This window comes from Dreissena polymorpha, chromosome 11, assembly GCF_020536995.1.
Source record: "Dreissena polymorpha isolate Duluth1 chromosome 11, UMN_Dpol_1.0, whole genome shotgun sequence".
In the NCBI taxonomy this organism is placed as follows: Eukaryota; Metazoa; Mollusca; class Bivalvia; order Myida; family Dreissenidae; genus Dreissena; species Dreissena polymorpha.
The window spans coordinates 17458812-17530900 of record NC_068365.1 but is presented as its reverse complement, the minus strand read 5'-3'; the positions used below and the strand labels follow the sequence as shown (position 1 = coordinate 17530900).

The 72089-nt window shown below is 36.9% G+C and overlaps 1 protein-coding gene across 1 annotated transcript; it reads left to right on the top strand.

Annotated features, from left to right (window-relative positions):
- The first annotated feature begins 14373 nt into the window (after positions 1–14373).
- On the top strand, positions 14374–54583 carry LOC127851028 (eukaryotic translation initiation factor 3 subunit D-like). Its single transcript, XM_052384477.1, has 14 exons — positions 14374–14578; positions 25573–25618; positions 26042–26181; positions 26741–26832; positions 29728–29797; positions 30008–30129; positions 30654–30786; positions 33271–33549; positions 35817–35899; positions 39311–39440; positions 49713–49855; positions 52489–52681; positions 53037–53133; positions 54383–54583. Exons 1-14 carry the CDS (start codon positions 14456–14458, stop codon positions 54394–54396), a joined length of 1665 nt encoding a protein of 554 aa, XP_052240437.1. The 5' UTR covers positions 14374–14455; the 3' UTR covers positions 54397–54583.
- The last annotated feature ends 17506 nt before the right edge of the window (positions 54584–72089 follow it).

Sequence of the window (72089 nt, the reverse complement as noted above, 5' to 3'; positions counted from 1 at the left end):
AAGTTATCCAGTCCCAGGACTCAGATGAGAAAATTGGTAAAAATATCACTGAGTATCCCTGTGTTTTTTCACCATTTTTTGAATTTGGACCGGGCCATAAAAGAGATATTGCTGGCAGACTTGAGTTCTGGACTTTGTTCAATAACCTTTAACATGATGACCCAGAAAACATAAGTGTAGTTTAAATAAAATACCTGCATGGAAATCTTACTATAAACAGAATTACAATACACTAAAATTGAAGCTGACACAAATCCGACATACTGATAGGTAGTATAGCTTTGACTGCTTTATACAGTCAATGTTCATAACTTTTTTCATAATTTTGTTTTATGGAATTCACAAACATGTGTTGATTTTTCCAATATCACTAATATTGTAACTTTTTATGCCATTTTACAAAGAATAGGACTGTGTTTGTATTTATTGTAAATTATAGAAAACATTAATAAAATCACAATATCAGTCTCCCTTTTTAGTGGTCATAGACAAGTTAACATAACAGAAACCAGATTTCTTTCCATTAAATGCTATAAAAAAAAAAATTATTAGAAAAATATTTGTGCAGGGTCTTTGATAAAAGGAATTTATAACAGAAAGAACTTCAACATTTCATTTCTTAACATAAAAGAAATATTGTCATTTACTACCTGATATCAATGTGTTAACATAGCAGTAAGTAAATCTTCGTGCACAGTACATGTATGACCACTTTACATAAAGAGGAGCTTTCTGTTAAACATTAATTTTATAAATCTTTGTGAAGATACTGGAAGAAAACTGTTCATAATTTTTGACAAGAGATGTGTTTGTGAAACACAATGCCCCCTACTGCGCCGCTTTAAAGCCATATATTTGACCTTTGACCTTGACGGATGACCTTGACCTTTCACCACTCAAAATGTGCAGCTCCATGAGAGACACATGCATGCCAAATATCAAGTTGCTACACGTATCTTCAATATTCAAAAAGTTATGACCAAACTTTAACCAACTTTTGGGACACACACAACGAATGAATGACAGACAGGCAAAAAACAATATGCCCCCGATCTTTCGATCAGGGGGCAAAAAAAGAATGTTTCAGATTCGCAAATTTACATTGTAAATATCTTATTTATGAGAAAACAGTAATACTTAACATTAACCCTGCCCTTAATTAAAATATCCATAATAATTAATATGCATCTTTTGATGATTTAAAACCCTGAAAATTATAAAGCTTTGCAACGCGAAACGATTTAATAGCTTGGAGAGTTCTGATGTTGTCGTTATATTTTTTGACACAACGAGGATTGCTTATATAAAGTGTAAAGTACATCATTCATTGTATGAGTACGGATGGCTAAGTGGTCTAAGCGTTAGACTTTTACTCCAAATGTCAGCGTTTTGCCCAGTTGAAGGTTACTTTTTTTCTTTAATTTTATTTCTGTTTTTTACTGCAGCCTTTTAGATCCAATGATAACATTTATCGATATAAAGCATTTAATAATAAACTTCAAAACAATGCCAAAATCTGTGAAAAAATCCCTTTAAATTATCAGGCTTATGACAATATTTTTCTGAAACTGAGAAATATATATTGTAGTGTTTTTGTATAATATTTGTATCTTAAATATAATAACAATGCATGTTCCAATGTAAATAGCAGTTCACATAATTGGTTATGACATGAGGTCATGATGAGAGTCAACAATAGATTATTAACCTTTGTGCAATAATTAACAAGCAAATTCATTTAATTGATATCCCCCGCAAATATGCTTCTGGACACAAAAGTGTTATTTTGACACTCGAAAAAGCATTTTTCAAGATACAAAGGGCTATAACTCCGTTATTAACAATGTACAATGCCATTTCGTATCCAAATATATACTCATACAAAGTTTCAATGAAATCCGTTAAAGCATTTCCAAGATATGGCCCTATTCTCAATTGAATAAACATATATATATTTCCCAAATGGTACCTTAAAATTCCCAATTAAAGGTTTCCAAAATGTTCATCTCCCATCCACCTCCATAAGTTGAACATTAGTAAATATAATATTAAAAAGCCTTATTCTCATTTCTGAAGCATCTGTTAGCAAAGCAACAAACACTAATTTCCAATTTAGGTCAAACCGCCATGATTCTAGCTGCTACCAAATCCAAAGGGACCCGGCCTCATTCTCAAAATGGTAAATAAAAACACTGCACACTCTGCACTCCTCCTTAACATCCCGTATTTATATTTGTGATTTTATTTTACATCATTTCATTATAAATGCACCATGTAATTATGATCCACATTGAAATAACAATAATTCTACAAATATTGAAGAATTAATTATATTTATTTTATTACACACTACCTCTCCAGTGATTAATCTACGTGCGCGTCATGCGTCTCTGACGCATGAAAATTGGAAAAAAACATATCGGTCAGAAGTACAAGCGTCCTAGAGGACGCATTCAAGTTGTATTTGTCCAAAAAAGTTATTCTCAAAAAACATTATTTTTACAACGCTGTTTTACAACACTGTATCTGTCACGTGGTCATTCTACAAACAATTTTTCCATTGGCTATTAACCCCAAGGGGTTTGTCCTATAGGTGTATTTGCTTTACAACAGCTTCGTCTAGATTTAAAGAGCCCGGATGATCATTTGTATCTGTTAGGTTTAATAAAATATGCCACCAAAGAAAGTCATCAAATAAGATAATAAACAACAGACACTTGGTCAGCTTAGGCATAGTGATTCTGGCGAACATGAGGTCCAGGGCCCTCACACTACTTTGGGGGAAGGGGTCCGCAGCCCTTAGGAGGGGGAATTTTCGCGGCGTTACCCTTTTTGGGGGAATTTTTTACTTACTCACTCATTATTTCATTTGTACATGTTTGCACTATATTCATTGCATTTTTCATAATTTAGTTTGTTTGAAAAGATTAAATTGAAATAGAATTGAGATATAATAATCACGAGACACATCTTTCTACTAAAAAAAAAAAAAAAAAAAATTTTTTTTTTGTAGGGGGAATTTTTTCCCCCAAAAGGGGAAAAAAGTATACTTTTCAGGTGGGGGACTGCCGCCGAAATTCGGCGGCAGATTTGATAGATTGAGGGCCCTGAGGTCTCAGAATCAATCGTGGACAAGGAAGCCTCTGATGATAATAGCCCTTAACCGAGCGGGAGTTAGGCCGATTCAAGTCAGCAAAAAACACTAGTTTTTGCCTAAATGGCTCACCATGTACTCCTGGCTAAGGTTTTTCCACAAAATGAATGAACAAGACAATTTTATATACTGTTCTATTTGTGAAGAGAACAGTTGTAAAAACAGTATGGTTAAAACCATGCATAGTATGGTTTAAACCATGCGAAATAGAAACTACCAATACACAACTTTGTTGCGGCATGCTAGTCACCCATATCATGTAAATGCTCAATGTACAAGACAAGATCACAGTATTTTTTTGGATGAAATATTCGGCGTTATTTGGCCCCATTCTCTAGAGTATATATATTTTTCCCCAAAATATTTTAAACAAGGGACAAAATTGTCACAAAACCAGGTTTTCATTGTGAAAAAAAAATCTGATAAAGGGAGAAAACTCAAACTGAACTTTTGAAATGAACAAACAAAATTAACCCCCTTTGTAAGTTTGTTTTTAAAAAAAATCTATTTTTAGTCGTGGCGACCTTGACATTGGAGATATTGACGTGATTATTTCGTGCAACACACCGTCCCATGATGGTGAACAAATGTGCCAAATGATTTTAAAATCTCACAATGAATGACATAGTTATGGCCAGGACAAGCTCATTTATGGCCATTTTTGACCTTTGAACTCAAAGTGTGACCTTGACCTTGGAGATATCGACGTAATTATTTCGCGCGACACACCCTCCAATGATGGTGAACAAATGTGCCAAATGATTTTAAAATCTGACAATGAACGACATAGTTATGGCCCGGACAAGCTTGTTCCGCCCGCCCGCCAGCCCGCCCGCATTCGCCAATCTAATAACCAGTTTTTTCCTTCGGAAAACCTGGTTAAAAATCCCCTCTATGAAGTGTAATTCAATTTTAATCAATACTTCATTTAAATACATCTTTCATTACGAATTTATTTACGATCATTTTCCTGAACTGCTGCATCCACGTGTATACTTTCTTTTAGCCTTTTCTCCTTTACCACAAACCGTTCATAGTTCACTATCACGACGTTCGCTATACGACATCTATGATCTACTGCAAACAGTACGTATTCCACCATATCGCACAACACCAAAAGCTATCGGAATAAAATTGACAAAATATCCGTTTTAACTTTAAACAAGAGTTCCGCGGTCGGAGATGACCGCATTGAAGCCGGATTTTTTATTTAAATGACAGGAAAGTACCTTTCGTGTTTTTGTCAATGCAATACTTAAATTACTGAAATATTGTTCAAAGGTCAAAATGAAATGTAAGTACTTTTCAAGGCATGAGCAAACCTTGTGTTATGTTTTGAATGCATGCATATACATGAACAACAATAACATTTAAGGTCACAAATATGAACTTGAATTGAAGACTCTATGTCCAAGCATACCAAAGTTATAACAATTTTAACATTTTAACATTTAAGGTCACAGTGACCTTGACCTTCAAATGAATGACATTGAAATGACCAGTGGTCATCTTCTAGTACTGGCCAATCTTTATTTCAAGTTTGAAGACTCTAGGTACAAGCATACCAAAGTTATAACATGAAATAAGAACTTTAACATTTTTACATTCAAGGTCACAGTGACCTTGACCTTCAAATGAATGACCTTGAAATGTCCAGTGGTTACTTACTAGTTCTGGCCAACCTTCATGTCAAGTTTCAAGACTCTAACTCTAGGTCCAAGCATACCAAAGTTATAACAACTTTAACATTTTTACATTCAAGGTCACAGTGACCTTGACCTTCAAATGAATGACCTTGAAATGTCCAGTGGTTACTTACTAGTTCTGGCCAACCTTCATGTCAAGTTTCAAGACTCTAGGTCCAAGCATACCAAAGTTATAACAACTTTAACATTTTTATATTGAAGGTCACAGTGACCTTCACCTTCAAATGAATGACCTTGAAATGACCAGTGGTCATCTGTTAATCCTGGCCAACCTTCATGTCAAGTTTGAAGACTCTAGGTCCAAGCATACCAAAGTTATACCATGAAATAAGAACTTTAACATTTTTACATTCAAGGTCACAGTGACCTTGACCTTCAAATGAATGACCTTGAAATGACCAGTGGTTACTAACTAGTTATGGCCAACCTTCATGTCAAGTTTCAAGACTCTAGGTCCAAGCATACCAAAGTTATAACAACTTTAACATTTTTTATATTGAAGGTCACAGTGACCTTGACCTTCAAATGAATGACCTTGAAATGACCAGTGGTCATCTGTTAATCCTGGCCAACCTTCATGTCAAGTTTGAAGACTCTAGGTCCAAGCATACCAAAGTTATACCATGAAATAAGAACTTTAACATTTTCGAGCACGCCGCCCGCCCGCCCGCCCGCCCGCCCGCCCGCCCCCCCCGCCCCGCCCGCCCGACAACATCAATCTATAAGCCGAGATTTTTTCGAAAAAAATCCGGCTAAAAATTGATATTCTGTTTAAACAAGCACAACTTAGTCAGTCTTCTTTAAATGCCGGCAGTGAAATGCCAGAAACTTCGAAGTCAGGTCAAGAGAGCGAGTCAAAACAGGTCACCAGAATCATTAACAAATTCGCAGAAAAGCCAACAAATGTTGAACTTTGAACATGAACACAACATGTTTATGACAACAAGAGGGCCATCAGGCCCTAAGGCGCTCACCTGAAAGCCAAAGGAACTAGACTATTCTGAAAAAAATGCAAGCTGATTCATGAAGATTATTTTCACTAAAGCCATATAAGGACAACTGCCCCCCCCCCCCCCCCCCCTGGCGGCCATGTTTTTCAACAAACCATAACCATTTTCAAACTCACTCAAGCTATTGTTACAACAAATGTTCAGATCAAGTTTCATAAAGATTGGATAATAAATGTGACTTCTAGAGTGTTAACAAGGTTTTGTAGTGAATAGCCATTTAAGGAAAATGCCACGCCCCCTTGCGGCCATGTTTTTTTTACTGATCTCAACCATTTTTGAACTTAGCCCAGATATTATTAGATCAAATATTCTGACCAAGTTTCATGAGCATTGTACCACAAATGTGACTTCTAGAGTGTTAACAAGGTTTTACCATACACTAAAGCCATGTAAGGAAAACTGCCCCGCCCCATGGCGGCCATGTTTTTCATTCAACTGGAACCATTTTCGAACTCGTCCAAGATATTATGGGACACATGTTTTGACCAAGTTTCATGAAGATTGGACTAAAAATGTGACTTCTAGAGTGTTAACAAGGTTTTACTATAGCCATATAAGGAAAACTGCCACGCCCCCTGCCGGCCATGTTTTTCAATCAACCGGAACCATTTTCTAACTCGTCCAAGATATTATTGGCACACATGTTCTGACAAAGTTTCATGAAGATTGGACTAAAAATGTGACTTCTAGAGTGTTAACAAGGTTTTACTATAGCCATATAAGGAAAACTGCCACGCCCCCTGGTGGCCATGTTTTTCAACCAACCAGAACCATTTTCGAACTCGTCCAAGATATTATTGGGACACATGTTCTGACAAAGTTTCATGAAGATCGGACAATAAATGTGACTTCTAGAGTGTTAAAAAGGTTTGCTATATATAAAACTGCCTCGACCCCTGGCGGCCATGTTTTTCAATCAACTGGAACCATTTTTGAACTCGTCCAAGATATTATTGGGACACATGTTCTGAGTAAGTTTCATGAAGATTGGACAATAAATGTGGCCTCTAGAGTGTTAACAAGGTAAATGTTGACGACGCACGACACACAACGCACGACGGACAAAAGGCGATCACAATAGCTCACCATAAGCACGTTGTGCTCAGGTGAGCTAAAAAGAGTTGGAATAATGTTTTTCTCTCTATGTATGGTGAATTATAGTGTAAAAACTTGATTTTGCACTGTTACTTGCTTAGCATTGAAATTTCCCCTTTTACGCGAGAATTTCCCCCCCCCCCCCATCAAAGGGACCCGACCCCTTTACCCCAAAACTGAAAAAAAAACACTGGATCATGGCTGTGAAGTCGATATCTGGAACAGTTAACTACAATGTACCAGTCAGTCATCAGGTATGTGTACATGTATAAGATGTATCCGAAACTCGATTTTAAGCCAAACATGCTGTTGCGCAATGCTCGCGCATGCGCACTCGTCTGTAGCCGAAAACAAAAATAGTGCATCAGACGTCTTTCGTTATGTAAAAAAATATTTAAATCACCGTTATTAAACGGGCATCGAGACCAAATAGACAAAGTATAATCACAGGTATGTTTTCAAAATCAGTTACACATGTTTATTTATGTTAGATTATGCTGATTAAGTCATTAATTCGGGTTGGACATATTTGCCTTCGGTAGAGGATAGATTTTAAAATGGCGGAAATGTATGTTAAACAAGCCGACATGTACCAATTTATAAGACTCATCACGTTTATATTAGATTATACCGATTGTTAAAATTTATATAAACCAATGGATAATGTATCGTATGTTGTCTTGGTAATATTTGAAAGGCAGATACGATATTAATTATGTTGGTTTTCTTGATTGGAAATGGAGGGAAAATGGCGGAATTGTAGGTGTAACAATAAGTTTATGGTATATTTTGGACGAAGCATCAAATGTATTTAAACATCTTTAAAATATAAATGGAAGCTGCAAATTTACTTAACTGATGTTACTGAATGGTTTGCAAAAAAAAAGTGAGATGTGTACATGTGTAGATGAAACACCGAGTGACATATAGCGAGAAAGTCGAATTTAATTGAATATTAAAGTTATTAGCCAAGCAGGAGATGGGTTAGTAGTGTAATCTCGTTGCTTTTACTGTCTTTTAACGAATCCAGTTGCATTTTGTCAGCAACTGCATGGGAACATGTGTGTTTTCGATGAAAAAGGTCACGTCCAGTGTTCCACAATCTTTCAGCAATAGGCATATAGTGCGTTTCATACCTTGTGTATATATAATACCTATACGAGGGTTATTTTTTTAAACTATGTATTTTTGTCAATATTCGTTGTTGACAAGTCAAACCATACACAATAGGTGTACATTTAACAATGTAAGGGGGGGGGTGGATATGGTCGGGGGGGGGGGCATTTTTTTGAACTTTTTTATGCTACTGCTGCCTGTGGTTTAAATAAGTTAAATACTTGCGAATACTTGCGAAGTTGTGACTGGTGTAACCTTTCATTTGTATTGGCGTCCGAAATTAAAATATCCGGTATTATGCCAATAATGAAATTTTAGTTTTACAATAGTACATGACTGCCAAAAAAAAGCTAACATAAAATTGACTATATTTCTTGCTAAAATTGTCAAGAAAAGCCGTTTTTATTTATATCATCATCTTATACCTGAAATAATTTCCAAATTCTGAAGCACGTTTTGCAGTTAATCGATTAGTCACGAAAGAACTACAAATCACAAAAAGAACTCAATTCGACTAGTTCCACAAACCTGGAAAAGAATTTAGACTTGTAAGGAGCACAGCTCTGATCCCACGTGATGACTAAAGTTGTATTTGTTATTAAAAAAAAAAAATTATTTTTGAGGTATTATCATACGCCATATGTCCATATATATGAAATGAACACATGTAAACGCATAAATCTTAAATCTCAACAACAAAACCGTTAAAGAACTCACCTAAAGAAACTAAAAAGCTAAACACAAAAATTAAGAGCAGCGCAGTTGGTAAAACATTGAAAACCTCATCTTTGACATCCCAATTTAAAAACTAGATAACCCAGCACAATCTACAGCAAGGACGCTTCCCAGCTGAATGGAAGTCGGCACAAGTAACTCCAGTTAAGTATCGCCCAATCTCTCTGACATCCGTATGCTGCAAACTCATGGAACACATCATCCACAGCCAAGTCATGTGTCACCTAGACAAAAACAACGTCCTGGCCGACGAATAACACGGCTTTCTGCGAAGACGCAGTTGCGGATCGCAACTTATCCTCAGCCTACAGGACCTTAATTGCTGCATCTTTTGACACTGACGAACAGATCGATGCGATTCTACTCGACTTCTCGAAAGCCTTCGATGTTGTTCCGCAACAACGACTCCTCATGAAACTAAGTCACTACGTACGGAATCAGAGGCTCAGTCCTAACCTGGATAGAAAGCTTTCTACATACATCAATGGTCGGTGCCAGTGGGTTTTAGTTGAAGAACAGTACTCCAACTCAGACGACGTCACATCAGGCATCCCCCAGAGCTCAGTCCTTGGACCTCTGCTAATTCTGGTCTACATCAATGACCTTCCAGGCAATGTTACCTCAAAAACAGGGCTCTTTGCTGATGACAATTCCCCATACAGAGGGATCAAGACAACACAACATATGCAGTAATACCCCATGATCTGGATTCCCTACAGAGATGGGACAAGGACTGGAAGGTGTCCTTCAATCCTTCAAAGTGTGAAGTTATACACATCTCCAAAAAGCGGCACCCCATAAAGTTAGAGTATCATTTTCATGGACAAAAGCTTGTGCATGTAAAGGAAGGCAAATACCTTGGTGTGACTATCTCGGATAACGTGTCATGGAAACCACATGTAGCTGCAGTCTTTCGGAAGGCAAGCAGTATTCTAGGCTTCCTGGGGTGCAGCCTGTCTAGCTGCCCACCTAGCGTCAAAGCACGTACATACCCCACCTAAGTGCGTCCAGCATTGGAGTACGCTGCTACTGAATGGGATCCTCACACTCAAACATGTGTTGACCAACTTGAAGCATTCCAGAGACGCGCTGCTCGCTTTGTGAAAGGGGATTACCGAACCACAAGCAGCAGTTTACAGATGATAGCAGACATCGGGCGAGACGCCAAACATCTAAGGCTACCTTGATGTAACGTATAATTAATAATCTTATTGATATTCCGTCTGACCCCTACCTCCGCCCTGCTATTTCATCCACAAGAGGCAGAAGCATTAGATACATCGTACTATTCTGCAGAACTGAATACCTCCGACACTCCTTCTTCCCGTCAGCAACAAGACTGTGGAACCAACTGCCTAACCACCTTGTAAGGGCTCCCAGTCTTGAAGCGTTCAAGGTAGGGGTGGCAACGAAATAAGCCACAATGAAATGTGTAAATAGTTTTAAAACATTATTTAAACTGCGCCACACCGCAATTTTTAAACCATCCGACAATGGTCCAGAGAGGGATATAGTACAATCAACTAAGAAGAAGAATCTTAAATTCCATAAAATCTATTCTCATGCATATAGACTAAAAACTAAAAGCCAGACTGTATCTACTCTCAGAGAAAATGCTCTCCTTATATTGGAACCACAAAACAAAGCTAATATTCTCAACAGACAATTCCAAGATGCCTTCACACCAATCACATCTGAGGCTGTTCCTGACAAAGGCCCCAGCCCTCGTCGATCCATGCCAGACAACAACATCACATAAACAGAAATAACTAAATAATCATAAAAGCTTAAAATCCATAAAGCCTCAGGTCCCGATAAAATACCCTGCACAGTATTAAAGGAATGCAATACAAAAATATTCCGAAACCTGACTTTAAAAGGCCCCTGTCTCTTAGAAAAATCCCAAATGATTGGAAACATGCAAATGTATGCCCAGTCTTTAAAGATGGGGAGAAACATAATAAAATTACAGGCCAATATCACCCACATGCGTTTGCATCTGACCAACATACATGACTTTGCTGAATATATCAAACATAGCACTCTTAAACATTTTGCGAATGATAGCATTAACATTAACACATATAATAGACACCCTAAATAAGCCCGCACTTTAAACACGCAGAAAAGAATTCTGTGACATCATGCTTGATACAAATTATCCTCAATGAAGTTGTCATCACCCCTCCTGACAGTGTTCTTGTTCCTGTCGACCGCCGATCCAGACTCCTCAAAAACCATTGCTTTAGACACATAAAAACCTCAAAAGACTCGTCTCACGCTACTCAAGAACAGCTATCCAATATAATTCAATACCTATACAAGAGGCAGCTACAGTAGAAGTTTTCAATACCCTTATTCCTGTGACGGCCATTGTCCCCCATATCCACCTGTAGACACAAACAGAGATGCGACTGAATCCAGCATAGCTGGGTCAAATCTCTACCGTTATAACCAACCACGTGATGATAGCCGAATCACGTGGTAAAATAATTTTCCCCGTTGTTATTTTAACTTTTTTTATTTTAGTAAAAAATATGTATTATGAAACTAAACTTCGTGACTATACACTATTTTCAAAATACATAATAACAGCATACTTCTTTTCATAATATAATACTTAAACAAAAAATAAAATCCTTCCAAATCTGGAAGGATTTTCTTGTAATGGCAGGGAGTATGTGACAGCATGGAATGACAACTCTGCGTGAAAATTGCTGTAGACAATTAAAATGTAAATTATTTTAAATAAACGCCTAACTGAGCAACTTTGTACAGTTTTCACCCCTTAACCAATAGGCGCAGACACAAACTCTTCTATTTAGACGGAGTGCTGTATCGGTAGGAAAAGAAGAAGATTGACGCCTACCGATGTCCTTAAGAAGTCTCCCTTCTGTCCATTGAGAACCACTGCGTCTCTGGTGTTTCCGCGTGGTTTTTGGATGATATTCAAAAAGCCACCAGTCGTCAGTGTTGTATGTTCTCATTACATACCATAGGTCGTCCCGCAAGCTTTCTTAAAGTCGATGAAGTTGTGAAAGAGGCCACGCTGATGTTTCAAATGTTTCTTGATGATGACTCTCCAGTTGAAAATCTGTTTCACTATGCTCCGCGCCTGAACAACGGAAATTAATTGACACACGTTGACTGTAATGTTGTCAATATATTTGGAAGCTGTATACAAAACAATGCCTCTGGCAAATAACTTTAGAAATAGAATCGCACAGTATTCTTACGCCTTATGCTTAACGTGATGCAAATGCTCGCATGAAGGTCTGATTCTCATATTATTAAAAACATAACAAGATGACGGTCTGAAAAAAATTGAGTCCTTTGCAAAAAATATTGTTAGTCTATGTTTTAAAAAAAATCGCATGTATACCAGGCCTTTGTTGCAAGACTCTACAACTTTTGTATGCCCATACATTATGTAAGTGTGACCCTTACGTTTGAGCTAGAGACAGAACATGCTATTGCGCATGTCACATCGTCTCTTAAGTCGGTGATTTGTTGAGGAGACGGACCGGCAAAAGTCCATTGAAAACCATAAAACATATGAATAAGAAAGATTAAAACATTTTAAATGATAACTGAAAGTTATTATAATGCAGGCATATTCTGCCAATAGCGTATAGTAAACCCCTGCCTGAATAGGGTTCAACAAAAGCATTAATGGCATGCATCGATGGATTGAATTTAAAAAAAAATAGATAAAATATATAATGTCGAGTCTGCGATTTGGCAACTTAAATATATAGTTGAAGTGCATACACTGGATTAAAAAAAACTCAAACGTTGTTACTTTTTCTGTTTAAAAAAACAACAAAGAAAAGACCGTTTTTATAGTTTTAAGTAAAGATCTACGTAAGATTATAGGAGAATGTTGGGTTGTCTATCTATTATTAAGATCCTAATTAATATGTTGCTTTTTCCGAATTTATCAAGGAAAAAACACAGGTGGGTAGCGTGTGGCTATGCTATTAATTAGTGAAAACATCATTTTGAATGATAAATAATCATATTATAACGAAAAATTAACTTTTCTGAAAAAAAATATTTCACTATCAAATATATATATAACAAGGTATGCAACTCAAAATCAGCCCAAAACGGGGTGCATCGCTTTGAACAGCCATATCTTCATCAATTTTGCAGCGATTTTCACGATTTTGGTCTTATTCAACGCAGAAATGAATTTCCTTTCTGGAAATGTATATGTCTTGCAATATTTTTACAAATGCTGGGTCAACTTTTAAGAAATAACACGATACACAACACGCATGACCCAGTTGACAGTGATCATGTATTCTTTATGAATGAAATCTCCAGTTGTAAAGACACACCTCCGCATTGGACCAATGAAATCACTCGTATGTTTAAAATGTCAGTTAGTTGAAATGTATGTAAACAAAGGTTTCAAACGGCGCTGGACAGTTAGTCTTGATGCAGAATGTAACGACAAGAACGGTAATAATGTTTTTTCATACGTTTTATTGAATTATGGTATCGAACTACATGAACTTTATAGGGAAGTTGCCCTTTACTCCGTGAAGATTTCAGTCTTAAAGACAGCATGATCACTGTCAACTGGGTCATGCGTGTTGTGTATCGTGTTATTTCTTAAAAGTTGACCCAGCATTTGTAAAAATATTGCAAGACATATACATTTCCAGAAAGGAAATTCATTTCTGCGTTGAATAAGACCAAGATCGTGAAAATCGCTGCAAAATTGATGAAGATATGGCTGTTCAAAGCGATGCACCCCGTTTTGGGCTGATTTTGAGTTGCATACCTTGTTATATATATATTTGATAGTGAAATATTTTTTTTCAGAAAAGTTTAATTTTTCGTTATAATATGATTATTTATCATTCAAAATGATGTTTTCACTAATTAATAGCATAGCCACACGCTACCCACCTGTGGGAAAAAAGCAACCTTTGACTGTTAAGCCCAATTACATTTTTAGTGCAATGTAAATATAAAAAAGTGAAACTCCAGCTGCTGGAGCAGTATTGAATTCTTATTATAAACAATTAGTTGGTCCTTTATTTAAGGCAAGTGACCGATTGCCCAAACAGTACAAAACAACACAATACAAAACAACATAAACACATATAAGAATAAAGCTGGGGTCACCGCCTTGGAACGGTGAATGCAAAGCATTGGGGGTTTAAACCAGTTTTAGAGCGCTCAACCTCACACTTGGCCCAGCAATATTCATAATACATTTAAGTGTAATTAAAATTTAAACTCATAGCATTGTAACTTAAATTAAACAATAATAAAAGGGATTTAAAACACATTCAATTTAAATACCATTTAATACTCAATGGTAGGAAAGATACCAGAGGTATCAAGTAATTTAAATGTTTTTGCTATAAGATAATATGCATATATATATTACAAGACATTTCATTAAGCTTGAGTCCGCTTAGTATGTAGCACCTATACTCATTAATTCAATGTATTTTACGGACACGGATAAAGCGCTTATGAAGCGCTGACGAATTTTCAACGTATAAGTGGATTCTAACCATCGTACAGGTTTACCAGTACTTTTAATCGAACAAACAAATAAGCCATTACCGGCTACGCCATTTTGTTTCTGGTCACGTTGTTCAAATTTCTGTAGCAATATGGCCCATTTTGAACCTCCTGTTATACAAGAAAATGAAGATGGCTGGGGTCCATGTGCGGTTCCAATTAAATTCAAGGATATGCCTTATCAGCCATTCGCTAAAGGAGATCGACTTGGAAAGGTGACGAACATTTGTTAATATATTTTCCCTGCGTCGGTCATAGCTAAAGAAACTTCATCGTACAGATTATATAGTATTGACATACCTATAAAGTCGCGCCAGTCAAAAATCATAAAAAGCGACATTTAAAGTTATGGTAGCCAGAACGACGTCGGTCATTGCCTAGGCTAGCCATATGTCAACAAATTTGGGCTTGTGGTTGTGTGACAGATTTCTGAGACTATAGCTAGACTGAAATGGCATTAAAGTAGTACCTCAGCCGACAATAAAGCAAGACTAATATGATTATAGGTGCTACCTAATTTACGGGTAAAAGCTTTTTAAGTTTTTTTGATAACCATGTATTTTTAATAAATATATGGACATGATTGTGTTCAAAATATTATAATTGTTGCAATAATAAAGTAATGCATACAAAAAAATCATTCTTAAAACGAGTTACATGTTCCAAGCTGAAAGATCTAGCATCTTATTTTTATTTATTTTTCTAGCCACAGGAATTTATAGCTGGTTCGGTGTCTGTGGTATAGTGGATGGGGTGTCTGCTAACTGGCTTAGTCACTGGGAGGTCTCTGTATTGATCCCTTAAGTGGGAGCATTCTTTAGATAACCCTAAAGACATACTATGGCGTACCATTTGGGTTGAAAGTCAAGAAGACCTACAAGTTAAAAAGAGAAATGTACGTCGAAGTACAATAATAGTAGGAATTGTGTAGGAAATTTCCAACGGTAACCAAATAGTTACCAAGCATTAACAGGATAAATAATGTATTATAACCTCCCCGTTGGTCGTATTTTGTGATAACCATAACTTGCATAAGTCAGAGGTTAATTCCGCTAGGCCAGGTCAATAAATACGCACAATATCTATGAGTTAGTGGTCGATAGTCGCATAATTTGGTATAAATTATAATAATAATAATGTTTAATAAATACGCACAATATCTATAAGTTAGCGGTCGATAGTCGCATAATTCCTTATAAATAATAATAATAATAATGTTCAATGTCAAATATCTCTAAAAGCAACAGACGTAAGGTGTCTTCTGATTGACTAACGCTCAAGGGTCGGTGAAAATTGTACATCGAATTACATTTCTCGTTCTATCTAGTAGGTCTTGTAGACTTTCGATGTCATGGTACGTCATATAGACACTAAGTACTGGTCCTACCAAGGAAACAGTTTGTGTCATCAAATGTCTCAATTCAACTTGACAGCTTGCTAAAGCAGTTGCATTTAGCGTACAGTGCACTGATTTAACATAATCAAAATCATGTGATATGTCAAATCAATTTTGATTGACAAATTTGACAGGATTTTTTTTAATCCAATAAGTTTTAGACTGTCAAATAACACACACTACGTATTGAAAGCCATACCTGGAGCTTTCGTCTGTATATCACTGACTTCATCAGAAGAATGATTTCTACTGTTGGGAAACGTTAACACCACTAATTGTCTTCTTATTTATTATCAATGTATAATTATGTGTAACAACATACTTGTTTCGCAATTAAAATATTTAATGAATACAGGTATCTTACAGGTTTCTAATTTTCTTTCGCAAACTATTGTTGAATAGTTAAAATTTTGTCGCCACTAAAAAACTATATCCATTTTGTAGCAATTCTAAAATCACAGTCCAGGGCCCTCAATCAATCAAATCTGCCGCCGAATTTTGGCGGCAGTCCCCCACCTGGAAAGTATACTTTTTTCCCCTTTTGAGGTAAAAATTCACCATAAAAAAAATATTTATTTTTTTTTTTAATAGAAAGAGGTGTCTCATGATTAGTAGGGCTGCAACGGGTTCCCGAAATATCCGATGATATCGGATCCTACTTCAGATTCGCGGGTACGGATCCACCCCTGGAAATTTCGGTTCCAAATATTTATTTTTATAGTTGTATGTAACCTAGCGCTGTTTTCACGAGTATTGTTTTTTTATACAGACTGGTTCCATTTAATAGATAAAAGAAACGTATAATAGTCGATATTTATTGACGTATGACAGTCAAAAAGCAGATCATTCGAGATCCTTCGGCTTTTATTGTATAAGCGGTCATTTGCGACAAAGAAAAACTAATTCGAAATCATGGAGGATTTGCACATTACAAATGCAATTCATCATGGCAATAAGTAAGTTTTCAATCCTTATTGTCTTTCTGAGTTGCATTAAAAACAACGGTAGTGGATCCAGTGTGTCTGGAATGATATTCAGGTAAATTTTGCATAATTTCGCGACCTGTCCAATTGAGTTCCTGCATCATGTAAATTGTAATGTCTTGAAAGCATCATCTACTTAGTTTAAATGCTATCTTGTGATGCAAGGGATCTCACTGCCCAGTGAGAGAGTCTTCTGCACAGCAGGAGATCTCGTCAGTATCATACGGCTTGCCTGGATCTGGACAATGTTGAAATGCTTATTTTTGTGAAAACAAACATCAAACCACAGGTACTTGAAAAAAAATTTGGTCCTTATATATATATAATAAGAGTAAAGGTACCCAATGATGATTTTACAGGTGTATTGAATAACACAATGCAACAGCATAAAAGATCAAACAATGCACACATATGTCGTGGTTGCCAGCAGGAAGCGTCCATCTATGATAAAACACCTTTTATGTGATGAAAATCTTCCAAGTATGTCCAAAACAGCCAAAGTTTCACAAATAGCACCCCAAAATCAAAGTGTGTAATTCCTGACGTCCAGCTGTCAGTAATGAATGAACAACCACAACGACATATGTGTGCATTGTTTGATCTTTTATGCTGTTGCATTGTGTTATTCAATACACCTGTTAAATTATCGTTGGGTACCTTTACTCTTATTATATATATAAGGACCAACAATTTTTTTCAAGTTCCTGTGCATCAAACTGTATGAACAGTGAAAAGCATATGTTAACAAACAAACTGTTAAGTGAATAATTGTAAAGGTTTTGTTTTATTTTGACATTGATACAATGTAAAACAAGAACTTTGTTGTTGTTTTTTTAAATAAATGTTTAATGTTTTTTAGTCAAATTATACTTCTAAAACCATTGATTTCTTTAATTTAGACAGAAACTTCTAATTTTCTCTTATATGAGGGATCCAGATCCGAAAAACTGTAAGAAACCATATTTGGATTCGGATTCGAATCCGAACAATTTTTTTGGATTCGTTGCAGCCCTAATGATTAGTATATCTCAATTCTATTTCAATTTAATCTTTTCAAACATACTAAATTATGAAACATGCAATGAATATAGTGCAAACATGTACACATGTAATAATAAGAGTTAGTAAAAAAATCCCCCAAACAGGGAAACGCACAACAAATTTTCCCTACTAAAGGCTGCGGACCCCTTCCGCAAAGTAGTGTGAGGGCGCTGCAGTCTAAACTGCATACACTTAGCTCTTTAGTTACAATTTGAATGCAAATATTAGAATGCATCATGTTATATCATCCATATTTTTTTATTTAAACATTCAAATAACACATAACACAGTACACATATAAAAAGGTATGTGGTATTCTGTGGAGATACAAACCAATTCACATCATTTATTTGCACATAAAATAATAGTTACAAAATAAGAAAAACTAAAACACTGTCATCAACCTACATTTCAAGAATATTTACGTATATGAAATTACAAAGTGGTGTTATTGTATTACCTTTTACAAAATTAACATTGCTGGTTTTGTACTAGCCATAAAACATTTATCATGGATTAACAAGTAACAACCAATTAATTAATTACACAATAGAACGGAAATCATATTAATTGCATTATGCATTTACTAAACAAGCTATTTGCTACTGTTTAGAATTACACTATCTTACTAAAAATGATCACAGGTACTTAGTGCTTTTACATACTTGTGGTAAGTTTTGTATTACTAGTTTGACAATTATCGGCAGACACTTGTCGATATACAGACAAAATTTGCATGGGAACTTTCATATTTTTGTCAGCATATTTGCCTTCAAATTGTTTATTTAACAACCCTTTGACATTGTTTGCACATCTGATCTTATTATACCATAGCAGTGCTTTCCACAGGATTTTTGTCAGGCGCCCCGGGGCTGATAGGGGTGGTTCCGGAGGGGTGTCCCCTCCCGATTGTTGATTTTTTTAATTTAACGTGTCAATTAACGCTCTGTGGTGCGTTTTAACTCAAAGAAAAACAGCGTCGAAAGACGTCATTTGGTGCGCTATGACTCTTCAAAAAATCCCCCTGTCATTTAAAAATATATATACTTTTTTATATTGTTTAATTGTTTTAAAACTTTCCCGTACTGACAGTAAAATCCTGACTCTAACGATTCTCCAATACATCCGTTTCAACCCGACAATTATTGCATACTTACTACTATTTAAGTTTCTATTTATATCCGATAATCCCGTTTATTCCGTTTTTATAAATCACTTTCTGCTAAATGTTTACGATAAAAGCTCTCAATTATTTCTTTTTGAACAAACCTTGCCATTTTTCAAAAGTATCAAATAAATTTTATGTGACTATGTATAGATTTGATGAAATATTGCCTCTGAAAATTTACATGCGTCAATCCTCTGACGTGTTGTGTGCTTGTTAAAACAATACACGCTATGTTGTACATGCTGCATAATTTTTGTGCTCTTATTAATTGAGAAAAAGATTCGACCCAAAATAAATTTGCACTACTAATTTGAAGCAAGAATATTTTAACGTTGCGGTAACATTTACATTCGGAAGTGTGTTTCGGATTAAAACCGCGTTAATGTCGACATACGGGAAAGGGTTTCGGATGAAAAATTTAATTATTCCCATTTGAGATTTTAATAAATATTAACAGTTGCGTTATGAATTAAACGATAATTTGTTTAAACACTTAAGTCGAATAAATGTTTTGACGGAATTATGCATGAAATTCACGAGGATTACGGCCGGTTGCCATCATCAGTCTTCTAAGTATCGATTATCGGACGAAAAATTTACTAGTGTGCGTAATTAATTAAACGAAAATTTGTTAACGCATTACGTGTCTAATAAATGCCAGAAAAACGTTATAAATGGACATGATGAAATATACATGTACTGGAATTAAATTGTTATCGCATAATTGTAACCGGGAGTTATTTGCACAACTTACTCGCTATAAGTAATTATTTCTTTACCTCTTTCAGTTAATTTCTTGTATTAATTACAAGAGTCATAGGTAACACTTGTTTACAGTATAAAGGTGTGATGATGATGCCCCAAACCGTCTTTAATGTACTTTTTTATTACGTAAATGGTACAAATTCCTGCTTATCAAGCTGCGATAAACTTTAACATCGTGCCCGACCTCAATAAAAAATAATGGTCGATAGTTAACCCCGCCCTCATAAGCATTCGCGTAACCAATTGGACGATGAACATCACAGTTTGACGACTGGAAAGTTACCTGATACATCCTTGTCAGAATTTAAATGACTGTGTAATGTGGCTAGAATAATCTATACGCGCGCCATGCTATTCTCTTATCAGTGGATTATCCATTACCCCATGTGGTGTCCATGGCGATTACTTGTGTAAGTAGGTACCGTGTGCTGTTTTAAAACAGGGAATATTGATACACTGATAGAGAAACCTTTGTTGTTTTTTTTACAATCTCCACTTTTTTCACTGAAAAGCACACAGGTCGGAAAATTTCAAGCGCCCCGGGGACTCTGATTTCGAAATTCAAGCGCCCCGGCAAGGGGCGCTTAAATGGCCTGGGGAAAACCCTGCATAGCTGATTTTTGTTTATAGATAGACATATATAGACTTTTCAAAGTTCTATATAAGTTCGCACATGTTCCATCCAAGTAAACAAACAGAACCAATAAAGATCGCCACAGATAGTAACTGTGGGTATAGCTTGGAAATTTTGATAGTTCAGGAATCCCTCCTTTGTGGATTTTTGTAAACCAGAACTGTCAGTTTTGCTGGATAAAATGGCTTGTATGATGACCAGCTCTTGCCTTGGCAGAACAGCTTCTAAAAACGGAAAACCAAAAAATATCTTAAAATTTGATCAATAATGCAGACAATTTATAAATGTCTTGTTTTTTGTTGATTTCGAATTTGGAAGATTTTTCACGTAAGATTGTGGTACGAAAATTCAACGGTATCGGATTTTGTGGTTTTAGGCCTAAACTAGTTATAGTGATATGTAACCTTTCGGGATATCGGTAAAGTGCGAGCAGACCAGGTGCAAATACGTTAAAAATTAAAGCTTAACGACTAAAAAGTTAGATTGGAATATCTTTAAATTTTGTGAATAAATGTGTTTCTGGTGGATAACAACGACAACTTACCAGAATATTGCTCATGATCACACGTAAAACTTCTTTCTGAGAGCGAATGAAAAATGCGTCACAAATTCTGACAAATAAACAGTAGGATGTCGTTATTGAAATACCGCGAGAATTCTGGAAGAATAGAGATGCCAACTATAATGTTCAAAACAAATAATTTTTTAACGAGCGCTTGTTATTTGTCAGGATAATAATAACAATAAGATATCGAAAAGATCAAAGCAAATAAATTCGACAGAAATCTGAGATTCGGCAATATATTAAAGACGGGTTATGTTCACCTAAATTGTGTTTGGTAAAGACTGTCACTATATGTAGTGAACCAGTCTTCGGCTTATACCCACTGAAGAAGAGCATTCAGGGAAAATAATTGAGTAATGACTTAATTCTGGAACGGTTGCGAAGAAAAACAAATAATGCGAGAATATTTAGTGCAATTCGCTACACAATTATGTTGTCATTGATATAATTTTTCCCGAGGTATGTATTTACATGTGATTTAGCATATGTCAAAGTGTTTTTGATTTGTTCAAGGTCATAACTAGCATTGCTTAAATATATGTCGCGTGGCAAATTTTTTTGAGACGCATCCCTATATGGTATTCTTATGTAATTTTATGATCTAAATTTCCATATGTATGAACGGTCAACGCCCGCTTCGAGGGCTTGTGACCGTATAAATAAAAAATGCAGGCTTTTGTGACTTGTCTCACAGTGTCAACCCGTTGCAACCCCAGTTCTCAGCACATTTGAGCTTGGTAACCCCCCGTTCACACATAACTGCCGTTTCTACTACGATTAAAGCTTGGCCGAAAACGTGGCCTATGGTGACAAATCACTGGAGAAACGTAGTCCTCATAAGCACAGTATATATATATATATATATATATATATATATATATATATATATATATATATATATATATATATATATATATATATATATATGAGGCATCAAAGAACGTTCAAAATGAAGACCATAATTTGCCAAATTGATCGATTTTGACTTGAATCGGACTTATCTACCACGATCCAAATCTTTTTATGTCCCCCACTATAGTAGTGGGGGACATATTGTTTTTGCCCTGTCTGTTGGTCTGTTTGCGCCAACTTTAACATTTTGCAATAACTTTTGCAATATTGAAGATAGCAACTTCATATTTGGCATGCATGTGTATCTTATGAAGCTGCACATTTTGAGTGGTGAAAGGTCAAGGTCAAGGTCATCCTTCAAGGTCAGAGGTCAAATATATGTAGCCAAAATCGCTCATTTTATGAATACTTATGCAATATTGAAGATAGCAACTTGATATTTGGCATGCATGTGTATCTTATGGAGCTGCACATTTTGAGTGTTGAAAGGTCAAAGTCAAGGTTATCCTTCAAGGTCAGAGGTCAAATATATGTGGCCCAAATCGCTTATTTTATGAATACTTTTGCAATATTGAAGATAGCAACTTGATATTTGGCATGCATGTGTATCTCATGGAGCTGCACATTTTGAGTGGTGAAAGGTCAAGGTCATCCTTCACAAGGTCAAGGTCATCCTTCACAAGGTCAAGGTCATATATAGGGGGACATTGTGTTTCACAAACACATCTTGTTCATATCATGGCTTGATAGGGATTATCGTCGTAAAGTCGCAGCTCTGTGAGAACTCGGGGTTAGTCTTCACTATACAAACTTTCCCCACCAAACTACTTGACCACGTCAAAATAAGCGTGTTTTTTTTGCCCAATTGGGAATAGTACCGGTACCAGCCCAATTGAGCAAAATGAGCACAAAAAACCCTGACAATGAGAAAATTTGCTTTTTTTATTTTTGTTTTTTGGGGGATGGCCTCAATTTGGAATTTTTTGGACAGCAATCAGGAAAAAATAGCTGAAAATGGAGAATGTTTAAGAATAAACTACCGTTTAATCTCAGTTATATGTCAACCAGTGCATTTGTCTGCATGATGAAAATTTGTCATTTGTATATGTGCACTTGGTAAGTCAGGTTATAAAAACAAGTGGAAAATTAGCGTCTGTAAATTTGTGACCCCCCTTAAAATTCATTTTCAGATGTTACAACACAACTATCTTGTTAAGCATTTTAATTATATTTAATAATCCATATATTAAAGAAGTGATAACATTACATTGCAAGTAGCTAACTAGTTATAATCCAACAAAACACTGAAGCCATTATTGACAATAAATGAGTGCAGAAATGTCATAAATACGCACGTACATTCCTAATTAATTGAAACTGTACAGAAAGTTGGTAAATCAGAACTACTTGGGCTGTTTCGAGAAAACCGACGAGAATTATTCATTGTTTCCAAGCTAAGGCCCATTGGGACTAACAAATGTAAATTATGTGTTCAATAAACTCCACCTTCGTTCTTGGAAAAAGATTCAAAAGGTGTATCTATGCAGGTGCTGTTTCATAATTAGACAATTGCCATACTATAACAAACAAACTTTAAAAAATGACATTGAAAATTCCATTCATATAGGCGAATTGTATTAAGACCTATGCAGGGCTAAACATTAACTTTTGAAGCCACTTGTCCGGTAGACCAAAATTTCACTTGTCCTGACCAAAAAGCAACTTGTCCTGACCATTATATCTTATTCTGCTCAGTACTTTGCAAAATAATGAAATAATACAAAATGCTCAAATCATAAAGACTTTAAGCGTTCAAAATACATGTTAACATAATTTTAGACAGGGCCAAAGAAAAAAATATGTCTAGAGCCGTTGACCCGACCGACACTATTTTTTACGGCCGACCCTAAACTTTTTTCTCGCTCCCAATACGAAAAAATTTCTTCTGCCATTTTGTATTGAAACTGGAATTCAGCTTAGCGGAAAAAATCCAATAACAAGGCAAAGACATATTTATATCGAATAAAACCCGACTGATTTTAAAAGGTTAATACATTTTAAACATTTATTCAAATTATTGTACATGTAATTTAAATTTCGATGTTTTGTAATATAATTTAATTATACAAACCGATCGTACCCTCGATTCAAAGTTTGACAGCTTTGTGTTTGTTTTTTTGTGAACATTTCCGTGTTTTAGTAAATGAAAACATAACCTCAAGTGTGCAACAGTACTTGATTATCTCAATACGGTCAATATCTGTAATATCTTTCATAGTTTTTGTGCACAAATTTCCTTTAAATTATTTAAAACATGTTGATACGAAATGGTTATCTATAGTCCTGAGTACGGTGTTGTATCAATTGAAAATATCGGAATATCTCGCGCTTTGTTGTATAAACGTAAACAAAATATAATCGACACAGTTTTGTGGTAACTCCCCATGATTATTAATGGATTTAAAATTTTAAAGGCATTTTGTCTCAGTAATTAAATTATAAAGACCACTTGTCCCCTCGGACTAGCAAATTCTTTATTTACTTGTCGGGACTAACAATTTAGTTGTCCCTGGCGTCGGATTACTGTTTATGTCTAGTCCTGCTATGCATTTCAATTTGTTATTTGAAGTTGTTAATTATTAACATTCATATAGAATATTATTTGATAAAGTTGAAATACGCTCACGAGGGTTTTACAGTGTGAACTGCTTTAAAACTACATAAAAATGTCAACAAGTTAAAAATGCTGTCTTCGTTTACACGTTTTCAACTCTTTTCAACCTGTCATACATGTAAATCTGTCACAAGTTGGTTTCATATTGCAACAATCTATTTGTGTTCATACAACATGCAGGGAATAATCTACATGTGCGTTCCGCTTCTATGACGCACTAATATCGAAATGGACGCATAGTTTTGAAATACGTGCTTCCACTCAGACGCATTGCTGAAACGAATCCGTTAACCCATACGGGGATCAAGATAAGTACGAACCATCTTGGTATGAGTCAAAAGTGTAGCGATGAAAGCTGAGTTTAACCGAATGAGGCTTGAAGACTGCAATAGTTCTTTTGATTGGCTCTAGTCGAGCCGCTGCTGTATAATACGAACCAATAAGAATTGACCTTTTAAATAGAGAGTGTTATGATATTTTCTAGAGTCCCCGGATGAAAACCTGCTTTAACTTTTTGTTAATTAGTCAGAAAAAATGCCTCCGAAATAAGGTGTTGAAGCTAAATCCAAAACAAACAACTCTTAACTTTAATAAGGGTAGGATAATTGCTCGCAGTTCGGACGTAAACAATAATATTATCAAGCTCGCAATTCGGATGTTAACAATAATATTATCATCGATTTGAATCAAGTTGAAATGTTATAACAGGTTACATTAATGTAACAGATAATGTTATAGCCTATGTGAAGGCAAGCAAGATAGTGATAACCCTGAATTTGTTTTTTTGGTTTCAACATGTTTTTGAGATTATTAAAAGTTTAATGCAAAATATAGTTATTGAGCTAGTGTGATTTAGACTCATTTTCTTCACTACTTGGTATCTTTCAAAATTTGGGACCCATTCTCTTTCAAGGTGAACTCATTAATTTTGGCCTGGGACTCATTGGTCTAAAATCTTTGAGTTCAGGAACCCATATATAGTAAATTCTAGATTATTCCCTGTTAGTGTTTCCGATAGCACAACATTATACTTAACATTTATATTATATATAAGTGTATTTTTGACAAGTCACCATTTATTACTTATTTGTGACTTTTGAGACTCAGTTCCATATGATACACGTGTTTCAGGTGTCTGACTGGACTGGTGCTACATACCAAGATAAGAGACACTTAGGTAAGTCTTTTGTCACTCAACAAATTAAACATGAAAACTTTACTATGCATTTTTTTTTTTATTATTTCATGTTTAGCCAAAAAATGTTTGTGTAAACCAGTTTCTGTTTATAAGCTACCAGTAGCCCATCAGCCAAGTATTAGTGAAATGTAATGAAGTCTTTACTCTAATAAAAAGACTATTGGAATTGGAGCTGCACATTTTGAGTGGTGAAAGGTCTAGGTCATTCTTCAAGGTCAAAGGTCAAATATATGGGGGGAGACATAGTGTTTCACATACACATCTTGTTTAATATTTATTAAACAAATTGTGTGTCAGTGAGTAGGGCTGAATTTAAAATACTCATAATGTGAGTTAGTAGCTATCTCGCATTACACAATGGAAGCTCTGAGAACTAACTGTAAACTTGATTGTTTGTTACAGGAAAATACCAGTCCGCGTTTGGTGGTGGAGCCAGTCAGTATGCATACTACCACGAGGAAGACGAGAGTTCTTTCCAGCTGGTTGATACACAAAAGATACAGAAACCAGCCTACACACGTGGGCGCAGAATGTTCCAACAGGTACCTAGCTGATGCTTGCATGTTTATCCTGATATGGGGTTTCAGACACTGGCGAGGCTTTTTTCCACTATTTTGGAAATGTGACCTGTGCCCCTAGGATTGGGGGGTCTTTCAGGGTAAATTTACTTTAGATTGGGAAAATGCTTGTTTTACTTAGAACATTGGAATAATTGTTGATAAAACTTGAAGAGCTGGAAGAGGGATTTAAAATAAAAATATGGCTATAAAATCTTACCAAAATAAGCTGCGACCAAGAAACCTCAGACAGATTAGTCTTTGAATTATTTAAGAACTCATCAGACATAGTAAACCTGTCAGACACTTTACATGGGAACTTTTAGTCTTTAAAGTTCAAAAAGATCTATGTCTGCACTGGTTTATTGTAAACCAAACTTGCTAAGATCTTTAGTTTGATATAGTTTTTCTATGTCTAATAAAGAATATTAAGAAGTCTGATTGTTTCATGATACTGCTAATATGAATGACTGATATTGCCGTCTATTCTACGTTTGGCAAGGTTACCAAGACCTCAGCTCACCCATGTCTTGTTTTTTCTCAGAACAAGCAGCGTCGTGAGCGTGAACGTAAACAACAGCTTGCGCAGGCCAACAACATGCAGGTGCTGTCAAAGACACAGAAGAGCAGAGAACGGTATGCACTGCTTGTGCCTTCGGCTGTCCGCATATCTACATGTAGTATGATATCTAGAGTTCTCAGCCAGCTCAATTAATTTTTTTAAGTAGATACTTTTTTAATCATTTAATAAATATTAATAAATATCAGACATAATTTAAAGTGTATTAAAATGGAACTGTAACTATTAAATATCATAATTTTCATAACATAATAAAAACTTGGCATTTCAAAAATTATTTGTAAGAATATAACCTTCTATAACACTTAAATTAAGCATATGGAATAATTAAAAAAAATTGTATTGTTCATTTTTGTGTGGGGTAACAAAAGGGTAGCAAAAATGTATGACGTTATAAAAATAACAGTTTACATGCAGATTGCCAAACCTTTTGTGCAATTAAGATCTGTATTTGCTAATATTACAACTATCTGTCTATTATTGTCCCCTACCGGTTTCACCGGAGGGGACCTATGGTTTGCGCTCTGTTAGTCTGTCTTTCTGTCACAATTTTCTGGATCCTGCGATAACTTTATAAGTTCTTCATATTTTTTCATGAAACTTGAAACATGGATAGATGGCAATATGGACATTATGCACATCATTTCATTTTGTTCCTACATCAAAAATTATGGTTGCTATGGCAACAAATAGACTAGAACTACTGCTGAAAATGGTGGTTTTTTGGATCCTGCGATTACTTTAAAAGTTCTTCATATTTTTTCATGAAACTTGAAACATGGATAGATGGCAATATGGACATTATGCACATCATTTCATTTTGTTCCTACATCAAAAATTATGGTTGCTATGGCAACAAATAGACTAGAACTACTGCTGAAAATGGTGGTTTTTTGGATCCTGCAATAACTTTAAAAGTTCTTAATATTTTTTCATGAAACTTGCAACATGGATAGATAGCAATATGGATATTATGCACGTCATTTCATTTTGTTCCTATGTCAAAAATTGTGGTTGCTTTGACAACCAAAAAAAAAAAAAATTCTGAAAATGGTGGAATTTCTGACAATAGTGGAGCCGATAGGGAACCATATTGCTTGACAATAGCCTTGTTCATTATAAAATGCATCATGACTCCAGACATACTCTGAAATTCAATCATTTTGTGTTTACCATTTAGTCAATTTAGTTTCTTTCACAGGCAATAAATATCTAAGATTATTGTGGATCATAAATATTAAGTTATTCAAAGTAAAGTAATTTCTTTAAATTGAAAAGTGCAGAAATGATGAATACAAGATCTGGATGTTGATGAAGATGGTTGTAACCCTCTAAGAAGTACTGATCTGCAAACAATATACTCATGCTTTGCCATCAACACAAAAAAATTCCCCATCAAAAGGGGCATGTCATCCGGCAAAGGTGCTTAAATATTTTGATCACCACTTTGATAAAACTTAAGTATTTGGCTACAATTACGATAGGCAGTGGGGGCCCTGATTATCAATTATAATCTCAAGTTTTTATCACCATAATGCTGTTAATGGTATGCAATTGTAACAAAAAGTAATATTTATGCTTATTTAGGTTGTGAAACATCAATATATGTCAAGTTTAAAGTTACAATATTTAATTGGGACAACTGATTTTAGCATGCAAAATCCCTGACTATGTTGTTTAACAACTAATTGTATTGGTCTGAATGAGGAATACATGTATTTGGGTCATTCAAAAACATTTTAGCATCACTGTTGCAAAAATTGGCACAGATGTAACTAGAAATGGCGCTGCAGAGGCCGACGCGTATCCCCACGCCGCATGTTTGACCCAGGGGGCACCCCAGGGTTGGTAATGGGGCCATGCATAGTTGAGATTGTCCGCATTGTCATAAGAGATGTTCAGTATCAATTTGAAGTAAATCGGTGTAGAAATGAAGAAGTTATAGTAAAAGGCAATTTTGGGGGGGGCGGGGGCGCCCCAGGGTTGGTAATGGGGCCATGCATAGTTGAGATTGACCGTATTGTCATTAGAGATGTTCAGTGTCAATTTGAAGTAAATCAGTGAAGAAATGAAGAAGTTATAGTAAAAGGCAATTTTGGGTGGGCGTGGTCTATGTGGGGGGGGGGGCGCCCCAGGGTTGGTAATGGGGCCATGCATAGTTGAGATTGACCGTATTGTCATTAGAGATGTTCAGTATCAATTTGAAGTAAATCAGTTAAGAAATGAAGAAGTTAATGTAAAATAACATAAAAAATGAGTGAAAATCTCCGACCCGGGCCCACCCCAACCCCCATAACTTTTAACCCAGGGGTCAGATCAAAATTCCAAACAGTGCAAGGTTGTGCATATGCTCATAGCTACAATGTGTGTAAGTTTCAAGGTTCTAGTGCTTATAGTGTAGGAGGAGATAGTGGCCAGGACGGACAGACAGCAGAGATAACCACAATATCCCCACGCTTTTCAAAAAGCCTGGGGATAAAAACATGGTAGAATATTGTTGTCATAAAGAGGATATTTAGGGTTCTGTCCTCCTTGATTTTAACTCTTTCAGTGCTGGAACCGAATTTTAAAGGCCTTTGCAAACAGTTTGGATCCAGATGAGACACCACAGAACGTGGTGTCTCATCACGATCCAAACTGTTTGCTATTCTGATAGTATTCTTAGAAAAAAATGGAAGAAAATGCTAATTTTAGAAATTCAGCAGACGACATTTTAGCAGACTTCAAATTTCCCAGCATGCAAAGGGTTAATGCTTTGCCCTGCAACAGCATCTAATGATGAAAGGGTGACATACCCTATTAACTGGTTTCCATGAAGCTCTGAAAACTATCAATTGAGTTTCATGAAGAAAAATAAGTCTGTGTTTCAGAGATTTTCACCGCCATTTATTAATAACCCCCTACAATTGTGTGGGTATGTTACAGAAATTGTTTGCACTCATATATTACAGGGATCGTCAGCGGCTGTACAAGAAATGGCAGAAACAGTTTGGGCGCTCCATGCAGGAGAACAGACAGAAGGTAAGAGGGTGGGATGGCAGGAAACTGTGCTTTTGAAGTAAAGCTGGGTGTTATTGGTGTTAGCTAACAAATACTTTAATACAATTGATTTTATTATTAAATTTACTAAGTTTTTTTTTAAGAGAGCTTTTATTGAAGCGAGTTTAATGTTAAAACTTTTACCTAAAAATGTGTTGTAGTGTCATTGTTGGTGTTTGTTTTCCCGTACAGAACCCATTAAAGCACCGGGAAGCCTCAGTGACGGTGCGCCCTAACTGGGAGGTTGTGGAGGAGCTGGACTTCCCGCGTATGTCCAAACTCACCCTGCCGGACATTGCAGAGGGCGAGGACCTGTGAGTGAACCATATGTTGTGAAGTGTTAACCCATTTATGCCTAGCGTCTAGAAAAAAGGCCTTGGCAAACAGCGTAGACCCAGATGAGACGCCGCATGATGTGGCGTCTCATCAGGGTCTGTGCTGTTTGTTTAATGGAATTTCTGTAAGAAATACTCTAAATATAGAAATAACTATACTAGACATCCCTAATTTTGGAAAATAAATTGATCCAATTTTGAAGGATGGGAGAGTCCACTAGGCATAAATGGGTTAATATGAGACTTGCCTTAGGGAAAGGGAGTTTAATGCATGTGCATACAGTGTTGTTCCAGATAAGCCCGTGCACTTGCAGGCTGTTCTGGTTTAGTGCTGTTTGCTGCTCAGCAACATCTCAGGATTGCAAATCAAGCAATTAATTTTTCTAAGCAGCTACAAACAAGTCAAAGTGTGTATCTGAGTGGTACAAGGTTAATTTGTTCTAATACAGTTTCATGGGGTTCTATAAATGCTTTATGGTTATGTTTAACTTGTTTTTTTCAAGGCTGAAATGTGGCAGCATGGAGTATTATGATAAGACGTACGACCGAGTGACAACGAAGAATGAGAAACCCTTAAAGAGGATCAACCGAATCTTCCACAAAGTCACCACAACAGACGATCCCATGATCAGACAGGTATTGTATGCATTGAGGAATACACCATGTGTTGTGTTCTGAGAAAACTGTGCTTAATGCATGTGCCTAAAGTGTCGTCCCAGAATAGCCTGTGCAGTCCGCACAGGCTAATCAGGGACAACACTTTCCACTTTTATGGTATTTTTAGTTTCAATTAAGTCTCTCTTTACCAAAAATCAAGTTTAGGCAGAAAGTGTTGTCCCTGATTAGCCTGCGCGGACTGCACAGGCTAATCTGGGATGACACTTTATGCACATGCATTAAGCCCAGTTTTCTTAGAACAAGGATCAGCATTGTTATTGGGGAATACAACAATCTTAGTTGGGCATGCACCAGTTTATTGTGGAATATGTATATTGATATTTGGGAATAAATACACTCTTATTGAGGAGTACAACATTATTGTCTGGAAATGTATACCTTATTACTTGAGAATACAACACTTTTACCACTGTAATGATTGCGTTATTGTTTTTTTACGATGATCTGTTTGTGCTTTTTTTGCAAATAAATTGTTCTAATCTGTTCTGGTATTTGGGCATATGTACATTGCAGGGGACATAAATTTCACTCGTCTGGTCGAATTGACGATTGAAATCTTGAAAGGACGAGTGAATTTACCTAAAGCTCTCGTCCTACAGGATGAGTGAAAAAAAGCTGATGCTAAAATATGTATTTTCTGACCAGTAAGACTCTTTTTCATTAAATAAAATCATTTTCTTAAAGCATACCTATTCTGCAAATTGAATGCGAATGCATGCAAATTATAATTGTAAGTTTTATACGGCAGGTGCGCGTTGTTGTGCGAGACTTTGTCCCGAGTAAATATTATTTAACCGCGAATAACTGAGAAAGCAGCATTTTAGCAGTGATATACGAAACTTAATTAGTCTTATCAGCCCTTTGCAATCTTTTATTTCACACATATTTGAAGAAAAAGTGCATGTGTTTGCAGGACGAGTGAAAATTTTAATGCACTCGTCCTGCAGGATGAGTTCAGTTTAGAAATCTTTTTGTCCCCTGCATTGATATTTCATAATATATACTTTATTTTAGGGGAATACAAGATTATTATTTGGAAATACGAAATTGATTTTTAAATTGCAATCCCATTCTGTTATTCAGGAAAAAAGCTGCATTTGGACCCTTTTTGAATATCTTTTAAAGCAAGCCAATGACTGTACCAACACCATGGGTTCTTAATTTGGAAAATAAAAAGTAAAATTGTGCATTTCATGCATGATACAGTCAGTAAACTTTCATATAAACAAAGAAGAAAATCGGATATTCTGAATAATTGTGGGCGGACCTTATACACTGAAAGCACGCGCTGTAACTTAACAAAACATGCCGATACATTTTCCACCAGCGTAATAATCCGGCAATAAATGAATGAAAGTTGCGGTTTTGATTGACAGAACAGCCGAAAGTTATTTTTATGGGTGGAACTTCACATAAAATAGTACACAAGAAAAATAGTAAACATTGTATAAATCTTTAGTAAAAATCGTGTTAGAATCGAAATAATTCGTGTACTTTATTGTTTGTTGTTGAATAACCAACGACCGGAAGTTAAGATGCGTGGTTTTTAATCACTCGTGCTTCGCACTCGTGATTTAATCCCTACGCTTCTTAACTATCGGCCGTGGTTTTTTCGACAACAAACTATAACGTACACGAATTGTTTTTCAACTATTTGGTTTTATTATTGCCAGTAGCCAACCTACGCACAGACATTTGTTAGATTCAATGCATGTGTGTAAGCTATTATCGAGTCAACAATGATTTAAAACATCGGTATAGACTTACACAGATTAATAATATTGACAACGATGAAAAGTCAGATAAAACAGTTACCGAAACAACAATGAAATAGCTAATGATAAAACCACTTGAGAAAACTCGTATGTTCCATTTAAAAAAATGCTTAAGGCAATTTTACTTGTACATTATTATACCCTCTTCATGAATGGCAAAATCAATGGTATATATTTTAACGTAATTTGACATAATTTCGGATAAAAATTTTCGGACACTTTTTCCCCATTTAAATCCAGACCGATTGATGTTGCTGGAAAATATGATCCCTGCTTGTACATATTAGCCTCTTTCTGTGAAAACTGGGCTTAATTCATTTGCGTACGTAAAGTGTCGTCCCAGATAATTCTGTGCAGTCCACAAAACGAAAAATACCATAAATGCTGAAAGTATCGTCCCTGATAAGCTTTTTGTGGACTGCACAGGCTAATATGGGAAGACGCTTTCCGCCTAAACAGGATTTTTATTTAGTAAAGACTTCCTTTAAACAAGCAATACCATAAAAGCCGAAAATGTGGTCCCTGATTAATCTGTGTGAACTGCTCAGGCTAATCTGGTATGACACTTTATGCACATGCATTAAGCCCAGTTTTCTTAGACCCAGACTCATATCATTAAACTTCAGGGATTTCATACCCCTATTATGATCTTGTACACACCATTCAGCTGGCCAAGTCTACGGGCAACGTGTTTGCCACAGATGCCATCCTGGCCACTCTGATGTGCTGTACACGCTCAGTATACTCCTGGGACATCATCGTGCAACGGGTCGGCAAAAAGCTTTTCTTTGACAAACGAGACGACTCAGAGTTTGACCTCCTTACAGTCAGCGAGACAGCCGTCGAGCCTCCCCAGGACGATACGGGCAGCATCAACTCACCACGGAATCTTGCCCTGGAGGCCACCTTTATCAACCATAATTTCTCTCAACAAGTCTTGAAAATGGTACGTGTTATGATTTTATGTGTGTTGGGTTGTGTGTTTGTTGCAAAATCTTTGCTGTTAAATCTCTGTTCCTTCTGTATGGATTTATCCTCATCTTCACTATTTTGAAAAACAAATATAATCACTGGGTACAAACAGTACTGGTCTATGTCAAAAGCCCATCTTTAATTGCATAAACATAATAACAGTTGATAAGGTATTTTATTGGAAAGAATTTTAAATGTTGAGGCTTTGTTTGTGCCCCTAGATAAGAAGTTTTTTCCCCCAATCAAGTCCATTCACGGTTAACTCTGTAAACCCCTGAAGTGTTACAAGTGTGTCCAATGTATCATTAAGTCAGCTGTCATTGCTGTTAAACTATAATTACAGACCTGTTTACTTCTACGGATTCGCCGTAGTTACTACGGATTATTTGGATAAACTACGCACTACGGATTTGTACTGAAAAACTACGGATCCATCGATCAAAATGGTCAAATTTTCAGTTTTTAATCGTACTTTTGCTTATTTTCGGTCTTTGGGGGTAATTTATCAATCATAATCATTTTGGCGCTTGCGTAGTAAGAAACGTTTAAATTCAAGCCTCCTGGGGAACGAGTGCTGATCGAGCTTGTCGAGTCGTCACCGAACGACAACTGACTTACGTATTGGTTTGCAAATTTAGCCGAATATATACATGTATGATTTTATGTTGCTATCCATTATAAAGAGTATACACATCTCTCTCTCTCTATTGCGGAGAATACCGACGATAGTTGATGTATCGGGATTGAGCACGCCTGTTTTTGCACACGTTCAAGATGGCGGCAAGCAGACGAGAAAATTGCGATCAACGGCGAAATAATAAATACCATTCAAATTAACAACGGATACATATGGTCATAAGGGAATAATGTAATGCGTGTGTTAATTAACGCAAAATACTATGTGAGATAAAAACAACAATAAATATTTATCAGAAATCTGCACAGTGAATGTGCGTCACGGAAACGAGCATTGGAAAATTGGAGTTCAGTCATTCACAAAGTTAAAGCATTTATTTTAATAAGATGAGTATCGTTCGAAAATGGAAAGAGACAATATAAAGAAGTGAAACTCCAGCTGCTGGAGTAGTATCCAATTATTATTTTAAACAATTAGCAGGTCCTTTATTTAAGGCAAGTGACCAATTGCCCAAACAGTACAAAACAGCACAATACAGCACAATACAAAACAACATAAATACAAATAAGAATAAAGCTGGGGTCACCGCCTTGGTTACGCTGTACAGTTTAATGAAATAGCATTGAACTGAGGTTGTCAAGTGCAAGATATTGAAAGGTAAACAAATAACATATATTATTTTAACTCCATTTAATACATCATTAACTCAACAAGAACACTAAAGGGTGTTTGTCAATATTCGTTTATGTTTTCCCTTTATGATATTTAATTAAAACAAATACTGAATTAAATTAATAGCTACTCTTAAAGAGCTTATGATCAAATGGTGTATTTAAGAATCTATAGATTATTGCAAGTTTAATATGCATGTGGATGAATATTAACTAAATATTGTATTCATAGTAAAAAGACGTTAATGCAGCACTTTATAAGATAAAAATGCTGTCAAACATGCACTTAAAAACAATTTTAATTCTGTTACTTATAATCATATTTATAATGTTTAATGCTTCCCAATTTCATTGTTTATCGCGCTATTTTATCCTATGTCATGGTTTATCACGCTAATTTTCCCAATCCAAATGGCACAGGCTGTAACAAATAAAAGCAAAAAAAAAATCACTTAACAGATTAAATTATTAGCAAGTAAATTCATCTAATGCTTTATGTACCGTTAAACTGATATGTGACCCAGTCATGGTGTTTTAATGCTCGAAATGATTGAAGAGTTTAAAACTACTGACAACAGCCCAAAACTACTGAGAGATGCTCTCCCTACTACTGAGAAGCAATCGGTAGGGTAAACAGGTCTGTAATTATTATAGAGCTTAAGGTGCTCACAAATTTATGATTCCACTTCAAATAATTTAGTATTAAGGTCCCAAGTGAAGTATTGTCAAACGCGGGTAAAGTGTTGTCAAACATTAGCCTGTGCAGTCCGCACAGGCTAATCACAGATATCCTTTCAGCCTAAACTGGAATTTTGCTTATAAGATACTTTTTATAAACGAATAATTCCATAAAAGCAGCATAAAGTATCGTTCCTGATTAGCCTGCGCAGACTCTACAGGGCTTAATGTTTTCCACTCTCCTTATGTTCTCAGGGGGAGGAGAAGTACGCGTTTGACAAGCCAAACCCTTTCATCCAAGAAGACGAACAGAGTCAAGTGGCTTCTGTAGGTTACAGGTACGTGTTAATTGTATTTAGAAAACTGCTTATATGCACTGAACTAATTTGTTTACATGCAAGTACGTATAAGCAGGATTTTTTTCCTTGATTTTGGGAAAGGGGGAGGCCTTCCATTTTGGGAACAAATTATTGACAAACAAGACATTTCCCAAAGAAACTTGATGTTTGGGGAAAATTGCATCATTTTTAAGAAATTCTCTAAGGGGGAGGGACATTTTTCTTTGAGAAAAAAAAATATAAGGCCCTAAATTACTAAAGAAGAAAAACAAGCCCTTTCATAAATGTCAATTTTGATGAATGAATTGTTTTAACCGAATCTGTCTTCAATTCTGTTCTTTAAGTTTTTTAAGCACTCTCCTTGACAATTTCACAAGCAATTTAACTTGAACTTATTTAATGTCATTGGAATATTTTACTTTGACAGAAAAGATGACATATTTCCACTGAGTGACAATGCTGAATATTGTGTTTACCTCTAAGAAGCACTGATCTGTCATTGAATTAAATGTCATTGGAATATTTTACTTTGACAGAAAAAATAATATATTTCTACTAAGTGACAATGCTGAATATTGTGATTACCTCTAAAAAGCACTGATCTGTCATTGAATTTAATGTAGTTGGAATATTTTATACTTTGACAGAAAAGATGACATATTTCTACTGAGTGACAATGCTGAATATTATGATTACCTCTAAGAAGCACTGATCTGTCATTGAATTTAATGTCATTGGAATATTTTACTTTGACAGAAAAGATGATATATTTCTACTGAGTGACAATGCTAAATATTGTAATTACCACTAAGAAGCACTGATCTGTCATTGAATTAAATGTCATTAGAATATTTTACTTTAACCGAAAAGATGATATATTTCTACTGAGTGACAATGCTGAATATTTTGATAACCTCTAAGAAGCACTGATCTGTCATTGAATTAAATGTCATTGGCATATTTTACTTTGGCAGAAAAGATGATATATTTCTACTGAGTTACAATGCTGAATATTGTAATTACCTCTAAGAAGCACTGATCTGTCATTGCATTTAATGTCATTGGCATATTTTACTTTGGCAGAAAAGATGACATATTTCCACTGAGTTACAATGCTGAATATTGTGATTACCTCTAAGAAGCACTGATCTGTCATTGAATTTAATGTCATTGGAATATTTTACTTTGACAGAAAAGATGATATATTTCTACTGAGTGACAATGCTGAATATTTTGATAACCTCTAAGAAGCACTGATCTGTCATTGAATTAAATGTCATTAGAATATTTTACTTTAACCGAAAAGATGATATATTTCTACTGAGTGACAATGCTGAATATTTTGATAACCTCTAAGAAGCACTGATCTGTCATTGAATTAAATGTCATTGGCATATTTTACTTTGGCAGAAAAGATGATATATTTCTACTGAGTTACAATGCTGAATATTGTAATTACCTCTAAGAAGCACTGATCTGTCATTGCATTTAATGTCATTGGCATATTTTACTTTGGCAGAAAAGATGACATATTTCCACTGAATGACAATGCTGAATTTTGTGTTTACCTCTAAGAAGCACTGATCTGTCATTGAATTTAATGTCATTGGAATATTTTACTTTGACAGAAAAGATGATATATTTCTACTGAGTGACAATGCTGAATATTGTAATTACCTCTAAGAAGCACTGATCTGTCATTGAATTTAATGTCATTGGAATATTTTACTTTGACAGATAAGATGATATATTTCTACTAAGTGACAATGCCGAACATTGTGATTACCTCTAAGAAGCACTGATCTGTCATTGAATTTAATGTCATTGGAATATTTTACTTTGACAGAAAAGATGATTTATTTCTACTGAGTGACAATGCTGAATATTGTAATTACCTCTAAAAAGCACCGATCTGTCATTGAATTTAATGTCATTGGCATATTTTACTTTGGCAGAAAAGATGACATATTTCTACTGAGTGACAATTCTGAATATTGTGATTACCTCTAAGAAGCACTGATCTGTCATTGAATTAATGTCATTGGAATATTTTACTTTGACAGAAAAGATGATATATTTCTACTGAGTGACAATGCTGAATATTGTAATTACCTCTAAGAAGCACTGATCTGTCATTGAATTTAATGTCATTGGAATTTTTTACTTTGACCTAAAAGATGACATATTTCTACTGAGTGACAATGCTGAATATTGTAATTACCTCTTAGAAGCACTGATCTGTCATTGAATTTAATGTCATTGGAATTTTTTACTTTGACAGAAAAGATGACATATTTCTACTGAGTGACAATGCTGAATATTGTAATTACCTGTAAGAAGCACTTATCTGTCATTGAATTTAATGTCATTGGAATATTTTACTTTGATAGAAAAGATGACATAATTCTACTGAGTGACAATGCTGAATATTGTGATTACCTCTAAGAAGCACTGATCTGTCATTGAATTTAATGTAATGGGATTTTTTTTTCATTTTGACAGACAAGATAACACATTTCTTCTGAGTGACAATGTGACTGTGTTTTTTGTCACCTTTTTCGGAAATGGGGCGGAATATCTTTGGCTTGGGAAAAATAGGGTCGTTTTGACTAAAATTTAAAACAAGTGTTGTTTTTTGGCTTACGATTACTTAAATGGAGGATAAAAGTGATTTTAAAATATGCTTACATATTTTCAACGTATAAAGATATATGGGAGATGAACTTTAAATTGAAACTTATTATTTTTTTTTAAACATTAAATGTGGAATTTTGAGGTCCCATTTTGCAAAAATATATATTATTTTACATTGAGAATGGATCCCTTTACAAGAAACGAATTGAATGAAAATAATACTGAAGCTAAATAGTATTATTTCCTCTAACAGGCACTGAGCTGTCATTTAATTCAATATTAAATATTCATCACACAGAAAACAGCCCATGTTGAGTCCAGTATTAACCCATTTATGCCTACAGTAGCGTCTAGAAAAAAGGTCTTGGCAAACAGCGTAGACCCAGATCAGACGCCGCATGATGCGACATCTCATCTGGGTCTGCGCTGTTTGCTTAAAAGAATATGTTAGAAATATTCTAAATATAGAAATAAATATACTAGACATCCCTAATTTTGGAAATAAATTGATGCAATTTAGAAGGATGGGAGAGTCCACTAGGCATAAATGGGTTAATCCTTCTCCCATCTACTTTGTTTTGGAGTAGTGGGGGTGGAGGGAGCTGTATAAGATGGTTTTCTAGTAGTCTTTATTGCCCCTATGTATTGTGACTAAGTGTAGAACTTAAAACAGAGAAGCTGATAAATTTACCAAGCCAAAGTTAAAGAATTAAAAAGAACTGATCTCTGATCTCTTATTTTGTACATTTGAAATGTTCTTTGTATGGTGTTTTGCAGATACAAAAAGTTTAACCTTGGCAATGATATAGAGTTGATAGTACGTAGTGAGCACGATGCAGTGATGGCGGGCGTGAGTGGAGAACTGCAGTATATCAACATAAAAACACTCAACGAGTGGGACCCTCGGGTAAGTTGTTGTCTTTGTCTAAAATAGTGTGCTTTGAAAGATGAAGACCCAATTTTTTGTGTAAAGTAAGCTTAATATTTACTCCACCTGTCTTGATCATAAATGTACTCAAGCTGATATCATTGTCGTTATCTGAAATGTTGTCTTGATCTTATATATATATGCTGACTAATCTAGAAACTGACCTGGTCTTGATGTTAAATATGCTCTTTTAATGTAGAAACCCACCAATGCATAGCTGTGTTTACGATGCATAGCTGTGTTTAGGAGTTGATTCTCTACAGCAGTTTTGAATGGATTAAGTCTTCTTTTTTTGTGATCGCTTTTGTCCATCGTCTGTTGTGTGTCGTCAACATTTGCCTTGTTAACACTTTAGAGGCCAAATGTATGGTCCGATCTTCATGAATCTTGGTCTGAAGATTTGTCTAAATGATATCTTAAATGAGTTCGAAAATGGTCCCGGTCTGTTGAAAAACAAGGCTGCTAGGGGGCTGGGCATTTTTCTTTATATGGCTATAGTAAAACCTTGTTAGCACTCTAAAAGTCACATTTTAAGTTCAATCTTCATGAAACTTGGGCAGAAGATTTGTTCTAATGAAATCTTAGATGAGTTTTAAAAAAGGTATTTGTCCTTTGAAAAACATGGCCCCAGGAGGGAGGGGCATTTTTTTCAGAAATGGATCAAGCATCTCAACAATTGTTGAGAGCAGTTCAGTTCCCTAAAGTCTCAGGTGAGCGACCTTGGGCCTCTGGCCATCTTGTTAATAAATCCAGCAATCTATGGGATTCAACACCTTATTATTGTGAAATGGCCATTTTTGATTATGAACTCCAATGTTTCTGATGATGTGCAGGCAGCAATGACAGAGATAATAAGAGACTGCTCTGTGTTGTGCTGATGTCTCGTCAATTTCCTCCAAGAAGATCTCTGATCTGTCACTGCTTCCTGGCTTTATTTTGGGAATCTGATCTTTATCCATTTGATTGAAAATTGTAGAGTAAATTATATTGAAACTGGGCAAAAAATATTTGCATTTTTAACCAGGTTTTCCAAAGGAAATAACAGGTTATTAGATTGGCGAATGTCGGCGAACGGGGGGGGTGGGTGGCCGAGCGAAACAAGCTTGTCCGGGCCATAACTATGTCGTTCATTGTGACATTTTAAAATCAATTGGCACATTTGTTCACCATCATTGGACGGTGTGTCACGCGAAAGAATTATGTCGATATCTGCAAGGTCAAGGTCACACTTTGAGTTCAAAGGTCAAAAATGGCCATAAATGAGCTTGTCCGGGCCATAACTATGTTGTTCATTGCGAGATTTTAAAATCAATTGGCACATTTGTTCACCATCATTGGACGGTGTGTTACGAGAAAAAAATACATCTATATCTCCAAGGTCAAGGTCACACTTCGAGTTCAAAGGTCAAAAATGGCCATAAATGAGCTTGTCCGGGCCATAACTATGTCGTTCATGGTGAGATTATTAAATTAATTGGCACATTCGTTCACCATTATTGGACGGTGTGTCACGCCAAAGAATGACATTGATATCTCCAAGGTCAAGGTCACACTTTGAGTTCAAAACCTGGTTTTGTGACAATTTTGTCCCTTGTTTTATTAATGAAATTTGAAGAATAAAAAAGTTAAACTTTTCTTGATCCTTAACATACACTCGTAGGTGACACAATCTTGATTTTATATATGGGTTGTGCTCTGTGAAAAAGGAGTTTAATACATGTGCGTAAAGTGTCATCCCAGATTAGCCTATGCAGCCTGGACAGGCTAATCAGGGACAACACTTTCAGCTGTTATGCTATTTTTCGTTTCAACAAGGTCTTTTCTTAGCAAAAATCAAGATTAGGTGGAAAGTGTTGACCCTGATTTGACTATGTGGACTGAACAAGCTAATCTGAGACGACACTTTATGCACATGCATTAAACCCCCCTTTCACAGAGCAAGGACCATATATTATTGTAGGTGACAAAGTCTTGCGCTTAAATATGCTCCAGTTGGTGACATTGTCATAATCTTAAAGATATATTCTAGTAGGTTACATAGTCTATATCTTAAATGTATTCTAGTACATAAATGGGTCTTGATCTTAAATATGCTCTTGAAGTGGAGAAGCCAACCAGTGCGTTGCTAGGTTTATAAGATAATTCTGTATTAGAGGTTTCAAATGGATCAAGTCTATTGTTTTAAATATATCCAGTGATGTAATGGACCCAAAAGCTTATCACTGTAAAATGGCCATTTTCAATGGTCAATATTAATAAACCCTTGCATCTAGCATAAAACCAGAACAGCCTGCGAGTAACTTGAAGTCTGTTTAGGTTTTGTGCTGTTTGCTGCTCATCAGTAACTAAGGGTTGGAAACGAAGCCTGTAAAACTTGAATTTAGTAAGAAAGGTATTGAATTAAATGTAACTTTCCAAGAGACTGCAGGCTAGATTGAACTTTACCAGTACGCAGTTGTTTACCACTATCGACAAAGCGGGGGTTTGGGGGCGGTAGCCCCTGATACTAAGGAAATATATAGGATAAAAAGGATTATAAGGTGTTGCATTAGTTGTTATGTGTTAGGTGTTAAGGGTTAGGGTAAGGGTACGCTGTTTGATGTTAAGTGTTGCGTACCGGTAAAGTTCAATCGTCCCGGACTGTAAATGCGTCAAAATACATATCTAAGTGGTAAAGGGTTTAAGTAAGTATGAGCCGGCAAACTGCAGTTACTGATTATGTCAGCTCAGCATGGACAGAGATGATGAGAGCCTGTTCTGAGATGTGCTGATGTTTTGTCAATTTCCTCTAAGAAGATCTCTGATCTGTCACTGCTTCCTGGCTTTATTTTGGGAATCTGATCTTTATCCATTTGATTGAAAATTGTAGAGTAAATTATATTGAAACTGGGCAAAAAATATTGCATTTTTACCTAGGTTTTCCGAAAAACAGGTTATTATATTGGCGAATGTCAGCCAACAGGCGGGTGGGTGGTGGGGCTGGCGGGTGGGCAAAACAAGCTTGTCCGGTCCATAACTATGTTGTTCATTGTGACATTTTAAAATCAATTGGCACATTTGTTTACCATCATTGGACGGTGTGTCGTGCGAAAGAATTACGTCGATATCTGCAAGGTCAAGGTCACACTTTGAGTTCAAAGGTCAAAAATGGCCATAAATGAGCTTGTCCGGGCCATAACTATGTCGTTCATTGTGAGATTTTAAAATCAATTGGCACATTTGTTCACCATCATTGGACGGTGTGTCGCGGGAAAAAAATACGTCAATATCTCCAAGGTCAAGGTCACACTTTGAGTTCAAAACCTAGTTTTGTGACAATTTTGTCCCTTGTTTTATTAATGAAATTTGAAGAATAATAAAGTAAAACTTTTCTTGATCCTTAACATACACCAGTAGGTGACACAATCTTGATTTTATATATGGGTCGTGCTCTGTGAAAAAGGAGTTTAATAGATGTGCGTAAAGTGTCATCCCAGATTAGCCTATGCAGCCTGGACAGGCTAATCAGGGACAACACTTTCAGCTGTTATGATATTTTTTGTTTCAACAAGGTCTTTTCTTAGCAAAAATCAAGATTAGGTGGAAAGTGTTGACCCTGATTTGACTATGTGGACTAAACAAGCTAATCTGAGACGACACTTTATGCACATGCATTAAACCCCCCTTTCACAGAGTAAGGACCATATATTATTGTAGGTGACAAAGTCTTGCGCTTAAATATGCTCCAGTTGGTGACATTGTCATGATCTTAAAGATATATTCTAGTAGGTTACATAGTCTATATCTTAAATGTATTCTAGTACATAAATGGGTCTTGATCTTAAATATGCTCTTGAAGTGGAGAAGCCTACTAGTGCGTTGCTAGGTTTATAACAGTCTGCAAAATTAACCCATCGCCTGATCGCCAATGCGATGAAATCTCAGCTCTGGCGATGTAAAAAATGAATATAGATCGCCTGAATTGCGATGAAAAAAAAATCAGAGAAAATAAACCAATAAATAATCAATTTACGCATTTCAGGTGTAAATTCTTACAGTGACACCGCTTTGGTTACTTCCCTTAGTTTTCTATCGTTAGTGATCTCCCTTAGATGTTATAGAGAGTGTAAAGTCCGGCTCGCATATTTAAAATGTCGTAATACTTTTGGTAAACTGAAATTCCATTCTACGCCGATAAATGAAATAATAGTGCGTTTTTTTTTTATAAATTAAGTAAAACGGTTGAATGTATGTTATTAATAGCCTTGAAATTACGAAATAACCGTAACAGTGTTTATTATTCATATGATTAAGATCGATACCCGTGAGCACCGGCTTTGAATTTGTACTGGTAAATACTTGCTGCCGAGAATTACACTTTTTTCGTCTGCTAAGGTCAAAAATGTTTAAGCTTAAAGCGCCGACATCTAGTTCTGTCCCTGGAAAAAAGAAGTTGCCACCACCAACGGATGAGACTGTAGCGAAACGCAGGAAATATGAGCAGCAAGTATGTTGCACTTTTAGTCCTATTCGTAGGCGGCTAAGGATAAAGACGCGCTTGTACTTTTTTCATTTTCTCGAATATGCCATGTGGGCGGGGTAGTTTAAAATGAAGGACTGATCATTCATATCACAATACAAGTTGACTACGAGATCAGGGTTTTAATTAATAGTTATTGCAAAGCCATTAGAGTGTAAAAACAGTTTACTATACTATTATTTATTTAATTATTGTCTGTTTCGCGTGATCTACTGCCGGAGATTAACTAGTTTATTCGGTCACTGCTTTATATAATAAGCCTTTAATCTTAACCCCCCAATTGCAATCTATATGGAACTTTAAATAACGATTGTTGTTGAATCGTCCTTTCATGATAATGTCACTGTAATGAATTCATTTTTGTCTGGCTATGAAAAATTCCCTCTGGCTATGACATTTTCAAAGTTTCATAGCCACATTGGCTATGAAGACAAAAAAGTTAGTTTTGCAGACTGGTTTATAAGATAATTCTGTATTAGAGGTTTCGAATGGATCAAGTCTATTGTTTTAAATATATCCAGTGATGTAATCAACCCAAAAGCTTCTCATTGTAAAATGGCCATTTTCAATGGTCAATATTAATAAACCCTTGCATCTAGCATAAAACCAGAACAGCCTGCGAGTAACTTGCAGTCTGTTTAGGTTTTGTGCTGTTTGCTGCTCATCAGTAACTAAGGGTTGGAAACGAAGCCTGTAAAACTTGAATTTAGTAAGAAAGGTATTGAATTAAATGTAACTTTCCAAGAGACTACAGGCTAGATTGAACTTTACCGGTACGCAGTTGTTTACCACTAACGACAAAGCGGGGGTTTGGGGGCGGTAGCCCCTGATACTAAGGAAATATATAGGATAAAAAGGATTATAATGTGTTGCATTAGTTGTTATGTGTTAGGTGTTAAGGGTTAGGGTTAGGGTACGCTGTTTGATGTTAAGTGTTGCGTACCGGTAAAGTTCAATCGTCCCGGACTGTAAATGCATCAAAATACATATCTAAGTGGTAAAGGGTTTAAGTAAGTATGAGCCGGCATACTGCAGTTACTGATTATGTCAGCTCAGCATGGACAGAGATGATGAGAGACTGTTCTGAGATGTGCTGATGTTTTGTCAATTTCCTCTAAGAAGATCTCTGATCTGTCACTGCTTCCTGGCTTTATTTTGGGAATCTGATCTTTATCCATTTGATTGAAAATTGTAGAGTAAATTATATTGAAACTGGGCAAAAAATATTGCATTTTTACCCAGGTTTTCCGAACAACAGGTTATTATATTGGCGAATGTAGGCCAACATGCGGGTGGGTGGGGGGGCTGGCGGGCGGGCGAAACAAGCTTGTCCGGGCCATAACTATGTTGTTCATTGTGACATTTTAAAATCAATTGGTACATTTGTTTACCATCATTGGACGGTGTGTCGTGCGAAAGAATTACGTCGATATCTGCAAGGTCAAGGTCACACTTTGAGTTCAAAGGTCAAAAATGGCCATAAATGAGCTTGTCCGGGCCATAACTATGTCGTTCATTGTGAGATTTTAAAATCAATTGGCACATTTGTTCACCATCATTGGACGGTGTGTCGCGGGAAAAAAATATGTCGATATGGTCAAGGTCACACTTTGAGTTCAAAACCTAGTTTTGTGACAATTTTGTCCCTTGTTTTATTAATGAAATTTGAAGAATAATAAAGTTAAACTTTTCTTGATCCTTAACATACACTCGTAGGTGACACAATCTTGATTTTATATATGGGTCGTGCTCTGTGAAAAAGGAGTTTAATACATGTGCGTAAAGTGTCATCCCAGATTAGCCTATGCAGCCTGGACAGGCTAATCAGGGACAACACTTTCAGCTGTTATGCTATTTTTCGTTTCAACAAGGTCTTTTCCTAGCAAAAATCAAGATTAGGTGGAAAGTGTTGACCCTGATTTGACTATGTGGACTAAACAAGCTAATCTGAGACGACACTTTATGCACATGCATTAAACCCCCCTTTCACAGAGCAAGGACCATATATTATTGTAGGTGACAAAGTCTTGCGCTTAAATATGCTCCAGTTGGTGACATTGTCATGATCTTAAAGATATATTCTAGTAGGTTACATAGTCTATATCTTAAATGTATTCTAGTACATAAATGGGTCTTGATCTTATATATGCTCTTGAAGTGGAGAAGCCAACCAGTGCGTTGCTAGGTTTATAAGATAATTCTGTATTAGAGGTTTCGAATGGATCAAGTCTATTGTTTTAAATATATCCAGTGATGTAATCAACCCAAAAGCTTCTCATTGTAAAATGGCCATTTTCAATGGTCAATATTAATAAACCCTTGCATCTAGCATAAAACCAGAACAGCCTGCGAGTAACTTGAAGTCTGTTCAGGTTTTGTGCTGTTTGCTGCTCATCAGTAACTAAGGGTTGGAAACGAAGCCTGTAAAACTTGAATTTAGTAATTAAGGTATTGAATTAAATGTAACTTTCTAAGGGACTGCAAATGCGTCAAAATACATATCTAAGTGGTAAAGGGTTTAAGTAAGTATGAGCCAGCAAACTGCAGTTACTGATTATGTCAGCTCAGCATGGACAGAGATGATGAGAGACTGTTCTGAGATATGCTGATGTTTTGTCAATTTCCTCTAAGAAGATCTCTGATCTGTCACTGCTTCCTGGCTTTATTTTGTGAATCTGATCACTATCCATGTGATTGGAAATTTAAGAGCAAATTCTCTTAAGGCTAGGGGAAAAAATGATTATTTTTTTATAACAATTAAAAGTATTTAGATAAACAATATTTAGCCGGATTTTTTTCGAAAAAATCTCGGCTTATAGATTGATGTTGTCGGGCGGGCGGGCGGGCGGGGTGGCGGCGTGCTCGAAAATGTTAAAGTTCTTATTTCATGGTATAACTTTGGTATGCTTGGACCTAGAGTCTTCAAACTTGACATGAAGGTTGGCCAGGATTAACAGATGACCACTGGTCATTTCAAGGTCATTCATTTGAAGGTCAAGGTCACTGTGACCTTCAATATAAAAAATGTTAAAGTTGTTATAACTTTGGTATGCTTGGACCTAGAGTCTTGAAACTTGACATGAAGGTTGGCCATAACTAGTTAGTAACCACTGGTCATTTCAAGGTCATTCATTTGAAGGTCAAGGTCACTGTGACCTTGAATGTAAAAATGTTAAAGTTCTTATTTCATGGTATAACTTTGGTATGCTTGGACCTAGAGTCTTCAAACTTGACATGAAGGTTGGCCAGGATTAACAGATGACCACTGGTCATTTCAAGGTCATTCATTTGAAGGTGAAGGTCACTGTGACCTTCAATATAAAAATGTTAAAGTTGTTATAACTTTGGTATGCTTGGACCTAGAGTCTTGAAACTTGACATGAAGGTTGGCCAGAACTAGTAAGTAACCACTGGACATTTCAAGGTCATTCATTTGAAGGTCAAGGTCACTGTGACCTTGAATGTAAAAATGTTAAAGTTGTTATAACTTTGGTATGCTTGGACCTAGAGTCTTGAAACTTGACATGAAGGTTGGCCAGAACTAGTAAGTAACCACTGGACATTTCAAGGTCATTCATTTGAAGGTCAAGGTCACTGTGACCTTGAATGTAAAAATGTTAAAGTTCTTATTTCATGTTATAACTTTGGTATGCTTGTACCTAGAGTCTTCAAACTTGAAATAAAGATTGGCCAGTACTAGAAGATGACCACTGGTCATTTCAATGTCATTCATTTGAAGGTCAAGGTCACTGTGACCTTAAATGTTAAAATGTTAAAATTGTTATAACTTTGGTATGCTTGGACATAGAGTCTTCAAACTTGACATGAAGGTTTGCAAGCACACTTAGATGACCACTGGTCATTTCAAGGTCATTCATTCTAAGGTCAAGGTCACTGTGACCTTGAATGTAAAAATGTTAAAGTTCTTATAACTTTGGTAGGTAAAAATGTTAAAGTTCTTATTCCATGTTATAACTTTGGTATGCTTGTACCTAGAGTCTTCAAACTTGACATAAAGGTTGGCCAGTACTAGAAGATCACCACTGCTCATTTCAATGTCATTCATTTGAAGGTCAAGGTCACTGTGACCTTCAATGTTAAAATGTTAAAATTGTTATAACTTTGGTATGCTTGGACCTAGAATCTCAAACTTGACGTAAAGGTTTGCAAGCACACTTAGATGACCACTGGTCATTTCAAGGTCATTCATTTCAATGTCATTCATTTGAAGGTCAAGGTCACTGTGAACTTAAATGTTAAAATGTTAAAATTGTTGTAACTTTGGTATGCTTGGACCTAGAATCTCAAACTTGACGTAAAGGTTTGCATAAAAGTTCATATTTGTGACCTTAAATGTTATTGTTGTTCATGTATATGCATGCATTCAAAACATAACACAAGGTTTGCTCATGCCTTGAAAAGTACTTACATTTCATTTTGACCTTTGAACAATATTTCAGTAATTTAAGTATTGCATTGACAAAAACACGAAAGGTACTTTCCTGTCATTTAAATCAAAAATCCGGCTTCAATGCGGTCATCTCCGACCGCGGAACTCTTGTTAATGCATGTTATGAATAAACACAGTAAAACAGTTAATAAAAATTCTAAAAAGTATCTTGATGAAGGGGGCATAAACTGATTTGTCTGTTGGCCGTCTGTGATTCTCTCTGACAGTGATTTTATTTTATGTTTTGTCTAGCACTAAAAAGCCCTGTTGTTTTGTCTAGCGCTAAAACTGCCCTGTGAGAAAAAAATATTAATACCCCCCCAAAAATTTTTTTAGATGAGTGGCTCAGTCAGTCTGTCAGTTGGGACAGAATTTTTCCACATTTTTGTTGGAATTAATATAAAACGTCTATGATGTCATCACTATAAAGAATAGATTGGTTAAACATGTTTTTCGAGCCCAGTGACCTAGTCCTTCCTGAATTGTAAACGTCTATGATGTCATCACTATAAAGAATAAATTGGCTAAACATGTTTTTCGAGCCCAGTGACCGAGTCATTCCTGAATTGAAAACGTCTATGATGTCATCACTATAAAGAATAAATGTGATAAACATGTTTTTCGAGCCCAGTGACCTAGTCATTCCTGAATTGGAAACGTCTATGATGTCATCACTATAAAGAATAGATTGGTTAAACATGTTTTTCGAGCCCAGTGACCTAGTCATTCCTGAATTGGAAACGTCTATGATGTCATCACTATAAAGAATAGATTGGTTAAATATGTTTTTCGAGCCCAGTGACCTAGTCATTCCTGAATTGGAAACGTCTATGATGTCATCACTATAAAGAACAGATTGGTTAAACCTTTTTTTCGTGCCCAGTGACCTAGTCATTGTTGAGTTATTTGCCTTGAAAACATTTGAGAAAGCGGTGTGGGAATTTAAGTCGCATTTGTGGCAAAGCTGTAGAACATTGCCTAATCTCTAGCAACAACACTGAGTTGAGTCCTGTTTTGGAAAATGGACCTTAATGCATGTGTGTAAAGTGTCATCCAGATAAGCCTATCCGGTTTGCACAATTTAATCAGGGACAACACTTTCCGCCTAAACCTGATTTTATGAAAAGGCTTTCTTTTAAACGAAAGATTCAATAAAAGTGGCAGTGTTGTCTCTGATTAGCCTGCACAAGATAATGTGTTACAACACTTAACGAAAATCCCTTAAGCCCTGTTTTTCCACAGCATGTGAAACTTTTGTTAACTGTATGATTTGCGTTTTCAGTTCAGTGGAGGTGTGGACTGGCGTAGTCGTCTGGACAACCAGCGCGGTGCTGTCTTAGCCACAGAACTGAAAAACAACAGCTGTAAGCTGGCCAAGTGGACCGTGTGTTCCCTGCTAGCTGGATCAGACCAGATGAAGTTTGGGTAGGAGGATAACTTATAGCCTGCAAGATTTAGAAACTCCACAGGCCTATCAGTGACTATACTTTCTGCTTAGACTGAATTTTGTTTTAAAGAGACTTAATTTGAATGAAAAATTACATACTATAAGAAAGTGATGTCCATGATTAGCCTCTGTAGATTGCACAGGATTATCTTGGATGACAATGTACGAACATGCATTAAGCCCCCTGTTCCCAGAGCGTGGCCACTGCACAGGATAATCTTGGATGACAATGTACGAACATGCTTTAAGCCCCCTGTTCCCAGAGCGTGGCCACTGCACAGGATAATCTTGGATGACAATGTACGAACATGCTTTAAGCCCCCTGTTCCCAGAGCGTGGCCACTGCACAGGATAATCTTGGATGACAATGTACGAACATGCTTTAAGCCCCCTTTTCCCAGAGCGTGGCCACTGCACAGGATTATCTTGGATGACAATGTACGAACATGCTTTAAGCCCCCTGTTCCCAGAGCGTGGCCACTGCACAGGATAATCTTGGATGACAATGTACGAACATGCTTTAAGCCCCCTGTTCCCAGAGCGTGGCCACTGCACAGGATTATCTTGGATGACAATGTACGAACATGCTTTAAGCCCCCTTTTCCCAGAGCGTGGCCACTGCACAGGATAATCTTGGATGACAATGTACGAACATGCTTTAAGCCCCCTGTTCCCAGAGCGTGGCCTAATATGTAATTCTGATCTTCACAACTTTGGAAAAACACATCTAACCTTATCACTGATCCATTTTATGAACCAATAATGGAAGTTTCATTCTGATAATTATTATTGATATGGTGCGTGATTTTAAAAAGATTTTCATTCTCACAGATAATTGGAGTTTTTTCTTAAATCTTGTAAATTTCGGAGTACGTCTATTAAGTAACCTGTTTAAAAAATTTGAGCAGTGCTCATATTAAGAAACTTAAGAATAATTATTCACATTAGAAACTATAGAACAGTTTCTAGGGATGCACCTATAATGCTTCAAACAAATTGCATGTATTATAATCGTGTTATAATCTTATCTGATGTCTTCATATACAAATTTGATCTCTTTAAAACTTATATTCTTATGTGTAAGGTTTATAGACTAGGTTGATACAATGGGGCCAAGCTTTGTCTTTTTGTTCATTATATGAGGGTACACCAGCAGTATTTGATACATCTGTGTGGACAGAAATGATGACATATTCTCTGCTGACAAACCATGATGAATGTATATCATTCCTCTAAGAAGCACTGATCTGTCACACACGAGTTTTGATATTTTACATGTTGATTAATCCATGTCTCTTAAAAACACCTCATAAAACCTTATAAAATAGCAAAGTTGAGAAGAAAATCTCAACAAACAGGGGTCCAACAAACAGGGGTCCAACAAACTGGGGTCATTTGTTTAAAAAAAATCAAAGGTGCATCTTTTAGTAGTATTTAGTTACAGAGTTACTATCACTTTCTTCTGTCCATATCACGTAACCACTTTCCCATCCAGGTATGTGTCACTTAACCACTTTCCTGTGCAGGTTTGTGTTACTTAACCACTTTCCTGTGCAGGTATGTGTCACTTAACCACTTTCCTGTGCAGGTATGTGTCACTTAACCACTTTCCTGTGCATGTATGTGTCACTTAACCACTTTCCTGTACAGGTATGTGTCACTTAACCACTTTCCCATCCAGGTATGTGTCACTTAACCACTTTCCTGTGCAGGTTTGTGTTACTTAACCACTTTCCTGTGCAGGTATGTGTCACTTAACCACTTTCCTGTGCATGTATGTGTCACTTAACCACTTTCCTGTACATGTATGTGTCACTTAACCACTTTCCCATCCAGCTATGTGTCACTTAACCACTTTCCTGTGCAGGTTTGTGTTACTAAACCACTTTCCTGTGCAGGTATGTGTCACTTAACCACTTTCCTGTGCATGTATGTGTCACTTAACCACTTTACTGTACAGGTATGTGTCACTTAACCACTTTCCTGTGCAGGCGTGTGTTACTTAACCACTTTCCTGTGCAGGTATGTGTTACTTAACCACTTTCCTGTGCAGGTATGTGGTACTTAACCACTTTCCTGTGCAGGTATGTGTCATTTAACCACTTTCCTGTGCAGGTATGTCTTACTTAACCACTTTCCTGTGCATGTATGCGTCACTTAACCACTCTCCTGTGCAGGCGTGTGTTACTTATCCACTTTCCTGTGCAGGTATGTGTTACTTAACCACTTTCCTGTGCATGTATGTGTCACTTAACCACTTTCCTGTGCATGTATGTGTCACTTAACCACTTTTTTGTACAGGTATGTGTCACTTAACCACTTTCCTATGCATGTGTGTGTCACTTAACCACTTTCCTGTACAGGTATGTGTCACTTAATCACTTTCCTGTCCAGGCATGTGTCACGTTACCACTTTCCCATCCAGGCATGTGTCACTTAACCACTTTCCTGTCAAAGCATGTGCCACTTAACCACTTTCCTGTGCAGGTATGTGTCACTTAACCACTTTCCTGTGCAGGCATGTGCCACTTAACCACTTTCCTGTGCAGGTAATGTGTCACGTTACTACTTTCCTTGCAGGTATGTGTCACGTTACCACTTTCTTGTGCAGGTATGTGTCACGTAACCACCAGAAGGACACGGCCAATCACGTTATCCTGGGCACCCAGCAGTTCAAGCCGACAGAGTTCGCCAACCAGATCGCCCTGAACATGGACAACGCCTGGGGCATCCTCCGCTGCATCATTGACATCTGCTTCAAACTGGACGAGGGCAAATACCTCATCATGAAGGACCCCAATAAGGTGGGTGGTGTTAGAGTTTGACATCCCCTCCCCATAATGGGGGCAGTGCAGGTTTTAAGGTTTACTTAAATACAGTTTGACTCCTAAAGGAGGCGGGTTTGTACCCTTATAAGGTGGTTTGTTTGGGATGAACTCCAAAATGGTGGCTGGTGTCTGCTCCACTCTAGAAGAAAGGTTGATATTAGTTTTAAATTTCAAAAAAAGAACATTATTCTTTATAGACATTTATTTATATTTTGTTCTTAATGCTGGCCTACTTTCAGTTTGAAAAACTGCTTGCCTACTTCAGTTTGTAATGTTATGATACTGATATTATTGCATCTTCTAAGGAATACCCTTGTTTACATATTTTCAGCCCATGATGCGTATCTACGATATCCCAGACAACACATTTGAGACCGATGATGATGATGATAGTGAATCAGACAGTGAGGAGGATAGTGAGGATGAGGGTGAGTATGAAGATATAGCATGGGGGTAGTTTGGGTGTGTATGAAGTAATAGCAAGGGTGAGTATGAAGTAATAGCAAGGAGGATAGTGAGGGTGAGTGTGAACTAATAGAAAGGAGGATAGTTAGGGTGAGTATGAAGTAATAGCAAGAGGGATAGTAAGGGTGAGTATGAAGTAATAGCAAGAGGGATAGTTATGGTGAGTATGAAGTAATAGCAAGAGGGATAGTTAGGGTGAGTATGAAGTAATAGCAAGAGGGATAGTTAGGGTGAGTATGAAGTAATAGCAAGAGGGATAGTTATGGTGAGTATGAAGTAATAGCAAGAGGGATAGTTAGGGTGAGTATGAAGTAATAGCAAGAGGGATAGTTAGGGTGAGTATGAAGTAGTAGCAAGAGGGATAGTTATGGTGAGTATGAAGTAGTAGCAAGAGGGATAGTACAATGGTTTCCGGATGATAACTTACATTAGGTCAAAGGTCAAGGTCACAGTGACAAAAACGTATTCACACAATGGCTGCCGATACAACTGACAGCCCATATGGGGGGCATGCATGTTTTACAAACAGCCCTTGTTTTAAATTCGCCACTTTAAAAAAATTTGAGCCACTTTTAAAAATGTATATACCTGCTGGCTTTGGTATAATTATCCTCATGGTTTCACAATTTCCTTTTCAGTGATATTTTTCATAAAATAATTAAATGTAATATATTCTTTTTGGATGCTTTGCTTTGTCTGTAATGAATTCCGTATTAGTTACGGAATCATATTTATAGTAGAGTGTTTAAATCTTAGTTTTACTTATTGTGCATACCTTTTTAATGACAGAAATGATGATTTCAATTTGCCTGAATTTCATGAGGAATGTACTTTTCACCTTTTGTCCTCTGATCTGTCATTCTATATGTTACCAATACTAATTGAATTGGAACATAATTTATAAACGAAAACAAAATTCAACTAAATTGAAATAGGACATGCTCTGTGAACAATGGGTTTAATTCTTGAACGTAAAATAGGACATGCTCTGTGAACAATGGGTTTAATTCTTGAACGTAAAGTATCGTTCCAGATTAGCCTGTGCATTCAGCACAGACAGGGACAACACTTTCCACCTTAACTGGATTTTTGCTGAGAAGAGAATTTCTTAAAACGATAAATAGCTTAAAAGCGGAAAGTGTCATCTGGGACAACACTACCTACGTGCATTTTTTCACAGAGCAAGGACAAAATGCATTTTTTTATTTACAGATGATGACAATTAGCGACTTAAAGGAGAAAACATTAAAACTCTCGGATTGTGTCATAACAGCAAAGATTATCTGAGTGTCTCTAACTATGAACAGCCTTATTTCACCATCTGCTGACATTTGAATGGAAATGTCCAAGAATATTATTTAATGAAGTGTCATATTGACTATTTAGTGCTTATTTAATAAACATCTTAACTTTTATGGTCTTAAATTTGTTACATTCTGTTGGAAAATCAGAGAAGATTAATTGCCCGTATCCATAAATACCTGAAATTTATCAACTTTACTGTTAATGTGTCTGATGAAACAGACTTATATACATGAAATCAGATTGAAATTGTTTCAATAATTGTGTAATGGTTTAGTTTCTAAACATGCAACGATCTCTCTGCGGTAAGTCTGTGGAGTAAGATATGTTTGTAACAAGAGAACATTCCATTCATACCAAGTGCTTTTGGAACAAAAACATAATGTTATTTGAACAAACAAGTGTTTCCTATTAAATAAACAACATGAAATTTCTACAATTTTTCTCACCCTTCGAATTCGATTAGTAAAGAGAGCAAGTACTGCATGGAGTCGCAAATGTCGCGTTACTTGTTGATACCCATTCAGTAAAGAGAATTATAAATGTACAAAATTAATAATAAGGGCTTTTACCAATTTTGCAGTTGCCAAATATTTAAACATATTTACAGTTGTTTCAAACTTTAAAATGCTTGCAATTTTTGTTTTTCTCAATATATCACACTTTATACACACCGTGTGTTATGCAGTTAAGGTTGAAAAATAAACTACCTACAATTTAGATGAACAATTGAATATTTTGAAGCATTAATATAATGTGAAATTATTAAATCTTTTGTGTTTTACATACTAGGTGTTTGTAAAGAAGCAACAATTCTTTGACATTGGGTGTTAATGATTTAAAATCAACGTGGTGCCATTTGTTAAATATGGAGGCAAACGGCAATTTGTTTGATTGCATCAAAATTTCGTGTTTAGCAGAAAGTACACACACAAATCGTTTTATGAAATCAATGACCGTGTTAAATGGACGTTGACAATTTAAAAACTGTTTACTTTGAATAAATACTTTAGCGTATAACAACTTAAAAATTTGACTTTTTACTCTCGCATAAAAGACTGGTATTCAACCGGATTACGACGGAAATGAAGACGACTATAAGCTAATAATTTTCTGATTCAAAAGTTCGACAGAAAGGGTTATTTGAGGAGAAATGACGTCGGTATAACAAATAGCGTCTAGAACATTATGTTGATCTTAACAAATGTTCGAGACGTTTCTTTAGTCAATATAAATTAATCGCTCTCTGGCAACATTTCGAGCGGGTGGTCTCAAATGGCGAAATGAAAGATGCTTTAACTCGCCATGTAAGTGTTTTAGAGAAAATGTATGTATATGAGGTAAATATAGTAATGGGATAACCCATGAATTGATGATAGGATATTAAGCGTATGATGATAGAACATGTGTTTATCATATTATCATGCTCGGCTCGAACCATGGTGGCGCTCGGCAAGCCTCGCGCTACATCGGTTCTAAGCCTCGCATGATAAACTTGATCTTTATCCAAAAACTCACATAATATTCTCTATTTATTACATTCGTGTGGTGGCTAGATACTCGTTGAGAAGATAGATAAAAGGCAAACTAACATTGTTTTTGACATTAACTAAAATATCTATGGGATGTATAACAAACACGGTGACGCTATTTCTGGGACAGACATATCATTCGTACCAATCGCTTTTTCAACATAAATATCGTGCATATCTTCGAAGATCTATAAATAAAAATAGATCTTTGATTTCTTATATTGAAGTTTTCAGTATGATAAACGACATTACATTGCTTTGAATTTTCTCCCGGCATTCGATCAGTAAGAGCTCATTTTTACCAAGGAGTAGCAAATTTCACGTGACTTGTTCATTCTCATTCAGTAATGAGAATTATCCATGTTGAAATATTCAAGAATTTAGCGTACTCAGAAACAGAGATATATAAATATAGATCTTTGTCGGAAACAATGTCATTTTTATTTCAGAAACATTTATTGTAAACGTGAAAACTTAATAATAATGGCTGTTGCCAATTTTGCAGTTGCCAATTATTAAAAGATATTTACATAAATTTTGTGTAAAATGCTTGCAAATTACCTTTTTCTCAAAATATCTTACTTGCTACACACCGTGTGTTTTCCAGTTAAGATTGAAAAAAAAACATAAGTACCTACCATTTAGATGAACAATAAAACAGTTTGACGCATTAAGATAATGTGAAATGATTAAATATTTGGTGTTTTACATACTATGTTTTTGTAAAGAAGCAACAATTCTTTGATATTGGCTGTTAAGGATTTAAAATCAATGTGGTGCCATTTGTTAAATAGGGAGGCAAAGGGCAATTTACTTGATTGCATCAAAATCTCTTTTAGCGGAAATTACACAGGTAATATGGTATAAATGGCCGTTGGCAATTAAAAAACTATTTACTTGAATAAATAAGTTAACGTATCACAAATTGTACGTTTTGTATTCTCGTATAAAAGACTGGTATTCAACCGGATAACGACGGAAATGTATACGTTTATAAGCTAATTATTTCCTGATATGATAAACGATATAAAAATCTATTTTTCTTACGGCATTCGATTAGTAAAGATCGCATTGTTAGTACCTGACTACCAAATGTTTATCACTTATAAATTCCCTGAAGTGATGGGAATTATCTGTGTTCGAGTATTGTCGTACATACAATTTAAAATACTCAGAAACAAGGATAAATCAATAATGATCTTTGGCCGAAACGTTGGCTTTTTAATTTAAAAAAAAAGTGCATCAGTTTTTACAAACGAGAAAACGTTAATTATTATTATACCGGATTAATATAGCGCCCTTTTCGTGCAAGAGTGCAAGTTCAAAGGCGTTAATAATATGGGTTGTTAGCCATTTTTTATTGTCAATTAATAAAACATATTTAAGTTTTTAAAACGCTTCCACATTTTGTTTTCGTTCTCAGAATGCCACTGTGTGTGTTTCGCAGTAAAGGTTGATATGAACAAAAGCCCCAACTACAATGTACCTAATAAAGATCAACAGTAGTGTATTGGTCAACATTATTGTAATGCCACATAATTAAACCTTTTGCATCCAGAATTGTATGTTTTGAAAAGAATCAACAATTTGGGATTCGGTGCACACTATTTAAATCAATGTGACGGCGTGTGTTAATTATGCAGGCCACAAGACGTTATATCAGTGTCGCCAATTACGAGTGACTTCATTAAAATAAATATATTGCTAGCTAGAAATAACCATGCACTTATTTATTTTGCAAAGAAGTTTTAAAAAATAGTAAACTCATAATATTTCAGCTAGAAATTTTTTCCGAATTATCACTAGTTCGAGCAAAAATAAACGTGGGGCATTTCGCTTGACATTTTTAATGAAGCGTAGTTCGACTAACATTTAGTGTGTGTGGTGTAATTTGATGTAACCACGTAATTAACTACGAGGTAAATTAACAAGCCAAGCAATTTAATGTGTATTCATCCGTATAAAAAAAAACATGAAGAAATATACAGCAAAGTCATTGAAGGTGTTGCGTCCAATTTATTTTTTCCGTTTAAAAATTATCATTTATCTTAAGTTCCTTCATCAAGGCAGGCTTTCACATCGTTATTATAATTATTTCAAACTATTACAAATATTACCTTTTTGTTAATTAATTATTTAAATAACATTTGAAAAAAAAAATCTGTGAACAAAATGCTCTTCAAGTTGCCCGTATTGAATATCGGAGACCTGGTGAAAAAGGTCGTGCATAATCCTCAAATCGCCAGTAAAAATATGCAAAGTTTCATCCAAGTATCTTAAATTCTGTTTGAACAATCGCATGAGCCAGTGTTGCGGACGGACAGACAGACAGACGCAACGACTAACAGTTATGGCCGGGCAAAGGTTTAACGTATGACCCAGTGAAACTGGCCGGGTAGTTTTTTGCGCGATAATCGCAAGACATTTCACCAGGCATACATACACTACATATACAAAACAATTACAGATTTTATTATTTAAACACAGTATTCAGTCATCCTGCGCCCTCAAAATACATAACCAGGCATCATTAATTAAAATCTAACTATGATCTGTATTTACATAATTTTAAATAAAAAGAGTAGTGAAACATTTGTAAACATGTTAAACCCTATCAAAACAAACAAAGCACTCGTTGTTTTCAGAAGACGACTACTGTGTAAGTATTTCTTTTACTAATGTGACAGTTGATGGGTCTTTAAGATTTAAAGAGGTCGGGTAGATTTAATTTCATGTCAGCCAACGAGGTCAGTTTCTTTTTGTTGACAGAAGATTAAAACTGTATATTAAAAGCACGCGAAAGTCATGCATGTGCGTCGACACACAGAGGCTGTGCAATCCGCACAGGCTAATTAAGGATAACATTTTCCGCCTTAACTGGATTTCCGCTAGGAAGAGATGTCTATTACACAGACATCACCATAGCGGAAAGTGTCATAACTGGTTAGCATGCGCGGACGGCACCGGCTAATCTTGGGCACTACGCACATGCATTAAACCCAGTTTTCCCAGAGCGAGGCTCATTTTAAGGGTTATTTATAACAATACGTTAAGCTTCTATATAAAATATTGCCGTTCCTATTTCTCTTTTCATTCGTGATAAAATTACCAAATTCCATAATATAGAGTGAACGTGGGAACATGTGATGGTAGACGATTTATGTTAACGTTAAGCCCGAGTCCCATATACGCAAGGATGGACAAGGCAGTCCCGAATCAAGATCTTGGACAATTCGTGGACTTTTTTATTTTTTGAGAGTGGTCTTTCAAAGACCATCATCCCGGTGACAACACGTTATCCACACGGACCTACCCGTATCAACGCGGACAATCCCGGCAGCAACGCGCAATCAACACGAAACCCAAACGGACGGTCCCGGGCCAACAGGGCAGAGATACGGATAACACCGGATAAACACGTCATGTACACGGACTATCACGGACCTCCACGAAAAGAACACGGTTAAACCCAGCAGCGATACAGACCAAATGTTGATGATAATTCATTTTTCCTCAATCCATTCCTCCATGGTCTCTTTCATCGTCTTTCTCACCTCCCTGTTTGCTTTCTGGTAATTTGAGTCCAAGCGGGTGTACTTCTCATGTGCCAGTATGAAACCGATTTTGTTTTGTACTTGCCCGTTTGGAGCATGCCAGGTTGCGGCTCTGGACGGTTTGTGTGGATGCAGCGTGTTGGCCAGGGTGAGTTGGGCGAAGTCTCAAACCTCTGTCGTTGATCTCTCCTAAGCCAAATCTTTTATATGTCCCTGACCAGTCTTGGTATCCATCTGGTCCAACATTGGCGTTCCAGTCGCCTTGGACCATAGGGATGTCTTTATTTTGGGACCTTGACTATGATGCGCTCTTATTCTTCATACAACTGTTCAATTCCCTCATCTTTGTAGTCAGCTGTTGGTGTCTACACCTGTATGAGTGTGAAATTATGAGCTTTCGCTGATAAACGGATGGAAATGAGTCTGCTGAAGACAATTAACACCATGAACTTACAACGTGTTACACTGAAATTTGTGCCCGAACTGTCAAGGACGCACACAAACAACCAACGCATAAATACGGCTCTCACCGGGCCCTACAACTATACGGCAGCTACATGGATCATCCCGGAACTTGCCGTTTTGGCTCCCGGAAGAGCGCCATGGACAGTCCGCGTTCCATGGCCTTCAAGGATCGGCACGGACTACACGGCGGCTACATGGTTAAAGTGGCGGACATGAGACTGGGGCTTAAATTACTTTGTTTCATCTTGCTACACGACAAGTCATATTTTTACCTAGACTTTCAAGTGAATTATGCTTTAGGTCTAGGGACTTTATTCGTGGGTGCGATACATCGTCGCAGAAAGTTTAATACTTATTCTACAAATTATTTCAGAAGTCCTTACAAGCTGGACAAAAACAACCGGTTAACATCCGAACATACGTACGTGCGAACATACAGTCAGGTTCAACACAGGCGAGAGCATATAATGTACCGTACCTGGCAGACAACACATGTGCAAAACGCTTGAGAAAATTATGTTAATGAATCAACAAACATGTTTTAACAGACAATAATTATTAATGTTAAGATCGCAGTTGTTTCGTATATGTAGTAATTTAGTGTGTTGCAGGTAAAATGATGTAGTAATACCATATGTACACGGCAATTAGCAGAAAGTTAGTGCATTGTAACCCAGGATTGTACCCGTAGGAAATCTTGAAGCGACCGTGCATGAAATTCGCTTGATTTTATTGCTTTAGAACACAACTAAATCATTCTTTAATAGTTTCCTATCAGGGACAGGCAATAGTTACAGGTATGCCATCAATAATGGATGAAGTAACATCGGCAGAGCCGCTTGTCTGAGCGATGCGAGAACAGACGGGTGGTGAATTGATTTCTTTGTTTGTTATAAATAATCAACACAGACATTGACGACTCTGTCTTTCTAGTTGTTCCCAGACATTGTTTTTCTTGGTTTGTTATCGACACTGTTAAAACATTTCTTTCCGATAGACATCGACCGTAGTCGGGGATCAAAGCATATATACATGACTGATGAATGGTTTGTTTAATAAATTAACGAACGAACAGACTGATGGATGAATACACGAAAGAAACAACGCACGGACGGACACGATCATGAAATTATTTAAATGTATAAAGAATACAAGAAAACATTCACCAATGAAATTATACAAATGAGAGATTTCATGAATTAACGAATTCAGAAATGATCGAGCGACCGAATAAATTTAAGTGTATAAATGAACGAACGGATAGAAGAATATACGATTTAAGCAATGAATAAAAGTAGGAAAACGATCATATGGTTGTATCAATTCAATACACTATATCTACAATTGATGTTTTTCTTGGTAAATTATTTCATTTTTACTAACGGTAGGCTCAGACATTGGCAGCAAAATACAGCATAATTTAAATTTATCGTTTTATAATACCATGTACGTACTTTTATAACAAGTTAATACAAAAATGCTTTTTATGAATTGAAGGAGTTTCCGTAAGTTTTCCAAAAAATTCTTTGTTTAATAAATTAAGCCATGATTCAACAGGGCATTTATAATTCTAGATTGTGCCGATTCTACAAACCTAGCTTCAAATGGGAGGAAAGTCAAACTGCTATGTACCTATAAATATGTATCAATATATTGTCATTTTACCGACACGTTTATGGTGTCATTCTGTCGATGCATTCTTACAAATGCGTTAATGCCGTGTAAACATAACGCCGAAAAATAGCACGACAAAGCCGACGTATTAATTATTCTCTGGTTCAACCTCATAAGAATATAAATCTCAACGTCTTAGTCCACGGTAAATCCCTACTAATCCCCAAAACTCTGTCCTAATGAGACAGAAAGGAAAATATTTATTCTGCAATTGTAGATTGCATAGAATTTCTGTCATTCGACGTCTGTTGGAGCGAAACTGCTTAAGGTGGGAAAATAAATGAGAGACTTTCGTGTCTTTGATATGACACACAGAGAAAAGAAATCTATTCGTAGAAAGTGATTGAAATAAAATATTTCCGTTGAAAGGAAACGTTAATTTCAATTACCTTCAAGTATTTTCACGATAAATTAAGTTCTTAAACCATGATTAATTTAATCCCGTAAGACCTTCTCGTATACAAATGAAGAATAGAGGAAAATTCTGATTGTATAAACAGAAATGTCCATTTTTCATAATTATGCCTTATACGTATTGGCATTTCAATCTATTATTTGCATTCGACTTTCATCTTGCGCCTAGACTGAAAGTGCAATGTTTACTTTTTGAAATATTGTTTATGTGTTATATGTTTTTTGTTACCGTTACATTTTAGAGGTTATAGATTTACTTCACTTGTTGAATAAACACCACACGTATGAATAACATGTATAACCATTTCCCTCTCATAATCAAAGTGAAAATGGCTTGCGCAAACAGCATAAAACCAGAACAGCCTGTGAGTAACTCGCAGACTGTTCAGGTTTTATGCTGTTTGATGCTCATAAGTATCTAATGGTTGGAAATGAAGCCTTTAAAACTTGAATCTAGTAAGAAAGGTCTTTAATTAAATTTAACTTTCTATGGGACTACAAATGCGTCAAAATACGTTTCTGAGTGGTAAAAGGTTAAATACGTATATAAGTGCCAAAGGGTCAAAACTCGCATATGGACGTTGAAGAATACGACTGCTATAGTACGCTACCAGTATGCTTTAGAGACAAACATGTTCTTTCAAACTCGCGTCCTCTTTACCGCCGGAACTCGATGAATCGGCGTCTCTGTGGTCTCATTAAACTTTTTAGTAAGTTATTAGTTAACCGTTAATTTTATAAGAGTTATACAAATAAAACAGCAATATTTCGGTTGCAGTCAAAACTGTTAATTTTCTATCTGTTTCTTATATAATTCACCACGTATTGTGTAAAAACATAGTTGCATGTACATCCACTTGAATCAAACACTTATCTCACTTTAATTTTAATCCGTATGTAAATAAATCATTTATAGCACAATTATAATATAGAGGCACATAACAGACACACAACATGCAGAAATATTCCGATTTTGTACAGTTGTTTTATGTTGATTTTATAAAATTGAACACGTTAGAGTCCATCATTTCATTAACAGTTGGGTCCATACCGTCTACATTTATTCGCGTCAAATGCATCACTTCCGGACGGCCGCCACCGACTCGCGTCCCCTTTACCGCCGGAACTCGATGAATCGGCGTCTCTGGGGTCTCAAGCCGGATGTGACTTGTGTTCGGAGTGTTTGGTGGGCATTGCGTCTCCACTTCCTGTGAATATAAATTACACATAGGGCACTCAGTGCACGTGTGGGATGGAACCACGATTGGGTCCAGTTTGAATGTACTTGGTTTGGAGGTGTAGCGAAGAATCGGTTTCCCTCCTCGCGCGTAAGGATAGATGTATCTCATAGGGTCGGAAACATCCACGTGTTTCTCGTGTTGTCGCGCTGACGCCGTCAATTCATTTTCTATATCGGGCGTTTCCAGTATGACGTTAGTATTTGTGCCGTTACGTGTGAATGACGTCCGGGACCGCCTGTACAGCCGACGGGGACTCGATCCGCTGCTCGATAACCGCTGCACCTCATCGATGTCTGGCCACGCCGGTTGGGCGTCGGACACTTTAAGGGCTTCATAAAGCTCCCGGAGTTCGTCGGAACTCGGGCTCTTGAATACGCGATCGATCTGGTGCATCGTCGAACCTAGCGTCAGCGACGTATCCGGTCGTAGCGCCATCGACACATTAGATCCATCCGGTTCATCACATGAAACGGAAGGAAATTTGTTCCGCCTCGAGACTGACTGCGCCCGATCAATCGCAGTACCATGGGCGTCTGTTACGGTCGGTTTTTGCTCCGACTGCTGTTTTGGTTCTATAAGCATCCGTTCAAAATTAAAGGATTGTCGGAACGGGTTATTACCCTTAATACTGGAATAATCGCGTCTGTATGATGACTTTGATGACTTAAACGCCGGTTTCGATTGAAACTGCTGTGAGGCAAGTCCATTAGGACCAACATCGTTTGACCTTGAGCTTAGGGTACAAGAAGGGACCGGGGCACTGAATTCGTAATTCCGAATATTAGCCGTTATCACGTTCGAACTTTTCATTTTCGATTTATGCAACTCCATCAAGCGTCTTAGGGATTCGCGTGTTTTTGCCACAGTTCTTGATACGTCCAATTCACCTGTATACGATTTTAAATTAATCCGGAATAAAGGTAGCTGGACTACTTTTTTGTCGTACGTTTTATTCATCCGCAGAACTGGCGACGATTGCGACACTGGAGACTCATGGCCGTTCGCCCGCGATGCAGCGATTTTGTACTTTTGTTCGAACGCCTGCGAGCGCGATAATCCAGCTGGTGGAAATGACGTCACATCTCGATCTTTTCCGCTATCCATCACATTGTGTACATCACATTTGAATTTAGCAGCACTGTTAGCAGCACTGTTAGCAGCTCTGTTAGCAACACTCTTGTCCGAAATATCCATCCGTTTGACGTTTCTCGCGCTAGCATATGTACCGATCCCTACTTTTTGGGCTCGTGTTTTCTGAAGAGTTGTAACAGGCCGCGCTTCCTGTCGCACTCGTCCTAGCGGTCGGACGCCTGGATGTGGCGCGGACACCTCCCGCGGACTGTACTTCCGATATAGCGTCTGGAGCGGACGCGCTTCGAAACACATTTTGTATGTATCACACTCCATTGGGTTCAAGATCACCACGAATACATTGTCCAATAAGATCTGTGTGATTTAAGAATGCGCGAGGTCGAGATAAATAAACCAGTGTTTGCTTATGGCAAGTCCATTGTAATGTTTATATCTATGCAATAGGATGTAATTAAGTCTGAGCAAATAGTATTTTGACATCTTGTTAAAAACCACCACGAGCAGCACTTGATTTCAAATAAATTATTCTCGCTATCATAATACAGTCTTTGTATTTTATTTAAATAGTTGAGTTAAAATAAAAACACTCACAGAATGCGATATCCTTATTTGAAGATTTCGGCCTTTATGTCGCTCTTCGCAAACAATGTAATACGTACCTCTTATGCAGAATTCATGAGAAAAAATCCTATTAACAAAATCCTTTAAACGCTTTAACCGCGGGTTCAATCCCAGGTCTTTAACATTTTCAACGTGATTTTGTTTCTCATTTAGTCGAACTCATATTTCGTGCCAGACGCAATCGGATTAAAGTTCACTTGAATTAAAACAAATTCGCGTAATTAGCCGAATTAGGTTAAACATTATCAAAGTTTAACCTATTTTTAAAGTAACTTTTTGATAATAACATAGACTCCTAAATCAATTGTGCTTTTTAATATACGTATTCCGTTAATTTATATAAATCCTTATTTTCTACCTAAGTCAATATTCTGCTTATGCATTCATTTGAAATCCAAGCGTGTTGCACGTTTTAAGTCGATGTTTATAATAAATAGTTCGACCTAATGACAGGTGCGTCGGAAGCAGATTGACATTGGGGCGGTGGATGGGGTGGGTATGGGAGGGGGATACCCCCTCCCGTTGGTGGGAGTACGGGGTACCCCGGATTTTTTTTTCAAATTTAAGCATCAAATTGCGCATTCTAATGAATGATTAAAGTTGTGACAGACAGACGATGGAGAAGTGATCTCTATATGTCGCTGTTGCAGGCGACACAACATTAGGGATCACGAGGGTTGAAAGAACGTTCTTCGGGATTTTTTCCCGAAATTCCGTTTTGGAAATTTGAAATTCGTTGGTTGGTTTGGAGTAGACATATTGAACTGACACAAACAAGTGTTAAAAACATTAAATAAGTTTTTTTTAGAATTATAGATTTACTTTGAGTTATTACAATTAATTCAGGTATCTTGAGGTATCTTAAATTTTGTGATAATTAAGGACTATTGGATATCGGCACATTTGTTTCATGTCATACTTTCCTTTATATAAATAAAAGAAGCAAAGGCTTATTTCATACCGACAATTAAAGATTCCCAGGTTTAATTTCTCAAGAAGAAAGGGATTATCGTTATGAAAGAGACCGATCAATTAAGAACATAATTGGCACGTACATTATCGCGTGCGGGTGATGACAATAAACAATACACGTGTTATAACCGCGAAAGCGTGATTACCTTGCTTCGTGGTAAAGATATTTTAGATATACGGGTATTGAAATGAAAAAAGGTCTTTGCCGAAATTTATTTTTTGCCTAAAATATTGGGGCGGCGGCCGCCGCTCCTGCCGCCCCAGCTCCTACCGCCCCAGCTCCTACGCCTCTGAATGAAAGTATCATTCGAAACCCAAGCTTATCGTTTTTGTTCAGCCGATTGCGAAAAGAATAGTTTCCAGTTTCCGGATCACGTTCTCAATTTATCAGTAGCACTGCGGGGATGCTGCGGGCTAATTAATCACCGCCTCGAGTCTCGAAGTTATGTCGATTAATATTATCCCTAAAGACATGTCTAAGTGAACGACATCATCATACTCTTTGTTGAGTCATGAATAATAAACAACTGACTACAGAATCAACAGTCCGCAGCCTTTTTCTTGAGAACGTATTTTTATTTGACGTCAGCGAAACGTTTTGTATATTTTTTTCCTTTCAAAACGTTATGGTTCAACCGTCCACATGTTGACAATTAATTATGACCTGTTAAAAGATATATATACAATGCATTAATTCCTTAAAATTTAAATGTTTTATATCTTTACGTCTAACATTCAAGTTTTCTTTCTTGAAAGATGTTTCCTTATTTAAATGTACAGGGTATCTACAAGTAACCAGGCTAGATTATCTGCTGAATGTGCGCCAATCTCTCATCAAGTCGGTCGTTGGTTCGATTTCAGTAACCATTAAAACCAGAATACAGTTGGACGTGCTCTGTGAAAAGGGATTTCATGCATGTGCGCAAAGTGGCGTCCCAGAGTAGATGTGCAGTCCGCACAGGCTAATCAGGAACGACACTTTCCGCCTAAACTGGATATTTGCTAAGAAGAGACTCTCTGTTAACGAAAAATATCATAAATGCGGAAAGTGTCGTCCCTGATTAGCCTGTGCGGACAAGTCTTATCTGGTACGACACGTTACGCATATGCATTAAATCCCTTTTTACAGAGCTCGGCTCAATTAACCTCAAAAGTCAATCTGTGGCGTATTTATCTACTAAACGAGTATCTGGGGCCGTATTTCAGTAGCTTCTTAAGTTTTCACTAAAGTTAAGAAATTTCTTAAATAAATTTCTTAAGTTAAATTAGAAATGTAAAAAACAAAACATGAGACGCTTTGTATTTCTCTTTAAAAAATTCCTTTAAGAGTTAAAGGAAGTTCACTTAATTTTAAATATATGAGAAAAAATACATAGAGTAAACTAATTTATTAAGTTTATGAAGCTACAAGAATTTAACTTAAGTGAAATCTTATATTTAAAGAAAAAATGGCGGAGATAAAAAAATATTGCGCAATATTTCAACTTAAGTTATGTTTTAGCTTACGAAGCTACTGGAATACGGCCCCTGGCCACCACACGGATGTCATAAACACACGTTCTTGCACCATTCGCTTAATATCCTAGTATCATGTCATACTTGTTCCAATTACTTTATTGACCTTATACAGTTTGTATACAGGCATTTACTTAATTACACTTACATGGCGAGTTTAGACATCTTTCATTTGTCATTTGACCATCACTCAATCGAACCACGAAGTTTTTGTTCGAGTGCCTTTAACCTTAAATAACCCGTTTGAATATACAAAAGTTCAGTTGAACTTTTGATTCAGGAAACTCTTTGCGTATAGCCATATACATTTCCGTCGTTATCCAGTTGAAACCAGTCTTCATTGAGAGAGTATAAGTCCGTCGAAATTATTTATTTAAACACGTGATTCTTTAAAGTTTTTACTCTAACTTAACAGTTCCTTATTTGCACATCGGTCGTATTTTTAACAAGGTCATTGATTCCATAATATGCTTTTTTTGCAATATCCGATCAATCTCCGTACAAACGAGATTGAGATGCAATCAAATAAATTGCCGTCTGCTGATCACATCTTGCGTGCACAAAGGTCTTGATGAATTAAATCCGAATTATATTTCAATTTTCCATTGTAATACGTTTTATTCACGCGAAAGCTATAATCTTCAGATTTAATAAGTACTTAATCTTAGCTTGAATAAAAAAAACATTTTATCTGTCTTTAATTCTGTTAACGCGATTTGGACGGTTTGCTTTTACTATTAATTGGACGTGTGTTTTACGTCCCGGCCATTTCGTTACTTTTGAATACAGAGCAGGCAAAAGTTAAACGCTATTTGATCCAGAATAAGTAATAGACCGCATCAGTGGCTGTGCAAATAACACACTTGTGACATAGTTTACACAATAGAGGTAATGTCTTAAGTAGATATGATTCTAAGTATTTATATCTACTAAATGTGTTTCAATATCTTCCGCATCTGATCTTTCACATTAGAGATAAACAGAGAAAATATGGTCATACATCGCCAGTGAAGCACGAGCGTTGTTCAAGTTCCTTTCGTGGGAATAAATTTCAAAATGAGAGCACATAACATAAGTTTTTTGCCGAATGGATATTAGTATTTGCCGAATGGATATTAGTATTTTTATTCTGCCATGATAAGCATTTCGTGTTTGTTTGCTTATTAATATCACAGATCGGTTAACGTAATCGAGAACGCGCAATTTGTTTGGCCTTCTCTTTCCGAAACCTCGTTCATTCAGTCCTTATCAGATTCAATCACTCGAAGTTTTGTTCCCATGTCACGTCTTAAAACCACGCTAAATGTGTAATTAAAAGAAACTGAGTCATTATTCTTATATGATTGCGATTTAAATCAGAGATAAGCGCATTCTTACATGTCACTTTTGCTTTTCATGCTTTTCAATACTTCCATGCTTACAAATTATCCGATCTCCACGTGTCGTTGAACGGTCGCTTATCGAAAGTTATCTAAAACATGACATTTACCATTAGTTAATTAGCGCAGACAACTCATATGCTCTGAATACATAGAATTTTCAAAAACGATTGAAATATTAAGTCAAATTTATTTCCTAACGTTGAGAGCACTTGCATCCCACCATACGCTCTACTATGATGGAACTACATTACACGTGCGATAACAACAGCTACTTATAACATATGAGTCACGTCATGCAAATATGGACCTTATATTCGACCAGCGCAGCTCAAGGCCAGCCTACTCAATAGCGCAGTCAGGTCAGGGGCTACGCTGTCCGCTATTAACTCACCCAAGGTTTCGTGGTCTCGTCAGCGGACAGTGTAACTCCTGACCAATGTGCGCGGATAGGAAGGATGGGTTGGAGCCATTCTGGGCTCAAATTGCATAAGTCCATAAGTGTATGGGAGCGTCAGTGTTTGTCTAGCCAGACCATGAACGCTGATTTATTTCAGGAACAGGGCGTCGCGGATAAATCCCCGAAATGAACCGTTTGACGCATCGATCTTTGATTTTCTTCCTGCAATACGTTTAATATTAGCGTGGCTTGTTTTGCTTTGGGAAAACATTGGTGTCAGGGGGGAATTGGAAAAAACACAAGCATACTAGTAACTCTGCAGATAGGAAAGGTATGGGGCAGGATTTGGCCTCGTTCCAGGAAAACCGGGCTTCATGTACATTTATGTGCGTCATGAGTAGTTCCAGATCAGGGACGACACTTTCCGCTTTTAAGGATTTCATTTTTAGGATGTCTCTTCTCAGCAAAAATCCGGTCTAGGCGGAAAGTGTCGTCCATTATTGGCATGTGTGACTGCACCGGTTAATTTGTAACGATACTTAACCCACATGCATTTCGCCCAATTTTCTCAAAGCGCTTATCAGGTCTACGATTGAAAATCCTGATTATGTCTCGAATTTTCGAAAGTCTTTAATGGTCACACGGTGAACAGTCGTTTTAAATATGTTAATAAACCTCCCGTCTAAATGCATGATACTTACATAACCATGCATAATCAAAATTTGCATGTATGACGTCGTATTATTGAACTTATTCGTCAAAGGAAATACCGACAAACTATAAGTCTTATGTTAACAAGGCAATCGAAGACGAGCGAGATCAAAGTGCATGTACGTTGTCGCGCGTAGACGTACGTACGTTACATAATATAGCTACGTAAACGTGTGTATGCGAGAAAACATCAGACAACTGAAACAACCTACTTCTAGTTTCATACAACTAACAAGATATTAGTCCATTTGATTGTAAGTCCAAAGTTTGTCAAATTTAAAGTGTATTCGGTAGGTAACGATCATAAACAAAAACTGTGTATGAAAGAAATGAAGCCAGCTAGAGGAAACTGTTAAATTAACTTAACCTATCACGTGCGGAAATGCGTGACAATAACATTATTCCTTTTTTAGAAGCGAATTGAGGTGGTTTAGAAGGGTGCTACGTTATTTTTTCACTCTTGTTATGATGGCGACATTTACGAGATCTATCAGTCGTTGTACCTGTGTCGTGTCGCCCAGACCTGTAGGTAGGTTGTGAGTCTACTGGGCTTGCTGTCCCTGTGTCGTGTCGCCCAGATCTGTAGGTAGGTAGTGAGTCTACTGGACCTGCTGTCCCTGTGTCGTGTCGTCCAGACCTGTAGGTAGGTAGTGAGTCTACTGGACCAGCTGTCCCTGTGTCGTGTCACCCAGACCTGTAGGTAGGTAGTGAGTCTACTGGGCTTGCTGTCCCTGTGTCGTGTCGCCCAGACCTATAGGTAGGTAGTGAGTCTACTGGGCTTGCTGTCCCTGTGTCGTGTCGCCCAGACCTGTAGGTAGGTAGTGAGTCTACTGGACCAGCTGTCCCTGTGTCGTGTCACCCAGACCTGTAGGTAGGTAGTGAGTCTACTGAACCTGCTGCCCCTGTGTCGTGTCGCCCAGACCTGCAGGTAGGTAGTGAGTCTACTGGACCAGCTGCCCCTGTGTCGTGTCACCCAGACCTGTAGGTAGGTAGTGAGTCTACTGGACCAGCTGCCCCTGTGTCGTGTCGCCCAGACCTGCAGGTAGGTAGTGAGTCTACTGGACCAGCTGCCCCTGTGTCGTGTCACCCAGACCTGTAGGTAGGTAGTGAGTCTACTGGACCAGCTGCCCCTGTGTCGTGTCACCCAGACCTGTAGGTAGGTAGTGAGTCTACTGAACCTGCTGCCCCTGTGTCGTGTCACCCAGACCTATAGGTAGGTAGTGAGTCTACTGGACCAGCTGTCCCTGTGTCGTGTCGCCCAGACCTGCAGGTAGGTAGTGAGTCTACTGGACCAGCTGCCCCTGTGTCGTGTCACCCAGACCTGCAGGTAGGTAGTGAGTCTACTGGACCAGCTGTCCCTGTGTCGTGTCGCCCAGACCTATAGGTAGGTAGTGAGTCTACTGGACCAGCTGTCCCTGTGTCGTGTCGCCCAGACCTGCAGGTAGGTAGTGAGTCTACTGGACCAGCTGTCCCTGTGTCGTGTCGCCCAGACCTGTAGGTAGGTAGTGAGTCTACTGGACCAGCTGCCCCTGTGTCGTGTCACCCAGACCTGTAGGTAGGTAGTGAGTCTACTGAACCAGCTGTTCCTGTGTCGTGTCGCCCAGACCTGTAGGTAGGTTGTGAGTCTACTGGACCAGCTGTCCCTGTGTCGTGTCGCCCAGACCTGTAGGTAGGTTGTGAGTCTACTGGACCAGCTGTCCCTGTGTCGTGTCGCCCAGACATGTAGGTAGGTAGTGAGTCTACTGGACCTGCTGTCCCTGTGTCGTGTCGCCCAGACCTATAGGTAGGTAGTGAGTCTACTGGACCAGCTGTCCCTGTGTCGTGTCACCCAGACCTGTAGGTAGGTAGTGAGTCTACTGGGCTTGCTGTCCCTGTGTCGTGTCACCCAGACCTGCAGGTAGGTAGTGAGTCTACTGGGCTTGCTGTCCCTGTGTCGTGTCACCCAGACCTGCAGGTAGGTAGTGAGTCTACTGGGCTTGCTGTCAATGTGTTGTGTCGCCCATACCTGTAGGAAGGTAGTGCGTCTACTGGACCTGCTGTCCCTGTG

Bases quoted from the DNA above. Each gene is read 5' to 3' on its own strand.
- LOC127851028 (XM_052384477.1), top strand. From the start codon at position 14,456: ATGGCCCATTTTGAACCTCCTGTTATACAAGAAAATGAAGATGGCTGG. The intron at 33,550-35,816 runs GTACGTGTTATG...TTATGTTCTCAG, and splicing joins CTCAACAAGTCTTGAAAATG to GGGGAGGAGAAGTACGCGTT. The intron at 39,441-49,712 runs GTAAGTTGTTGT...TTGCGTTTTCAG, and splicing joins TCAACGAGTGGGACCCTCGG to TTCAGTGGAGGTGTGGACTG.